Raw genomic sequence first — 72089 nt, forward strand, 5'->3', positions numbered from 1 at the left:
TGTTTTGTCATACCCGTGGTATATGGTCTGATATACCATGGCTGTAAGCCAATCAGAATTCAGGGCTCGAACCACCCAGTTTATAATATATCTTAGATATTGGATTCAGCCAGTGTAAAACTATCAGTCAACAATAGTATCAGTATGGAGCTCAGTTGGTAGAGCATGGCGTTTGCAACGCCAGGGTTGTGGGTTCGATTCCCTCGGGGGGCCAGTATTTAAAAAAATAATGTATGCACTCACTAACTGTAAGTCGCTCTGGATAAGAGCGTCTGCAAAAGGACTAAAATGTAAATGAATGTTTTCTTTGGGTCATCAAAAAGTGGTGGTTCCACTGGGGCTCGAACCCAGGACCTTCTGCGTGTAAAGCAGACGTGATAACCACTACACTATGGAACCAGCTGAGTTCCATGGTCAAATGCAAGGGTCTTGTAGATGACGAGATCTTGGTATTTTTTAAATGATCCTTGTTACGTGCGATGAACGTCGTTTGATCTATACTATCTGTATTTAACTGTTAGAAATATTATGTGATGTTAATATCTTCATTTTTAAGACAAGCATGGAATTTCAGTCTTGTTGTAATCCATTAGCTGTATAGGCCTATAATGGCGGGGAGTGCAGTCGTGTGTGCAACTGCATTTGCAATGGCAAGCTATTTGGTTTACTCCTGAGTTGTGTCATGGTAGTATTATAGCTACCTTTCCACTTTGATCCAGCTCGACCTGCGGCATAGCAAGGGATACTAGTCACCAAATATGAACTCGATCTAAAAATGACAAAATGTAACCGTTGCATGAACATTAAAATGCTGGCCTTTAATTAACCACAGTTAATCCGCACCGATGTATATCTAATTGAGGTGGATCCATAGGTTTTTAGCTTACAATGTTGCGCAAAACCGAAACTTTTAACGGACTCAACTGACATCATGTTTCCGGAATGTCTGGAATGCATTGGTTGTGATGGATTGTGCTATTGATCTATAGAAATCATTTGAGGCACTTGGTTATTTATTTTACTGAGAATTGACCTATAATAACGGTTTTATAAATTGGAGAACATTTGACAGGCTCTCTATACGACAGGTTCGTTGGACCAACCCGTGCTGGTATAGTATGAAAAACTGTTATCCATTTCCGTCGCCTGTTTTGTACAAGTGAGGAAAGCAGGGCACAGTGCGACACCCTCGTGACCACAACACAGGCTATCGAAGGGGCTCGCGTTTACCGGGAGGGAAAACTGGTTGTCTACCTACATTCTACTTGACTGGCTTCTTCGATTGGCCACTCTAGTCACGAGTGTAAGGTTGAGGGTCTCTAATCCAAAGTAACAAAAGTGTCTGTCCTCTCTTCACATCACATTGTAATAAGGCAATTTTGTGCAATAGCCTATTAGTGTAAACATGACAGCAACCTGGAGACACGGACTCTGCCGAAGTTGTTTGTCTCTTGGGTGTAATTATAGGGCACTAGAATGCTGACATATAGGAAATAGCAATATTAACAGAATATGAAGAAAATGGACACTCCAAATCAAATGTTATTTGTCACATGCTTCGTAGACAACAGGTGTAGACTACGAGTAAAATGCTTACTTACGGGTCCTTTTCCAAAAATGCAGTTTAAGATAAGATATAAAAATAAAAAATATAAATAGTGGCACAGTGAATAACAAATAAAAATAACGAGTTAAAATAGCATGGCTATATATAGGGAGTAGAAAATAACATGGCTACAGTGAGGGAAAAAAGTATTTGATCCCCTGCTGAATTTGTACGTTTGCCCACTGACAAAGAAATGATCAGTCTATAATTTTAATGGTAGGTTTATTTGAACAGTGAGAGACAGAATAACAACAAAAAAATCCAGAAAAACACATGTCAAAAATGTTATAAATTGATTTGCATTTTAATGAGGGAAATAAGTATTTGACACCCTCTCAAACAGAAAGATGTCTGGCTCCCAGGTGTCTTTTATACAGGTAACGAGCTGAGATTAGGAGCACACTCTTAAAGGGAGTGCTCCTAATCTCACCTTGTTACCTGTGTAAAAGACACCTGTCCACAGAAGCAATCAATCAATCAGATTCCAAACTCTCCACCATGGCCAAGACCAAAGAGCTCTCCAAGGATGTCAGGTACAAGATTGTAGACCTACACAAGGCTGGAATGGGCTACAAGACCATCGCCAAGCAGCTTGCTGAGAAGGTGACAACAGTTGGTGCGATTATTCGCAAATGGAAGAAACATAAAATAACTGTCAATCTCCCTCGGCCTGGGGCTCCATGCAAGATCTCATCTCGTGGAGTTGCAATGATCATGAGAACAGTGAGGAATCAGCCCAGAACTACACAGGATGATATTGTCAATGATCTCAAGGCAGCTGGGACCATAGTCACCAAGAAAACAATTGGTAACACACTACGCCGTGAAGGACTGAAATCCTGCAGCGCCCGCAAGGTCCCCCTGCTCAAGAAAGCACATATACAGGGCCGTCTGAAGTTTGCCAATGAACATCTGAATGATTCAGAGGAGAACTTGGTGAAAGTGTTGTGGTCAGATGAGACCAAAATCGAGCTCTTTGGCATCAACTCAACTTGCCGTGTTTGGAGGAGGAGGAATGCTGCCTATGACCCCAAGAACACCATCCCCACCGTCAAACATGGAGGTGGAAACATTATGCTTTGGGGGTGTTTTTCTGCTAAGGGGACAGGACAACTTCACCGCATCAAAGGGACGATGGACGGGGCCATGTACCGTCAAATCTTTGGTGAGAACCTCCTTCCCTCAGCCAGGGCATTGAAAATGGGTCGTGGATGGGTATTCCAGCATGACAATGACCCAAAACACACGGCCAAGGCAACAAAGGAGTGGCTCAAGAAGAAGCACATTAAGGTCCTGGAGTGGCCTAGCCAGTCTCCAGACCTTAATCCCATAGAAAATCTGTGGAGGGAGCTGAAGGTTCAAGTTGCCAAACGTCAGCCTCGAAACCTTAATGACTTGGAGAAGATCTGCAAAGAGGAGTGGAACAAAATCCCTCCTGAGATGTGTGCAAACCTGGTGGCCAACTACAAGAAACGTCTGACCTCTGTGATTGCCAACAAGGGTTTTGCCACCAAGTACTACTCATGTTTTGCAGAGGGGTCAAATACTTATTTCCCTCATTAAAATGCAAATCAATTTATAACATTTTTGACATGCGTTTTTCTGGATTTTTTTCTTGTTATTCTGTCTCTCACTGTTCAAATAAACCTACCATTAAAATGATAGACTGATCATGTCTTTGTCAGTGGGCAAACGTACAAAATCAGCAGGGGATCAAATGCTTTTTTCCCTCACTGTATATACAGGGAGTACCAGTATAAAGCCATGCACAAACTCCAGTACAATCCCTAATGATAAGGAAATAGGCCTATGCTTTTACACCAAAAATATTTGACGTCATTATCATGATGTTCATGTGTTATGCATTTAATTGCAGAAGAAAATCCCAAATTAGTGCCACAATTATTTTATTGTTATAAAATTATTGAGTAACTTTCCTTATATACATATCATTTTCAGGAAGAAATATCCAGTAGCCAAATATTATAATAGTAATATGATATGACATCATATTACAAATATGATTGTCAAATTTGTAATTTGACTACCACTCTGTCAGCTATCTAATGATGGTTCAGAAAAACACACTTGGAAGCATGCGGCCAAAACACCACGTTGGTCACCAGAGTTCGGCTGTTGTGGTAGACCTATTCATTATTAGGAAGGAATGATTCCAAAGATGTCCATGTTTTGAATTTACAATTATATAATCAAAGGCTCGAATACGGTCACCACCTGTTATGCACCTCTAGGCCTCTGTCGGCGCTAGGACCCAGGGTGCGCGATTTTCATCTCCAGCTGCTGCGTTCTGGAAAACGGGCGATGAGGGAAGTCAAAATTTCACTCTGGAATTATTCTACCAAAAATGAATATTCCTGACCCCTAACAGAAGTCACCAAGTCTCAAGCAATCACTTGTCGCGGTGTGAAAGGCTCTATTTGCAAGCTTTGCGAGGGCAGTTTGGAGCGCAAGGTAAGGCGGTGCGATACCATGCGATTAATAACAAAGGCGTACTGGCGAGCAGGGGGCATTAAGGGGGGCATTGCACTACGCCATGGAGGGCAACAGTCAACTCTCCCAAACTTTGCTGTCAATAATTGTGTACAGTAAAGTTTGTAAATCCATGTACAGGCCATAACAAACCTGTCTAAAGGTATTCAAGGTGTGCACTTGGTAATTTAAAGACGTCTTCAAGTGTCAGGATAAACATGTCACATGTTTCTTGGGGTGAAATCCTGTCTCAGTAGGCAGTGGTCCACATTATATTTCGCTAAGGCTACTACATCCCAAAAAAGATGTAACGTGAATTCTAGTTTCACACTGTATTTTATTATAATATTATTGTCCATCTGCCATGAGTTTACACCTCAGTGGCATCCTCAACCTGCCAATTTAGAACATCGTCTCCAACTTCTTCTCTGCCTCCATGGTAAAGGCTTGGATGATTTACTCCCTTATCGACGTAAACATTATACCAGGTAATGGCAACCGCGAACTCAGACGTGACAGGACATGCCTTAGGCCTACTCTATAGCGGCATTATCCCAGGCCTAGGTTGTTTGGATGAGGCATTAGAATATTCCATAAATCGACCAAATTTACTAAAAGTAGCCTAAGCCCCGTTTTGAAAGGGAACGACGGTCATTTTCACAAGGCCTTCAACAAAACACTGCGGCTTCATTCACTGTGAACTTGCTGTTTTAAGTGTGATTGTTTTGATCAACAGTCAGATTTACACTGGAGTACTGTAATTCACTATATTTAAGTTGTTTGAGCCTATAGCTTCGAACGTCCGGTGGTAGTGGCAGTGACTAAAACTAGTCGATAACTGGAGAAGCCCGTAGCAGCCGGTCACTACCGGGATTGCTTTCGCTCTGTCGTTGAGGTCTCTGGGTAACCCCCTCTCCGACGCAATGCAATGTGAAGTCTGCCAACAACCTGGTTCCGCTTATAGGAAGGCACATTCAAAATCAGGCGTGTTATTCTGTAGCATGGGCGGTGTGATGCGTATATTTGTCCTATTTTTGATATTTGGCTATATGTCAATATTAGGCTGTCCGCCGACATGCAGCACTCCCTGCTGTTCGCGAGTGAACGGTGTTGGGCAATGGGTAAATTATCCTACACACCGAAAGATATCTTCACCTAGATGAAGCCTGCGAAATAGTTGAAAGACGAACGTGTGTCGGTCCGATGGGGGTGCATCACTGTGCTGCAACGGCTGCAGCCGGGAGACAGTGAAGAAATAGGTCATTGTTAAACGACCAACATACATTTTTACTTCTATCATCATTTAGACTACCTGACATTTAGACATTTGCTATAACGGAATGTATATATATAAATGTCTGTCATTCACAAGTCGGTGATATTGTATTCCATGGTTACTTCGTTTTTACCTGCATAGGCTATGATGCAGGTAAGAGTCCCGCGCCGGCCTGATTCTAAATAGCCGAAATTGTTATAAACCATGTGCCAAAGGCTTTTCTCTAGATGCCAACTGTAAGAGCGCGTGGCCTGCAGAATGTTTTGGGGTCGGCTATTATGTTTATTCTGCATTAATCAAAACAACCCAGGCTTCGAGACCTGTCTCTAACCGTTTTGACCTTGCAAGGTAATATAACTTATAGGTTCTCAGCCTCTTTATATCGCCTGAGTCTCCAAACATTCAAATGTATTTTTTAGGACAGGTGCCTGTTCAAGTTAACTGTAAGATGTATCCAGATAACCTGACACTCGTTGAAACTTGTAATCAGTGTTATATTGGTGTAAAGTCAGCTGATCCTCTAACCTTGATCATTCACACCTATTTTACCTCAACATTATTTACAACTCTATGAAAACAATTAATCAATGCTCAAAAACGTTTAGTTGACTTGATATATGTGTTGTTAATTGTTAATTACCACCTGTAATGGCTTATATGAGTGGAGTGATTATTAGCATAATATTTTGTCATAAAAACATGTAGGTCACTTTAAATGTTGAAATAATAATCTCTGAACTAACAGAACTTGGCTGACACACTTCTAAAACATCAAGCATGTCTAACAGTCTTATTGATTGCAAATATATTGGTCATCGTGATAATCACTCAATAAAAAGGCCTTCATGCGGGAAATGGTGCCAATATTATTTAATATTATATGAGATAAAGGTAGAATTGCTCAACACATTATGCAGATTTTTCAAAAACAGTGATTCATCTCAGCTTCTGTAGTCTATTTCTAGAATGACACTGTCTTGCATGGCCTACAATCTAGAAATCGATGTCCATGGTTGTCTAGAAATCAGTGAGACCAACAGAAAAAAATAGCCTATTGCATGATATGACGGGTCAGGTTGTCATGTGTTTCAAATGATGAAATACTGATCAGAGACTGAAATTATAAAATGTAATGCACCTCTAAATGAAACTACCCTTGTCTTATTTGAGTAATCTTGAGTGATAGAGTTTGCCATATACACTGAGCATACAAAACATTAAGAACACCTTCCTCAGAACAGCCTCAATTCGTCGGGGCATGGAATCTACAAGGTGTCTAAAGCATTCCACAGGGATGCTGGACAATGTTGACTCCAATGCTTCCCACAGTTGTGTCAAGTTGGCTGGATGTCCTTTGGGTGGTGGACCAGTCTTGATACACACAGAAAACTGTTGAGTGTGAAAATCCCAGTAGCGTTGCAGTTCTTGACACACTCAAACCTGTGCGCCTGGCACCTATTACCATGCCCCGTTCAAAGGCACCTAAATATTTTGTCTTGCCCATTCACCCTTTGAATGGCACACATACACAATCCATGTCTCAATTGTCTCAACGTTAAAAATCCTTATTTAACCTGTCTCCTCCCCTTCATCTACACTGATTGAAGTGGGTTTAACAGGTGGCATCAATAAGGGATCATAGCTTTCACCTGGATTCACCTGGTCAGTCTATGTTATGGAAAGAGCAGGTGTTGCTAAAGTTTTGTACACTCAGTGTATATTTGGAATTTTCCCTATTTCAGTCATAAAGCCAGTGTGAATTCATTTGAAACCATTCATCCTCAGATATTGATTTTAATCTCAGAATGTTAGTCTAACGGATAAAACTATCCACACAGTGATGAAGAAATGAATAACCATGAAAGATGGGTCAACAGGCTGTGACTGTATGAATGAGTTTGAGAAGGAAGGGACAATGGCATTAAAGAAGTGGAGGAGTTGGGAGGAGAGCAAAGGTCAATGTAAAGGTTAATGGGAGAGAGACCAGGTAAATAAACATACAGGAAACAGAATCAAGTGATATAGGGGAGGGGAGACAGATGTGGGGTGTGGAAATTGTGCATTTCTGGATATCAGTCATTTAGGATTATGATTGGGGAGGGGATTGAAATTTAAGGTGGATGCCTGGAATAGGCGAGAAAGGGGATTGTATTCAGGGAAGTGATGGAGGTCAGTGTTAGGGTGTTTGAAGTACAAGTTGGTTGGAGGCCTGGTTGTCAAAGGAGAGACCAGGGGAGAGGCAGTGAGGGGCAATGTGCATTGTTAAGTAGTGTAAGCAGGGCGTGTACAACTGGGCCTGGAGGGGTGATAATATAATGTGGTCGTATTAATCTTAATTCTTGTCGTTAAAATGTAATGTTTTTTGCTTTATATGAAAGTCTGTCCAAATAGATTTCTGCCGCCTACAACAAGGCTATATTCCTAGACCATACATCAAATCCATAAAGCCTACAGTAAGTTGTTATGATAATGATGGGGACTCCATAATATAAATACACCGTGAAATTTGAGTATTTCCCCTTCACACACCCGACAGGATCTCGGGCCCCTCGTGTTAATTCCTTTGAACCAATACCTCGCTCACTTCTTTTGTTGGACCGCTTTAGTCCATAATGCAACCATCCGCAGGGGTACTTCAATTCATTGGATTATTAATTATTGTTATTCGTGCATTCATTCAATATAAATCGGTGTCTTTATGATGAAAATGTCCATTTTCACTTTGTTACTTCGGTAAGCTTTTTCAGTTTAGCGCACCGCTGCGATCCCCCTTTCCCCTTGAGCGGCTGGAGTACTGCGTTGCATGCTGGTACTTGCAGTCATTACTCCTCCCACCACAGGATTTGTATCGTTTGCGCGTGGGTAGCCAAACACTACAAATCCCAGACTATCAGTCCACCTTCTCTCCCATCAGACCGTATACCGAGATACAGTACGGACTGTCTTGACGAAACCCCCCCGGACTTTAAGAACCGAAAACCGTCGAGATTAGTGAACAGCAACCGACAAGAACGAAAGACTTGATTCTCGCTGGAGCTGTGATATATACTGTTCATTTACACCCTGGACGAACGGGTTTGTAATTGTTTGTGCCATTTGACATCGTTATCTTGCTTGCTAAGTACCCGTCGAATTATTCCGTATCAGGGACGAGACGACTCGGTTCGGGTCGGACTCATGCATGTCTTTGAACACAGAAGCGGTTCGATAAGGGCCGATGAAAGACAGTCAAATCAACATTTTGTGTCGCACGGCCGGAGATAAATACAGTAGCCTGTCTAAACATGCAAGGCACTGTGTAATGCAGACAAATACTGGCTTCGCGGAGACTTTGCTGCGCAGGGATCTGACATTTTTTCGTGGTATTTTGAACCTGAGTTACATTTTGATTTCCTTATTATGTACGGTGCACGTTACAGTAGCCAACTACAAGTTCTGTGTAGATTGTTGCCCTACCCTCTGTTAGTTCTGAAATACTTTTAATCAGAAAATGAGCAAAGGAAACAGTCTGCTAAAGTGCAATGTATCCCTCATGCGGTCAATTTCAGTCTATTCAATACAGTCCAACATTATATCATTACCTCGTTTCTTCAATCATGTTATTTATCAGTAAAAGACGTCATGGACACTTTACCTCGTGGTCTATGGATTGATTAAATAATATGGTCATTGGAGTTTGGAATGTTTGTTCCGTGATATTTGGCTATCGATTGATGTTGGCAACATTATGTGACGGTAGTTGTCCACATTGTGCATGTAGGGTATCGTGCAAGTGCGGATGAACGATGTAAGTATTTGATAAGGCAAAATAAATTATCGTGTCAGTCGTTTCGTTCTAGATATTGGAAATGCATGCTTTGTAGCCTATTGTACTGGTTGCTATCGCATCATTCTCGCTTCAAAAATCAAGGATAAATTTGGTTCCATTTTGATCATGTGTAGTCTGTTTTGACTGATCACCTGAGAGGCAATAGTGTCGTCCTTTCCTATTATGATACGACTGCTCTCCAGCTATTTGGGCGAGTGGGATGCCCGGAGTTTTAGCATGAATACGTTGTTTTTATAGAGATTTAACCAATTTTTCGATTAGTTGAACTGGTGGAATAAAACGACTATATTTTGTTCATCATCAAAAGCATAGATTTGACACTCGGATGCGTCTCTTTTGTGCATGAAGGCTGCGCAGTCAATTGACCGGGAGCAAGTAGTCTGGAGTCTGAGGGAGATTATTTTATTTATATTTTAGACGTAGCCGATTGACTCTATGGGATAGCCACCTCATTATAGTTGGGACAGGTGTGACTTTGTTTTGCCAGCATGAGAAAAACAAAATATATGTTTCTCAAATACATCCATAGCATTCCAATTGGCTACTCAGCAGAGGAGACGATTTAACTGTAGCACAAAGACAAACTAGCTGTATTAGCAAGTAGCAACATAAGGTTATGCGATAATGAATGCAGAAACCTCTTATATTCAGTTATATGCTTGAAACTATATTCAACCCATGTTTGCCGATTTCAGCGGAGAGACGGAGCCTACCTGGGCTGTCACTCACGTTTTACGGTACGGGTATGTTTCGGCAACTACAATGATTGGTTTTGACAAGTAGCATCAGCAACTGTTCAGTCAGTTGTAATGATGAATTGCAGAAAATCATTAACTCTCTACATAGATATCTTTTTTTTCTCAAATCTCTTCGCATTCACATTTGTATACCTAAACAAGCTCCGCACAAACAGACATCAATGGAGCACACAGATTATCATATTATCACATTCACATTAATTGTTAGAATATTACTTACGATTCAGTATTAATATCAATTATGTAGTGGTAAAATTGTTTTGCTAATTTGCATAATTGCAAACATAACGAGAGAAAAAAAACTCTGTTCATGATTCCACTCCTTCACAAAGAGGCAGGCGCAATTAAAAGTCAGTCAGATCAATAATATAAGTGTTCTGAGCTTTGAGCAACGCTGGGAGCAATATTTAGATGTTGACCCGTAATCGATTTTCTTTATTGTGTACAAAATATACACTGAGTGTACAAAACATTAAGAACACCTTCCTAGTATTGAGTTGCACCCCCCTCAGAATAGCCTCAATTCGTTGGGGCATGGACTCTACAAGGTGTCGAAAGCATTCCACCGGGATGGACTCCAATAGTTCCCACAGTTGTGTCAAGTTGGCTGGATGTCCTTTGGGTGGTGGACCATTCTTGGTATACACGGGAAACTGTTGAGTGTGAAAAACCCAGTAGCGTTGCAGTTCTTGACACATTCAAACTGGTGTGCCTGGCACCTGCTACCATACCCTGTTCAAAGGCACTTAAATCATGTGTCTTGCCCATTCACCCTCTGAATGGCACACATGCACAATCCATGTCTCAATTGTCTCAAGGCTTAAAAATCCTTCTTTAACCTGTCTCCTGCCCTTCATCTACACTGATTGAAGTAGATTTAACAAGTGGAAACATATTACACTGTGTTGTTTGAATTTTGATAGCATTTTAATGTCGGCATATTGGGAAGATAGTCCATCTGGAGACGTTCATATTGAAACATATCTTCTTACTTTTTTAAGTTCCTAACTTGTTTGATAAGATTAGTACAGGTGTTCTCAGGGGATGCCACAGGAGGCCCAGACCACAAGTTTGGGAACCACTGTACTAACTTCTGCCTTTGCTTGCTTCCTCTCTCTCTCTCTGTCTCCTCTGCTTCCTCCTGCATGCATTGCAGCCTGACTCAGCCTTACCACTGAGCGTCACAGCACTATCTGTCTCAGTATCCTACTCTCTGTAAAGCAAAGTTATTATAACTTAGTAGCCTACTTGTTGCTCCTGCTGAGGTAAGCTCCGTTTAACGTTAGCCAGCTAGAAGGATGAAGTAAGAAGCTAAGTAATACTAGCCAGAGCCCTTCAACATTACTGTAATTAAAGTCTCTGCTGGCAGCTAGCCACCTGACTCACTGACATATCTATAAGCGACTATTTACCAGTTGTGTACTCATTCTCAGAGAGTCGGTTTTTGTTTGTTTGGGGGATGTCTGCAGAGACGGCAGGAGACGCGGAACGGTTTTAAAATTGCCTTTTGTCCGGCATCTCGCAAACACACTGTCAGCAGCGTCTTTAGTGGCCTACTTGAGCTGACTCCGAGCTGGGGTAGGTCGTTTCACGTCTCAGGCCCTCGGGCCTGTGCCGCGAGAGGGCGGAGTTAGCCGTTTGAGAGAGAGGTGAATGTGTTGTTAAAAAGGCTAATCCAGTGCCTCCCGAGTTGCACAGCGGTCTAAGGCACTGCATCGCAGTGTTGCGGCGTCACTACAGCCTGGGGTTCGATCCCAGGCTGTGTCATTACCGGCCGTGACCAGGAGTCCCATAGGGCGGCGCACAAATGGCCCAGCGTCGTCCGGGTTAGGGGAGGGTTTGGCCGGGGGACTTTTTTTGTCTCATCGCGCTCTGGTGACTCCTTGTGGCGGGTCGGGTGCCTGCAGGCTTACTTCGGTTGTCAGTTGAACAGTGTTTCCTCTGACACATTGGTGCAGTTAGCTTCCGGGTTAAGCGAGCGGGTGGAGCGGGTGTTTCGGAGGACGCATGACTCGACCTTCACCTCTCCCGAGCCCGTTGGGGAGTTGCAGCAATGAGACAAGATAGTAATCACGAAATTGGGGAGAAAAAGGAGGTACATTTTTTTAATAAATAAAAGGCTAATTCTGGGGACGCAGGCGAACATAACAAACAAACCACTTTTCATGATTCCACTCGTTCGCGAAGAGGCAGGCACAATTAAAACTCAGTCAGATCAATAATATAAGCGTTATGAGCTTTGATCGACGCTGGGAGTAATATTTAGATGATGACCTGAAACTGATTTTATTTATTGTGTACAAAATATACACTGAGTGTACAAAACATTAAGAACACCTTCCTAATATTGAGTTGCACCCCCCATTTTGCCCTCAGAACAGCCTCAATTCGTTGGGGCATGGGACTCTACAAGTTGTCGAAAGCGTTCCACAGGGATGGTTGTCCATGTTGACTCCAATGCTTCCCACAGTTGTGTCAAGTTGGCTGGATGTCCTTTGGGTGGTGGACCATTCTTGATACGCACAGGAAACTGTTGAGCGTGAAAAACCCAGCAGCGTTGCAGTTCTTTACACATTCAAACTGGTTTGCCTGGCAACTACTACCATACCCCGATCAAAGGCACTTAAATTGTGTGTCTTGCCCATTTACCCTCTAAATGGCACACATACACAATCCATGTCTCAATTGTCTATGCTTGAAAATCATTCATTAGCCTGTCCCCTTCCCTTCATCTACACTGATTTGAAGTGGATTTAATAACAAGTGACCTCAATAAGGATCATAGCTTTCACCTGGTCAGTCTATGTAATGGAAAGGACAGGTGTCCTTAATGTTTTGTAGACTCAGTGTATATAAACTGAACAAAAATATAAACGCAACATGTAAAGTGTTGGTCCCATGTTTCATGAGCTGAAATATAACATCCCAAACATTTTCGCAAAATACACGCAAAAAAGCTTATTTCTCTAAAATGTTCTGCACAAATTTGTTTATATCCCTGTTAGTGAGCATTTCTCTCTTGCCAAGATAATCCATCCACGTGCCAGGTGCGGCATATCAAGAAGCTGATTAAACAGTATGATCATTACAAAGGTGCACCTTGTGCTGGGGACAATAAAAGGCTACTCTAAAAGGTGCAGTTTTGTCACACAACACAATGCCACAGATGTCTCAAGTTGAGGGAGCGTGCAATTGGCATGCTGACTGCAGGAATGTCCACCAGAGCTGTTGCCAGAGAATTGAATGTTCATTTCTCTACCATAAGCCAGTGTCGTTTTAGAGAATTTGGCAGTGCAACCGGCCTCACAACCGCAGACCACATGTATGGCGTCGTGTGGGTGAGCAGTTTGCTAATGTCAACGTTGTGAAAAGAGTGCCCCATGGTGGCAGTGGGGTTATGGTACGGGCAGGCATAAGCTACGGACAACGAACACAATTACATTTGATTGATGACAATTTGAATGCACAGAGATACCGTGACGAGATCCTGAGGCCCATTGTCGTGCCATTCATCCGCTGCCATCACCTCATGTTTCAGCATGATAATGCACGGCCCCATGTCACAACGATCTGTACACAATTCCTGGAAGCTGAAAATGTCCCAGTTCTTCCATGGCCTGCATACTCACCAAACTTTGCACAGCCATTGAAGAGGAGTGGGACAACATTCCACAGGCCACAATCAACAGCCTGATCAACTCTATGCGAAGGAGATGTGTCATGATGTCGCAAGGATTTGGAAGCTGAAAATGGAAGCTGAATTCCTGGAAGCTGAAAATGTCCCAGTTATTCCATGGCCTACATACTCACCAGACATGTGATCCATTGAGAATGTTTGGGATGCTCTGGATCGACATGTACGACAGCGTATTCCAGTTCCCAACAATATCCAGCAACTTTGCACAGCCATTGAAGAGGAGTGGGACAACATTCCACAGGCCACAATCAACAGCCTGATCAACTCTATGCAAAGGAGATGTGTCACGCTTCATGATGCAAATGGTGATCCCACCATTATACCAGATACTGACTGTTTTTCTGATCCACGCCCTATTTTTAAAAATATATCTTTGACCAACAGATGCATATCTGTATTCCCATTCATGTGAAATCCATAGATTAGGGCCTAATGAATTTATTTCAATTGACTGATTTCCTTATATGAACTGTAACTCAGAAAAATCTTTGAAATTGTTGCATGTTGCTTTTATATTTTTGTTCAGTGTATATACATTACCAGTCAAAAGTTTGGACAGAGCTACTCTTTCAAGGGTTTTTCTTTATTTTTACAAAATCTTTTTTGGAATAATAGTGAAGACATCAAAACTATGAAATAACACATATGGTATCATGTAGTAACCAAAAAAGTGTTAAACAAATCAAAATATATTTTATATTTGAGATTCTTCAAATAGCAACCCTTTGCCTTGATGACAGCTTTGCACACTCTTGGCATTCTCTCACCCAGCTTCATGAGGTAGTCACCTGGAATGCATTTCAATTAACAGGTGTGCCTTCTTAAAAGTTAATTTGTGGAATTTATTTCCTTAATGCGTTTGAGCCTATTAGTTGTATTGTGACAAGGTAGGGGGGGGATATACAGAAGATAGCCCTATTTGGTAAAAGACCAAGTCCATATTATGGCAACAACAGCTCAAATAAGCAAAGAGAAACGACAGTCCATCATTACTTTAAGACATGAAGGTCAGTCAATCCGGAAAATTTCAAGAACTTTGAAAGTTTCTTGAAGTGCAGTTGCAAGCGCTATGATGAAACTGGCTCTCATGAGGACTACCACAGGAATGGAAGACCCAGAGTTACCTCTGCTGCAGAGAGTAAGTTCATTAGAGTTACCAGCCTCATAAATTGCAGCCCAAAGAAATGCTTCACAGACTTCAAGTCACAGACACATCTCAACATCAACTGTTCAGAGGGGACTCTGTGAATCAGCCCTTTATGGTCGAGTTGCTGCAAAGAAACCACTACTAAAGGACACCAATAAGAAGAAGAGACCTGCTTGGGCCAAGAAACACTAGCAATGGACATTAGACCGGTGGAAATGTGTCCTTTGGTCTGGAGTCCAAATTGGAGATTTTTGGTTCCAACCGCCGTGTCTTTGTGAGACGCAGTGTGGGTGAACGGATTATCTTCGCATGTGTAGTTCCCACCGTAAAGCATGGAGGAGGAGGTGTTATGGTGTGGGGGGTACTTTGCTGGTGACACGGTCTGTGATTTATTTAGAATTCAAGGCACACTTAACCAGCATGGCTACCACAGCATTCTGCAGCGATACGCCATCCCATCTGGTTTGGGCTTAGTGGGACTATCATTTGTTTTTCAACAGGACAATGACCCAACACACCTCCAGGCTGTGTAAGGGCTATTTTACCAATAAGGAGAGTGATGGAGTGCTGCATCAGATGACCTGGCCTCCACAATCCCCCACCTCAACCCAATTGAGATGGTTTGGGATGAGTCGGACGGCAGAGGGAAGGAAAAGCAGCCAACAAGTGCTCAGCTTATGTGGGAACTCCTTCAAGACTGTTGGAAAAGCATTCAAGGTGAAGCTGGTTGAGAGAATGCCAAGAGTGTGCAAAGCTGTCATGAAGGCAACGGGTGGCTATTTGAAGAATCTCAAATATAAAATATATTGGTTACTACATGATTCCATATGTGTTATTTGATAGTTTTAACGTCTTCACTATTATTCTACAATATAGAAAATAGTTTTTAAAAAGAAGAAAGAAAACACCTCCCGAGTGGCGCAGCGGTCTAAGGCACTGCATCTCAGTGCTTGAGGCGTCACTTCAGACCCCCTGGTTCGATTCCAGGCTGTATCACAACCGGCCGTGATTGGGAGTCCCATAGGGGGGGTGACAGAGGTACGGACAGAGGTCCGGACATTGGCGTCCTCATATGTATCTACGGCCCTGGTTACAGTCTCCTGGCCTATCTGATGAGATGTCACTGTTAACTGCTCTCTTTACTTTGGAATTTGGGTATCATGGTCAAGGCAGGGAAACAGAAGCTAGACTTGCATTTGGAGTCTTCTTTACTCCCCAGTGCTTTGAGCTGTACCAATTGTTCATTCTTGATAACAGAGTATCTGTAGTTAAGAATTTGAATTACATTATATGGCGTCATTCCTCAGGTTCTCTTCTCCTTGACCCTCGGATTGATTTCTTAAATGAGCTGGAAATGGGTTGAGGGTTGAGACCACATGAATGAGTTTGGTATAGGGATTTCAGAATGTTACCCCCACCTGCTTCCCATGTTTCTACTTCTCTCTGTGGTCTCAGACAGTCCACTGTGCTGCAGCGTGCATGGCTTGGTCAGCACTGACCGAGTCCATCCGTGCAACACTAAGGAGAACTGTGAGAGAGGTAATAAAATATGGTTTCCATCTTTAAAGCAATATGTGCCAATTTCCCTTGGTTAAGAGTAGGGCTGAGACGATACCAGTATCGCAATATTTTTTCCATGGCAAAAAATAACTGCTGTATGTAAAATATTGTGTGCTATAGCTTGGAAAATAAATACATGTGACACTCTGGATGACAACATAATGATGTTTGTTTCCAACATTAGGGCTGTTCCTCCTAAATAAGTGAAATCCGCTTCGTGTTTTGTTTCCTTGCCTCGATACTAACGAGTTTCGTGATGCTGGTTTCATCCCGGCCCTAGTTAAGAGGGCAAAGCATCAAACTCCAATGTTAGGATCTTTATGTCCATGCAAATAGGCCTACTCATAGCTAAAATATAAATGTAGAGTAAGTGAAAGTTATTGGCAAATATGCCTTGTACCAATATTGGATTTTTCTTGATAAGATTAACATACCAAATAAAATGTTAAATAATATATAACATATATTTTTACTTCAACAACCAAGCCTTCCTGGATTGTTTCACTGAGGACAGTGTGACATCTCTCGTCATCAAGCTTCTCTTAGGACTTAGACACACCACTAGTGTTTGCTGGCCGAGAGTTCTTAGCACCTCTGAACGTAATTTGCGAATCGAGTGTGGTCAGTGTCGGCAGTCAGACGTCTACATGGGGTGGTCCCTAAAACACAGTGCGCGGAATGACCGGCAGACCAACGCTAGATCCATATTTGGTGCGATGTGTGTGCGAGCCTTTACACACAGAAAACAATCTAGCACTTTCTCAAAAAAAAAAAAAAAATCGTTAAACAATGATGTTTAGCCCAAATGTGCCAACTTAACATAAATCTATATGAATATATAGTAGCGTTAGCAGTAGGCTGGCTAATCGGTTTCGTAATATTTTGCTAACCTCTTCTATGACAAGACTCATGAGCTAAAAATAATGAGCCATTTGACCAGTTTCGGGTGTATTGAGCCAATGGCACCATGATGAAAAAGAAATGCAATATCTGTGCAATTGTCTCTTTTCCAGAATGTTTGACCTATAAAAAAAAAAAAAATGCAGTTACAGCTTTGTTTTATGTTAATGTTTTATGTTAAATAAGCTCATCACAGATCATACTACAGTATGTCATATCTGTTCATTCAACAGCATATCATCCTATACAGAGGAAGACCCCCTTGCTGCAGACCTGAGGTCAACTACACCTAAGAAATGTTGTGTTAAAGAAAAGCATATGCAGGTAATTGTTGTGCCTGAACACTGACTGAGTGAACTGTAAGCTTCACAGATGATGCTATGGTGCTTTACCTGAGATATATTTGCATGAGCAGTGAACATGGGCTTTATGTACCTTTCTTGTTATCTAGGTGGATCCAACTCCAATGAATGTAGGGGATGGAGGCACGGTGACCCGAGAGATCGGTGCTCCGATTAAAGCGTCTGCGAGCATGGTAGGGAATCGCCCTCAGACGCTGCCCCAGGAGCTCAGAGGAGATGTGCCCCTCAGTCAGCCAAACAAGACCACCACAGCAACAGACTGTAAAACGCCGGTCAACGTCTGTTCAGACCCTAGCAACTTCAACCATTGCCCAGTGGTCCATCCTCCGCAAGAACACAACAATGCTCCAACGTCAGGCCCTCCCCTCATTAGCTCTGACAAGAGAGCAGACAAGAGGTCAGAGGTCCCTAAACCCAAGGCTGATGGTGCTGGGGTCGTTCCCATACATCAGTGGCCGTGTGGTACAAAGAACAGCCCTGGTGACCCAGTTAACCCAAGTCACAGCAGTGTGACGTCCAATAAAAAACCACATACTCAGACCCAGCCAGTGATTGGTCTTCCAGCTGGGTTTCAGTGCTCAACACTATTTAAACCAGGCCAGCCTGTTGCTTTTCTTCCCTCCACTAACTTTTCATCTCCACTCTGCAAAATCACTCTTCCACCCGCGTTGGGTCAGATCGCAGCATTGCGAGAAGCCACAGCCAGCCAGTTTCAGAAGGGGAGTCAACCACAAAGCGCAGCTGCTGGCATGGCACCACTGCTGCGGACCTATCCATATCACTTCTCAGTGGGTCGAAGTCCAGCACCTGAAAAGAAAACACCCACTGCAACACCCAAACTCAAATGTAACTCGACGTCCAGTAGCAAGAGCTCCAAAGCTGGAGGAGAGCATAAATCCTCCATCGCCTCAGTGGTGGCCTCTCCCACTATCACTCTCCCAATACAGCACCCAGCATTAGCCTCTGCCCCACCAACCCGCTTCACGTTGTCTCCCACCGCTGCCATCTGCTGTGGCCCTGCACTGGCCAGCATCACCACTCAGGGCAGGCTGCTGAACCATGTGGAGAAAGGCCCTCCGCACCGCAGTGCAGACAAGACATCCGTAGGCTTTCTAAAACTGAAGGCTCCATCTGCTGCTGAGGACCGTGTGGTTGCTTGCCCGACTGAAGCAAGGGATGTGCCCCTTGACCTGTCCGCCAAGTCGAAGCGACCAAAAGCAGTCAAAGACCCTCCAAACATGGTTGCCACCACAGAGCATCTCCATAACGAGGCATGTCAGAAAGTTGCCCTCCATCCAAAGAGGCCCCATACTACAACGTATGGCTCTGCCGTGCCATACCCGATCCTACCCGACACTCACAGAAATGGGGCTTATCAAAAGCAGAGCAGCAGGCCCCTAAATCACCAGGGTTTGGAACCCAACTCATCCTGGGTCAAAGGTTCCTCTCAAGGCCCCATTAATAACCTCCCAGGAACCTATGTAGGTGTGGCCAGCCCCATACTTGCTTCCACCCTACGTAGCAAAGATGGGAAGGGGTCCTTTGAGGACGAGTTCCAGACTTTTGCTAGACAGGAGACTATCTCTATCATTGACCAAGGGGAACACCTGGCCTCAAGGGGAAAGAAGGCATTGTTCATGACGAAGGGGAACCAGCACGTTCATGGTATCAAGCACCCTAACAGTACCAGCCCAGCTGTAACACAAAGCTGTCCCTTTAAGGGGGCTTTCTCCACAGCTCTGCCCGGCTCTACCAACTCACACTCTCATCAGAAATCTGCAAGTGTCAAAGCAGCAATCCCATACTCCCTCACTGTCGTCAAGCCATTATGGCAGCAACCACCACTTCTTCCTTACCAAGGTGCTTCTGTTCAAAGAAAGGTAAGTCAAGGGACTCACAAGGTCAAGGGGGCCACAAGTTCAGAAGGTTCCAAATTTCAAAGCCCTTCCAGAATGTCCCCCCTGTCCAACCTTGAGTCCATAGTGAAGCAGAAAGCTCTAGAGACCACTGCATTGACTGGTGAGGGATACTGCCATCTATCGCCTGTGGCATCCAGAAAGCCTGTGGTGAGCACCCACACAGTGGGCCAGGACACATTGTTCCGTCAGACTGCTTCCTTTGGATGTCCACCTATCAGATCTGTGGAGAACAAAGAGACACTTTCCTCTCAAGGGGATTCCACACAAGTTATGAACAAAGTTGAGAAAACAGGTGTCTCTGAGTCCAGAGAAAAGAGCTCTGAGAAACATGTTAAACTGGGGGAGCATGCAGGTGGCAAAGAGATACAGGTCTTTGGAAGTAGTGGTTCAGCTAACAGAAACAGGATGGACAGCAAATTAGCCCAGGAGTTGGAGGGAGGAATGGTGAAGGAGGAGAGTAAGGCTCCTGCTGGTCTGCTCCCCGTGCTAAATTGGAGGGGATTGCCCTATCCATCCTCACTGGCCAGTGTGCAGGGGTAGTCGAGGTGGAGAAGAAGACGAATGGAACTAAAGAGGAGTCCCCCACCAAAGCAAAAGCTGCCTTCACCAAACAGAAGAAGCCCCCTAGTCCAAGGAAGCCAACAAAGGAGAAGGCATCACCGGACCATTCAAAGAAGGCTGTGGTGCCAGTGAAGAAAAAGCCAGGCCAGGAGACCACTCCAGTTAAGAAAGAACCACGTCCCAAAAAGGTACGTTGTTATTCTGCTTTTGTAATATTTACAATTCCATTTAGATGAGTTGTTTTGATTATGTGTTGTACAATGACATTATTCTCTTTTGTTGGTTGAACAAAGGAAGAAACATATTACATTCACACACTTGACTCTCTTGTCCGCATTTATTATGAAGCAGAATTGAAAAAATATGTGAAATATCAACCACCCATCAACTTACAGTGGCTTGCGAAAGTATTCACCCCCCTTGGAATTTTTCCTATTTTGTTTCCTTACAACCTAGAATTAAAATGGATTTTTGGGGGGGTTTGTATCATTTGATTTACACAATATGCCTACCACTTTGAAGATGCAAAATATTTTTTTGTGTGAAACAAACAAGAAATAAGACAAAAAAACAGAAAACTTGAGCGTGCATAACTATTCACCCCCCCCCAAAGTCAATACTTTGTAGAGCCACCTTTTGCAGCAATTACAGCTGCAAGTCTCTTGGGGTATGTCTCTATAAGCTTGGTACATCTAGCCCCTGTAACTCAGTTGGTAGAGCATGGCGCTTGCAACGCCAGGGTTGTGGGTTCGTTTCCCACGGGGGGCCAGTATGAAAATGTATGCACTCACTAACTGTAAGTCGCTCTGGATGAGAGCGTCTGCAAATGACTAAAATGTAAAATGTAGCCACTGTGATTTTGGGTTCCGCTGGTGTACAGCATGTCCAAGACATTTAAATGTTTCCCCTTAAACCACTCGAGTGTTGCTTTAGCAGTATGCTAAGGGTCATTGTCCTGCTGGAAGGTGAACCTCTCAAATCTCTGGAAGACTGAAGCAGGTTTCCCTCAAGAATTTCCCTGTATTTAGCGCCATCCATCATTCCTTCAATTCTGACCAGTTTCCCAGTCCCTGCCGATGAAAAATATCCCCACTGCATGATGCTGCCATCACCATGCTTCACTGTGGGGAAGGTGTTCTCGGGGTGATGAGAGGTGTTGGGTTTGCGCCAGATATAGTGTTTCCTTGATGGCCAAAAGGCTCAATTTTAGTCTCATCTGACCGGAGTACCTTCTTCCATAGGTTTGGGGTGTCTCCCACATGCCTTTTGGCGAACACCTAAAGTGTTTGCTTATTTTTTCTTAAAGCAATGGCTTTTTCTGGCCACTCTTCCGTAAAGCCCAGCTCTGTGGAGCGTACGGCTTAAAGTGGTCCTATGGACAGATACTCCAATCTCCGCTGTGGAGCTTTGCAGCTCCTTCAGGGTTATCTTTGGTCTCTTTGTTGCCTCTGATTAATGCCCTCCTTGCCTGGTCCAGGTTTGTTGTGGTGCCATATTCTTTAAATTTTTTAATAATGGATTTAATGGTGCTCCGTGGGATGTTCAAAGTTTCTGATATTTTTTTATAACCCAACCCTGATCTGTACTTCTCCACAACTTTGTCCCGACCTGTTTGGAGAGCTCCTTGGTCTTCATGGTGCAGCTTGCTTGGTGGTGCCCCTTGCTTAGTGGTGTTGCAGACTCTGGGGCCTTTCAGAACAGGTGTATATATACTGAGATCATGTGACACTTAGATTGCACACAGGTGGACTTTATTTAACTAATTATGTGACTTCTGAAGGTAATTGGTTGCACCAGATCTTATTTATGGCCTTCATAGCAAAGGGGGTGAATACATTTGCACACACCACTTTTCCATTATTTATTTTTTGAATTTTTTGAAACAAGTTATTTTTTTCATTTCACTTCACCAATTTGGACTATTTTGTGCATGTCCATTACATGAAATCCAAATAAAAATCAATTTAAATTACAGGTTGTAATGCAACAAAATAGGAAAAACGCCAAGGGGGATGAATACTTTTGCAAGGCACTGTACCTGTCTGTATTATGATTCAAGTATACTGATTGAAATACAAAGGCAATTCAGTGCTTATACAGTCCGGTTGTTTCTCCGTATGCTCTCCATCACCATCAAAGCTTTACGATCAATTGCCTGAATGGCCTATTTAGTGCTCTCACTCTGTCCCTTGTGTGTTGCAACAGAAGAAACCAGGTGCACCTGTACTGGAGCACAGTCTGTCGCTGGCTGAACCATCCCCACACAGGGAGGAGGGAGAGAACACTAGCAGGGAGAAGAGCAGCCCCACTGATAACAAGCAGACTGCTCACAACAAACCAGGTAGGCTGTCTCTTCTGATAGTCTAGAATAGAACTTCACATATTACGTCAGCCAAAGATCTAATCAGAAATCCTTTATTATGATTCCTCTGTCTACGTTGTTTTGACGTAGGTTTCACAGGTAGCGGGAGCAGTCCTCTCCCCAGTCCCCAGTGCTCTGAGACCCCAATCTCCTTCAGCAGCCCTGGAAGACCCAATAAGGAGCCCTCATCCTCAGAGAGCTCCACCCCCAGGCTGAGGAGGGGCCGACGGAGGGGTGATGAGGCTTGGCTGGACGACTGGGGATTCGCTACTCCCTCTCCTCCACCTCCCCCAACTCTCCCTCCCCCCCCTACATACCCTCCTCTCCAGCCTGCCCGCCGGCCCAGGGGCAGACCGCGCACCAACCCCCTGCCTGAGAAGGCTGCCCAGGGCAAGGCCAGATCCGCGCCCAACACTGATGGAGACTCCCCCAAACACAAGAAACGGTCCCGTTGCCGGAACAGGAAATACCAGAATGGGGAGTACATCACGGGGAAGGACAGGGATGGAGACGGAGAGGGGGAGGAGAGATCTGTCACCACCAGGCAGGGCACTCAATCTGGATCAGGTACTGTTCAGCTGGAAATTGAACAAATAGAAGCAGCTGCAGGTTTGTCTGGATGTGGTTATTATCACAGTGGGCCTTACACAAGGCAAAGTTGGTACGAGTTGAATGACTGAATAGAACTGTATACAGTGTAACTGGTTTCGTATGCAGTAGCTTCCCACTATTTGCAGCTTATTATGTGAAAACATCCATATATCCTTAAAGTGCCGTTAACCCACTGTTTATTTTGGATGGCACACTTCAGGAGAGATGGAAGGCATGTTTACTGCGATGGGGCTTTGGTTCTAGTCTCATTGTTTTCTTGTCTTGTAGCTTCCTATGAGCCTGTCAGTACACAACATGTTTAAATAACACCCAATACACTGCTTAGAACCATTGAGTAAATATTTGCTGTGTTTCTGTAGATTTGACAACTGGCATGTACCCACGCCTCAGTGCCACTCTGACCTGCCGTGGCGCCAGCCCAGAGCCTGGTCCCAGGAGGCCCTCGTTCACCCGCTCAGGGTCGGTGAGGCGCCCGGAGAGAGAGGCCTCCCCAGAGCCCAGCGACAAACCCTCTGGGAAGAGAAAGTTCAAGAGCAAGCACTTGAGTGACACAGATGAGCCCAAGAAGGTAGGAAGTTCAGCAGCATCCATCGCAGAGGCCATAGATCTGGACTTTGTGTTTCCTGTCAAACAGATCCTTGTTGTGAGATACAGTGTGCCGTGATGAGCCTAAATGCTTGGCTCATGGTGCCCCCTTGTGGCTTAAATCACTACTACAACTTATTTCATTTTATTTGTGCTCTGGCAGCTGATTTCCTCCAGCACAGAGTGTGAGGCCGTTCGTCCATGCTGTGACTCTCCGTCACACATGACTTTCTCATTACCCTGCAAAATGTGTATTCTTTAAGCAGCTCAAGACCAAACGTTGCAGCTTGGGCAAGCGCCCTGCCTCTGTGGCAACGGATGACGACAGCCCCAACGCTAAGAAACCAGCAGGCCTCCAGGCCACCCCTAAGTGCTCGTCCTCCCCTCCTGCCAGTAAGAAGGGGACCTCAGGGAGGGGAGGGGCATCAGAGTCTCCCCCTAGCAGACCTGTTCCTCCAGAGGTTCGCCGGCTCATTGTCAACAAGAACGCCGGGGAGACTCTGCTACAAAGAGCCGCCCGATTGGGCTACCAGGTACTGCTCTACTGCTCCACCCAATCACCTGCCTGCATTCATGCTCAGCGCTTTTCCCCCTATCATTACTCCTGTGTGGTGGGCCCCATACCCCATACCAGACCCTAACCCAACGATGTTTCAGTTTATCAGACATGAATTGACATTACATTTACATTTTAATCATTTAGCAGACGCTCTTATCTAGAGCGACTTACAGTTAGTTAGTGTATTCCTCTTAAGATAGCTAGTTGAGACAACTATATATCACGGTCATCATAGTAAAGACATTTTTCTCAATAAAATAGTTTAGTCAGTATGTACACTACATGGCACCACAAAAGTATGTGGACACCCCGTCAAATTAATGGATTTGGCTATTTCAGCCACACCGGTTACTGACCGGTGTATAAAATCGAGCACACAGCCATGCAATCTACATAGAAAAACATTGGCAATAGAATGGCCCGTACTGATGAGCTTTGCGACTTTCAACGAAGCACCACCTTTCCAACAAGTCAGTTCGTCAAATTTCTGCCCTGCTAGAGCTGCCCCGGTCAACTGTAAGTGCTGTTATTGTGAAGTGGAAACGTCTAGGAGCAACAACAGCTCAGCCGCGAAGTGGTAGGCCACACAAGCTCACAGAACGGGACCGCAGAGTGCTGAAGCACGTAGCGCGTAAAAAATCGTCTGTCCTCGGTTGCAACACTCACTACCGAGTTCCAAATTGCCTCTGGATGCAACGTCAGCACCATAACTGTTTGTTGGGAGCTTCATGAAATGGGTTTCCATGGCCGAGCAGCCGCACACAAGCCTAAGATCACCGTGCGCAATGCCAAGCGTCGGCTGGTGTGGTGTAAAGCTCGCCACCAGTGGAAACGCGTTCTCTGGCGTGATAAATCATGCTTCACATTCTGGCAGTCCGACGGACTAATCTGGGTTTGGCGGATGCCAGTAGAACGCTACCTGCCCCAATGCATAGTGCCAACTGTAAAGTTTGGTGGACGAGGAACAATGGTATGGGGCTGTTTTTCATGGTTCGGGCTAGGCCCTTTAATTCCAGTGAAGGGAAATCTTAACGCTACAGCATACAATGACATTTTAGACGATTCTGTGCATCCAACCTTGTGGCAACAGTTTGGGGAAGGCCCTTTCCTGTTTCAGCATGACAATGCCCCCGTGCACAAAGCGAGGTCCATACAGAAATGGTTTGTCGAGATCGGTGTGGAAAAACTTGACTGGCCTGCACAGAGCCCTGACATCGACCCCATCGAACACCTTTGGGATGAATTGTAACGCCGACTGCGAGCCAGGCCTAATCGCCCAACATCAGTGCCCGACCTCACTAATGATCTTGTGGCTGAATGGAAGCAAGTCCCCGCAGCAATGTTCCAACATCTAGTGGAAAGCCTTCCCAGAAGAGTGGAGGCTGTTCTAGCAGCAAAGAGGGGACCAACTCCATTTTACTGCCTATGATTTTGGAATGAGATGTTCGACGAGCAGGTGTCCACAAACTGTTGGCCATGTAGTGTATTTGAACATACAGTTGAAGTTGGAAGTTTACATACACCTTAGCCAAATACATTTAAACTCAGTTTTTCACAATTGCTAACATTTAATCCTAGTAAAAATACCATGTCTTAGGTCAGTTTGGATCACCACATTATTTTAAGGATGTGAAATGTCAGAATAATAGTAGAGAGAATGATTTATTTCAGCTTTTATTTCTTTCATCACATTCCCAGTGGGTCAGAAGTTTACATACACTCAACTAGTATTTGGTAGCATTGCCTTTAAATTGTTTAACTTGGGTCAAACGTTTCAGGTAGCCTTCCACAAGCTTCCCACAATAAGTTGGGTGAATTTTGGCCCATTCCTCCTGACAGAGCTGGTGTAACTGAGTCAGGTTTGTAGGCCTCCTTGCTCGCACACGCTTTTTCAGTTCTGCCCACACATTTTGTATAGGTGTGAGGTCAGGGCTTTGTGATGGCCACTCCAATACCTTGACTTTGTTGTCCTTAAGCCATTTTGCCACAACTTTGGAAGTATGCTTGGGGTCATTGTCCATTTGGAAGACCCATTTGCGACCAAGCTTTAACTTCCTGACTGATGTCTTGAGATGTTGCTTCAACATATCCACATAATTTTCCTTCCTCATGATGCCATCTATTTTGTGAAGTGCACCAGTCACTCCTGCAGCAAAGCACCCCCACAGCATGATGCTGCCACCCCCGTGCTTCACTGATGGGATGGTGTTCTTCGACTTGCAAGCCACCACCTTTTTCCTCCAAACATAACGATGGTCATTATGGCCAAACAGTTCTATTTTTGTTTCATCAGACCAGAGGACATTTCTCCAAAAAGTACAATATTTTTCCCCATGTGCAGTTGCAAACCGTAGTCTGTCTTTTTTATGGCGGTTTTGGAGCAGTGGCTTCTTCCTTGCTGAGCAGCCTTTCAGGTTATGTCGATATAGGACTCGTTTTACTGTGGATATAAATACTTTTGTATCTGTTTCCATCAGCATCTTCACAAGGTCCTTTGCTGTTGTTCTGGGATTGATTTGCACTTTTCGCACCAAAGTACGTTCATCTCTAGGAGACAGAACGCGTCTCCTTCATGAGTGGTATGACGGCTGCGTGGTCCCATGGTGTTTATACTTGCGTACTATTGTTTGTACAGATGAACGTGGTACCTTCAGGCATTTGGAAATTGCTCCCAAGGATGAACCAGACGTGTGGAGGTCTACAATTATTTTTCTGAGGTCTTGGCTGATTTCTTTAGATTTTCCCATGATGTTAAGCAAAGAGGCACTGAGTTTGAAGGTAGGCCTTGAAATACATCCACAGGTACACCTCCAATTGACTCAAATGATGTCAATTAGCCCATCAGAAACTTCTAAAGCCATGACATCATTTTCTGGAATTTTCCAAGCTGTTTAAAGGCACAGTCAACTTAGTGTATGTAAACTTCTGACCCACTGGAATTCTGATAAAGTGAATTATAAGTGAAATAATCTGTCTGTAAACAATTACTTGTCATGCACAAAGTAGATGTCCTAACCGACTTGCCAAAACTATAGTATGTTAACAAGAAATATGTGGTGTGGTTGAAAAACGAGTTTTAATGACTCCAACCTAAGTGTATGTACACTTCCGATTTCAACTGTATATAGACATCATTTATTTATTTTTGCTACAGCAAATACAGTGTCTTATAAGACAAGTGCAAGTGTTATTCATATATTTCTTGTATTATTTCTTGTATTATTTCTTGTGGTGTTAAACCCTTGCTGTGTGTCCGTCCCTCCTGCAGGACGTGGTGCTCTACTGTCTGGAAAAAGATGTGCGGGAGGTCAATCGGCGTGACAACGCAGGTTACACGGCTCTCCACGAGGCGTGCTCTCGAGGCTGGAGCCACATCGTCCAGGTGCTGCTGAAACATGGGGCCGACGTCAACTGCAGCGCCCAGGACGGAACACGGTGGGCGTCTAATGACTTCTGAACACTTAATGAGGGCTCAGACTTGGAGAGCATATTGTTTGCCATACACTCCTGAGCTGAAGGGTTATGCCTGCAATAAAGGACTTTCATTCTAGACTATATCTGTTGCATAAAATAGAGCATTCACGCTTGGCTTATATGAGATCCGTTGTAATGCAGTTTAAATGTATGTTGATGAAACGAGAAAAGTAACACGTGTTATTGTATTTTGTCAGGCCCATCCACGACGCAGTAGCCAGTGATAACCTGCCTGAGGTGTGGATGCTGCTGAACCACGGAGCAGACCCCACCCTGGCTACCTACTCTGGACAGACGGCGGTCAAACTGGCCCAGAGCCCCAGCATGAAGACCTTCCTCAAAGGTACTCTAACCTGTCATCTCCTTCACCTTTGACCCCTGTGACACACATCACAGTCTGTCATTTTCTGAACATCACAGAGGAGTGCTTGGTGGAGTTTCAATCTGACCCTGGATCTGCTTTGTTTCAGAATACTTCACAGACCTGGAGGGGAGAAGTGACCAGGACCCCAGTCTGCCATGGGACTTCTACAGCAGCTCTGTGTTTGGTAAGAAACCTTCGTTTGATTGGTTTCTTTTCCTAACCATTGACCTCTGCATCCACTGCCATGTATCCACTCTTATCCGTGTTATGACTTGTATATGCCATGATTAGAATGCGTAGTGTGGGTGTTATGAACCGGACAGTCCACTAGGGGGAGCCTTAAGCCCATGGTGAAACGAGGCTTATAGTCCTTAGAACAAAGGTGAATCGAGTTTTCCCGGCAGTCCTGAGCTCACATCACTACATGTTTTTTCAGAGAATGGCCAGGAGGCATGCTGGGACTTCCTGCTCTCTCAGCGGGAGGAGGACGAGGGGAGGATGGAGGGAGACTCTGATAGGGACTGTCTCATGTTTGAATTCTCCTCGGAGCCCCTCTTACCCTGTTACCATGTCCAAGTGTCATTAACCCAGGGGTGAGTCAACACCAGAGCAGAAAATCACCTGTCAACACAATCATTCACACACATAGTCCCAGCTTTTCCACCCATATTCTAGTGCTTTTTGTTCCTTACTATTTGAAACCCAGAAGCACCTTTTGAAATCCTTCAAACCGCTCTTCAGCCATCAGCTTGTTGGAATCAGCTTGTTGGATAGGCTCAGCTAGTTCTAAAACCAACCCTGCATTTGTCCCTGACAGCTTTTGCAATTGGTTCCTGTTGACGGACGTCCTGAAGCGGCTGAAGATGTCCTCCCGGATATTCCGGGCGCGGTACCCGCACTTGGAGGTGGTGAGCCTGGCGCGGACGGAGCTGTGTAGGCAGGTGTCTGTCAGCCATGTGAGCACAGCCTCTGCACAGCCTCAGGGAGAGGAAGAGGGAGAGGGGCCGGTGGAGCTGGTCCGCTGTGTCCCGGAGCTCCAGGGACTGCTGGGTTCCTCCATTCACATCCTACAGGAGGACGAGGGGGAGGAGGAAGGGGACAGGACGGATACAGCCACGCCCTGCAGTCGGTAGCCCCCACCCCTCTGCTCTCTCTCAGCCCCTCACACATCCAAACTGTTCCCCTACACGTCCCCAGAGTCTCACCCTAACCTCCCGCGAGCAGCAGATTAAAATAAACAATGTCGGGAGGCTCCAGCTGTTGTAATGGTGGTTGTGGTATGGTGAAATGAAACAATGTCTACGCCACAGGAGGCTGGTGGCACCTTAATTGGGGAGGACGGACTTGTGGTAAAGGCTGGAGTGGAATTTGTGGAATGGTATCAAATACATCAAACACATGGTTTCCAAGTGTTTAATGCCATTCCCTTTGCTCCGTTCCGACCATTATTATGAGCCGTCCTCCCCTCAGCAGCCTCCACTGGTCTACGCCACTGGGAAGAACACACCTCACTAATGACCTGGGACCGCCACATTGAGGAGAAATGGGGGTCAAAGCGGCACCACCTTGAGGATGGGTGTGGGTGCTCGGTGCTGGAGAGCAGCTTTCAGGTTCCAATCTGTAGGTATTTTTCAGGACCCAATAAATATTCTGGTAACATATTTTTTATGATTCTATATGTATATGGTACTATATGTATATCTTGCCACCAGGGCGATCACATTTGGTTGTAATGTATCCGTGTGGCTAGGGATGGATTATGTTTAGGGTTTTCTTTTTGTGGTTTTGTTCAGTTTGTTTGCTCCTGAGGGAAAGATAATATTTTGGGGTGGGAGATAATCCAAGGCTTTTATTTGGGTGAACTCTTGCGTGCAGCTAAAAGGTTTACAGCCAGGCCAGGCCAGCTAACAGTAGCAGGAAGGCCCCAAGGCCAGATTAACATGGGAGACCCAGAGACCACGGACACACACACAGACACATAATCTGCCCAGCTAACAGAACCATAGAACCACAGTGATCCATTTCATCATTCAACCACACAGTACTCTCAAGTTGCTAAGTAGATGGCCATTCAGTTTGTGTTACTTTTCTTTTGTCTTTCATTTTGCAGTGCACATGATTTCACCAAGCATCTTAGGTGTGTTAACCCGCGGCCTACCTGTAGGCTTCTTAACCTCAGATCATGGATTGATTTAGTTGAACTTGAGAATTAATACTTGTTTACAGATCTCAACAGATGGAAAGGTGTCGCTGTAGTTTTCTTCACTCCTCCTGCTTACCAGATGATGGGAGTGAGAGTAGAAGTAGGATCTGTGGGGAGACCAGCGTCCTCTGCTCCTCTGTTCTGACTGCAACCCTTCACTTTGCTGCATAAGACTGACTCACAGGAGGGATAGGATAGGTATCCTTTTACTGCACCTTGCTCATCCCCCCTCATGGGGTTACGGACGGACTCCAACGTGCTATGTGGCGTGTGTTTTATTTACACTGTTGTTTGTGCTTAATTTAATAGTCATTAATATATTTGACCTCTTGTGTATCTGACAAACAATTTATGAAAAATTGCTTTGTATGGTTGGTGCTTCATTTCAAATGTACAATTCAGGATCCTTCTTGAGATTTTTTTTTTTTTTTTCTTATTGCAAACAGTATTTTAACAAGCAAAAGTACAGTTTTATTGTACTGGTGCTAAGCTAGAATTTGTGTTGACAATCAATGATGTTTTTGTTTGAAGTTAAAACCAATAAATTATATTTAATTAAGATGAAGTGACAGAAATGTAAAGAAAAAGTATAGTTTCATTACCTATGGTGAAGAAAGTGGAACACATCTAGTCTGGAGAAGAGGACAATGTACTGCTTGTGTGAGTGCTGTTAAAACAGGTTAACCTTCTATTCGATTTATTTTTAATTTTTAAATCAACCAGAATAAAGCATGATTGTGAAGTATTGTTTGTGAGGTATTCATTTGACTCATCAGAAAGCAAATTCTATTTACAGTCCGTTGCTCTGTGCTCTTTTTAAGATAACGGTTACCGCGACCTTTTACATTGTAAACCGTATTGCGTAAGCCTAAAGGCAGACAGATGTTAGCTGGACTTAATCCTCAGACTGGTGATAAATTGCCCTTTTGAAGAGATCATCAGTGTCAGGTATGTATGTAGTCTATCCAATCTTATCATTAGTCATATAATACCCATGACGACCAATAGCAGATAAAACATTTACAGCCTAAATAGAGATTACCTTCTCTGAAATGTCGTGCAGAACTTGCACTGTCAAGGAAATATCCATCTTCGTATGAGATTCAAAGGTACACAGCATGACTCAAACCCCAGCATGGTGCTGTGATAAGGATGGGATGCTATGAGACTCGAAATTGAGCTCAGGTTCATCCTGTTTCCATAGATCATCCTTGAGATTATTCTATTGACGGTCCCAAGAACACAGTGGCCTCCATCATTCTTAAATGGAGGAAGTTTGGAACCACCAAGACTCTTCCTAGAACTTTATGGCACACACTGAGAAATTGGGGGAGAAGGGCCTTGGTCAAGGACGTGACCAAGAACCCGATGGTCACTCTGACAGAGCTCCAAAGTTCCTCTGGAGATGGGAGAACCTTCCAGAAGGACAACCATCTCTGCAGCACTCCACCAATCAGACCTTTATGGTAGAGTGGCCAGACGGAAGCCACTCATCAGTAAAAGGCACATGACAGCCCGCTTGGAGTTTACCAAAAGGCACCTAAAAGATTCTCAGACCATGAGAAACAAGATTCCTCTGGTCTGATGAAACCAAGATTGAACTCTTTGGCCTGAATGCCAACCGTCACGTCTGGAGGAAACCTGGCACCATCCCTATGGTGAAGCATGGTGAGCAAAGTACCGAGAGATCCTTGATGAAAACCTGCTCCAGAGCGCTCAGGACCTCAGACTGGGGCGAAGGTTCACCTTCCAACAGGACAACGACCCTAAGCACACAGCCAAGACAACGCAGGAGTGGCTTCGGGACAAGTCTCTGAATGTCCTTGAGTGGCCCAGCCAGAGCCTGGACTTGAACCCAATCGAACATCTCTGGAGAGAACTGAAAATAGCTGTGCAGCGACACTTCCCATCAAACCTGACAGAGCTTGAGAGGATCTGCAGAGAAGAATGGGAGAAACGCCCCAAAAACAGGTGTGCCAAGCTTGTAGCGTCATCCCCAAGAAGACTCGAGGCTGTAATCGCTGCCAAAGGTGCTTCAACAAAGTACTGAGTATAGGGTCTGAATACTTATGTAAATGTATATTTCCGTTTTTTTTTTTTTTTTTTATAAATTTGCTAAAAATTCTAAAAACCTGTTTTTGCTTTGTCATTATGGGGTATTGTGTGTAGATTGATGAGGGGAAAAAGCTATTTAATAAATGTTAGAATAAGGCTGTAACGTAACAAAATGTGGTCTGAATACTTTCCGAATGCACTGTACATCCCTGTTAGTGAGCATTTCTCCTTTGCTAAGACAATCCATCCACCTGACAGGTGTGGCAGTTCAAGAAGCTGATTAAACAGCATGATCATTAAACAGGTGCACCTTGTGCTGGGGACAATAAAAGGCCACTCTAAAATGTGCAGTTTTGTCACACACAAAAAAAAAAAAAACACAATGCCATAGATGTCTCAAGTTTTGAGGGAGCGTGCAAATGGCATGCTGACTGCAGAAATGTCCACCAGAGCTGTTGTCAGATAATTCAATGTTAATTTCTCTACCATAAGCCGCCTCCAACTTCGTTTTAGAGAATTTGGCAGTACGTCCAACCGGCCTCACAACCACAGATCAGGCCAGGTCGCAGTTGTAAATGAGAACTTGTTCTCAACTGGCTTACCTGGTTAAATAAAGGTTAAATAAAAAAATAAAAATAAAGACCACGTGTAACCACGTCTGAGACCAGTCACCCGGACAGCTGATGAAACAGGAGTATTTATGTCTGTAATAAAGCCCTTTTGTGGGGGAAAACTCATTTTGATTGGCTGGGCCTGGCTCCCAAGTGGGTGGGCCTATGCCCTCCCAGGCCCACCCATGGCTGTGCCCCTGCCCATTCATGTGAAATCCATAGATTAGGGCCTAATGAATTTATTTCAATTGACTGATTTCCTTATATGAACTGTAACTCAGTAAAATCGTTGAAATTATTGCACGTTGCGTTTATATTTTTGTTCAGTATAGAATGATCTGACCTGGGGCTATCCCATAGGCTGAATTTAACTCTGTCATTAGTGTACAGGGTTCTCTCCAGGATTTTTTAACAAGGTGGTGCTGCTGAATACGGCGTGCAAAAACTTGCCTTTTATTATAATAGATAAAGGGGCGCAGTTGCGCAGCCAGTCCACAAGTTAGCGCAGCGCTCTTACATTATTTGGGGGAGAACCCTGGTGTAGCTGAAAGGGGGATCTCCGAAATCAAAAGTATAGGATAGCCCATTGAGACAGTGTTTCCTTAAATTAAATGTGTGCCTTCACCTGATCTGTCTTGCTCCTTTCAGAAAGGAAATATTTATATATATATCATGTTTGCGTGGTATGCTTGGAAGCTTGCTAGTAGCAGGGTGTAGCTAAAGCTGCCTGTTAATATCTCCCTGTTATGTCACGTGTTCCTCTCACCGTCTCCAAGGGTGCTTTTCCAGACGCCTGGAGCACCTGACAGCCTCCTGGATGTCATCCTGATAAGGTTTCCAAGTATGTAATACAGGAAATATTGACCTACAATTAAGCCATGATAGCATATCTTATGAAGACATAAAATAATCTTTACAAGATATAAAATAAAATTACAAGACACACCAGTCACAATAATATGGAACAGAATTGAAAGCCTAGGCCTACATGTCTTGTGTGTACATGTACAACACAGATTTAGCAACCAGCATGGCTGAAACATGACACACTGACATATCAAAAGAGCAAGCCCAATGTGGCCCATTGTACATTATGTACTATTTGCAACCCCCAAGGTTACTACAGTTCAGCACTTATACAGCACTTGTCTGCACAGTCTGGCAGAGCCAGAATCAATCAATTCCTTCTAGAAAGTAAGTTCCTTACAGATATTAAGAGTGAACCCTAGTCTAGGCTTCTATGGGTACATGCAATGAAACTATGATGTGTGATATTTGTTTTAGCTGCTCAAAACTACTTTGAAGGTGTTTTCTGTACAATCATACTGTAAATATTTACACTATCCATACTGTGGAAATTATTATAAAAAATATGTCAATTGGATGCCAAAAATCACATGCATTTGAATGCTTTGACAAGGTTGGAAGGCTTGGCTGCTTATAGCCCTGTAAATTGAGCCTCATGACATACATTAATTCAGATTTGAGAACCACCCATTCACCGAGCCCCTGGGATCCTGCTGCGTTCATTGGCCAGCTGTTCTAGGGCAGTGCATTTTGATTGGTTTAAAACAAGGGCAAGTCTCTAGAAGACCTGCCTAACATGGAAAAGAGGAAGAACGGAGAGCGCGGAGAGCGCAGAGGGCGCAGTGTTTTTGCATTGTTCCACAAAAGGACATGCAGAATAGATAGCTTTTCTACAGAAGATGATGGGATAGATCAGTCAAGCTTTAGGGAGAGGCTGACAACGGACTGTTACATCAGCGCAATTGTTTCATTTTTTGTTATAATCAAACTCAGAATAAACTGAGATTCCAACTAAGAAAAAAGTTGATGCAATAATATCACAAACTCGTCAAAAACACATTACATTACATTTTACAGTTTAGTCATTTAGCAGACGTTCTTATCCAGAGCGACTTACAGTTGGAGAGTTCATCTTAAAATAGCATGGTGAGACAACCACACATCACAGTCATAGTAAGTACATTTTCCCTCAATAAAGAAGTTATCAGCAAAGTCAATGCTGGTAGGAAAAGACAGGGCTCTGGTCCCATGTCCTTTTTCCAATTAGTGTGGCTATCAACAAATTAATTATGCATTAACTACATTTAAAACATACACACTCACTCTACAGTTACCTCTGCGAACAATATTATAATGTTAGGAGTCTTTCTCTGCAACTGCGCCCTGTTGACCATTCCTTCAGAAATATTTGCATGTTTTTCCACACTAGAAGAAAACCTTTTTTCCCCAAATGTTCCTCAGCCTTCCTTCTTGTCGACTTCCTCTACCCAAACCACCCTTCCCTAACCACCCTTCCCTTTTGCCTGCTTTCTCAAGGTTCTCAAGGTTCAAGAAGGTTGTCTTTTGTTTTTTTCACTAAGCATTGGGTTATGCAACAGTCTTCTTTCAAACCTACAAAGGGGAGGTCCCGTTCGCTTGGCTAGTCTCTACAACTCAGCCTTGATACTCCCTTTTCACCCGTTTCCTATTCAAAACTACTTACCATATCACTCTGCTGAGGACCACTCCATGTTGCCCAGAATCTTAAATATGCCAGAGCAGACACTTTAATTAAGATACTGTACAGTTCTCTTTGGTTTTCAGACATTCTTTTTACTCCACCAGTCTGCAATTGAGAACATGAATGTGAAAGTCAAAAACTAGCAAACGAGAACATGAGTGAAAGTTCTATTTGTAGTCAAAATTATTCCTTGACTCATGATTTGTAATGACATTGCGTATTACTGTCTTATTCTTATGTATTGCATGACCAATTATTCCAATTAGAAATATACTTAAAGAGATTGAACAGGATCTTAAAGGGATAGTTCACCCAAATTGCAAAACGACATAGTATTACCTTGTAAACAGTCTATGGACAAGGTATGACAGCAATCCATGCTTAGATTTAGTTTCACAATCCATTTTATATACTTTCGGATGATTTAGACATGATGCGCAAGAAATGCTAATATCGGTCCCATAACTTGAATGGGATTTCTTTTAGCATTTGAAAACAGGGCCAGGGAAATAAAACCAAAGCATGGAATGCTGTCATACCTTGTACATAGATAGACTGCTTACACAGTAAGGAAACCAATGTGTCATTTTGTCATTTGGGTGAACTCTCTCTTTAAGCAATTACAAATTTGTAACATATTGTACAAATTGGAATTCGTAACATATCATACAATGATAATTTTTTTGCATGACGTAACATATCATACGAAATGGATGACGTTGTACACAATTGTGCACAATTTTCAGGGACCCGTTTTGACTTGTGAGGGCTACTTTCAAAACTACTGGCTAAAATTATACAAAACCTCTGTAACATCACTTTAATCTTTTGCCATTTCATCTAAGGGGTTGTTTGAAGGGGTTGTTTTGAACTTCCATACAGGTATAGGCCATATACGGAAGCATAAAAAGCATCTTGTCCATCACCCTCATTGATGAATAATTTCAGAAATATTTAATTTTACAGAGTATCCACTACAGATATAGGATCTTAATTTGAGCCAGTTTGCTACAGCAGGGAAATAATCCTACAGTAACAGGACATTTTAATTATTATGTGGATTATAATAAATTGACATTTTTTGTAGGGTTGGTACATTTTTAGTTAGGGCAAAGTCTGAGATTTTCAAGTGGAATTTACCAACTTTAGAAGCCTTTTTAAACCTCAAATACACTACAAGTTTGCATTTCCTGTGGTGCAGGAAAATTCTCAGCAACAAAAGAGTGATCAAATTAAGATCCTACATCTGTACTACACAGTCATGCTGAGCAATGCACAGATGACACTGTTGCTCATCATTGCAGGTATTAATACTCTGACCTCCAATGCTAGCTAGTTAATCTGCTGCTACAGTATCTTTGACTTAACGGACAAATACTCTAAGCTCCTGAGGGCTAAATATATCAGGAGACTCAGGAGGGAGAGTAACCGCCTGTCACATATATTTCCACATCAGATTTCATACTGTAATTTACCGTCCTTGGACAGACTATTGCATTCAGATAGTCAATTGCCACGTGCACAGTAGGCTGTCTATAGTCTAGACATTTTTACAACACACCACCAGCAGGTCATGGATCACAGATACACTTTAGAACTTTAGTTCATTCACGTATTGATGGAGCAAGTTGCCCGCATTTGTTTAGAATCTCATGTGCTACTTATAGCATTCTATTCTCTAATAGCTAGCCTATTCATGGTGGTTTAAATCTTTAAAATGACTTGATTGTGTTTTCTAGAATATAAGGACTAGAATACTCCTCCCTTGATGACCTATTTGGGTTATCTTACAAGGGGAAAAGTGAGGCTTCAGTGAGAATTCAGGTCTTGTTGGAGAGTTCATGGTGGAGTCACTGACTATGAGTCACTGACTTGCACAGAGCACACATGTTGCTATTGTGTTGTCCTTGTTTTGCAGATCAGATTAAATGAAATTGCCCCGCCAGGGATGAATGCAAGCACTGACCTGTGGAGAACTCAGCCTTTTAATCTGTCTGTGCATCCTCCAGGCTCTCTCACTGAGAACAGGCCTCCTCTACATGGGGGTTGAAAGGCCAGAGAAACTGATGCTTAACACTTACCTGACAATTACTGTAAGCTGATTCCTAGTAGAAAACAAATACATTTGTGCTAATGATATATGTGGTGGGCAAAGATAACCCTGGGAAATACCAAGAAATACTGAGTTTAAACAACATGATACATTCCATGCTATCTACTGTAGTCTGGTATATTTACCTCACATGCTGTACAGAATTAACATAGGATGAACATAGGTACACAATAACAGTGAGAACATGGATATTTTATTGATCTAATTAGATCAAGCTGATAGAGCAGTGGAGTGTGCAGTGCTGAGTGGGCTGCCAGTGTATGCAGCGCTGAGTGGGCCGTCAGTATGCGCAGCGCTGAGTGGGCCGCCAGTGTGTGCAGCGCTGAGTGGGCCGCCAGTGTGCGCAGCGCTGAGTGGGCCGTCAGTATGCGAAGCGCTGAGTGGGCCGGCAGTGTGTGCAGCGCTGAGTGGGCCGTCAGTGTGCGCAGCGCTGAGTGGGCTGCCAGTGTGTGCAGCGCTGAGTGGGCCGTCAGTGTGTGCAGCGCTGAGTGGGCCGTCAGTGTGTGTAGTGCTGAGTCAGTGTGCGCAGCGCTGAGTGGGCCGCAAGTGTGTGTAGCGCTGAGTGGGCCGTCAGTGTGCGTAGCGCTGAGTGGGCCGCCAGTGTGTGTAGCGCTGAGTGGGCCGCCAGTGTGTGTAGCGCTGAGTGGGCCGCCAGTGTGTGTAGCGCTGAGTGGGCCGTCAGTGTGTGTAGCGCTGAGTGGGCCGCAAGTGTGTGTAGCGCTGAGTGGGCCGTCAGTGTGCGTAGCGCTGAGTGGGCCGCCAGTGTGTGTAGCGCTGAGTGGGCCGCCAGTGTGTGTAGCGCTGAGTGGGCCGCCAGTGTGTGTAGCGCTGAGTGGGCCGTCAGTGTGTGTAGCGCTGAGTGGGCCGTCAGTGTGCGCAGCGCTGAGTGGGCCGCCAGTGTGTGTAGCGCTGAGTGGGCCGCCAGTGTGTGTAGCGCTGAGTGGGCCGTCAGTGTGTGTAGCGCTGAGTGGGCCGCCAGTGTGTGTAGCGCTGAGTGGGCCGTCAGTGTGTGTAGCGCTGAGTGGGCCGCCAGTGTGTGTAGCGCTGAGTGGGCCGTCAGTGTGTTGTGAGAGACACTCTGTGTCAGACACTGGCCGCTAGTACAGCCAGCTGGGCTCCACGCCCACTCGTCTGTTATGTAATCTCCAACACTCCGCGCCGATATGTTCTGCACGGAGCAGGCATACTGATCATGCTTAGTCTGTCCAAGGCAGGAGAGAGGCTAAACTCCTACTCACCTACTCACCTAATCAAATCAAATCAAATCGAATACAACAGGTGAAATGCTTACATAGGAGCCCTTAACCAACAATACCATTTTGTTTTAAGCAAGTAAGAACATATTTGCTAAAATACTATTTAAAAAAAGAAAAAAAATTGAAAAATTGAATCAAGAAATGTTATAAAAAGTAACACAATAAAATAACCTGTCCTCTGGGTATTTTCACACAAGCCAGAGAACCGATTCCCCTTGTAGACAGACTCATGTGTCTTCCCCCCCCAAAGAAGAATTTTGACAACCATGATTTGATTTACTTACTTGTGTATTGACCATTAAGAAACTCAATATCTATAGGCCTGTGTTCACTGTAGACAATTTGATTTATCCACTATTACCATGAACACACACACACAGAGAGAGAGAGAGAGAGAGAGAGAGAGAGAGAGAGAGAGAGAGAGAGAGAGAGAGAGAGAGAGAGAGAGAGAGAGAGAGAGATGATTGAGCTGGTACAAGAAGGGCCTGGCACAGCCCAGCCCAGCCCAGCTCCTATCAAGGCAGAGGGAGGGTAGGGTGAGGGTTTGGGAGCATGGCTGGGCGCTGAAGGAGCTCAGTGGGAAAGTGTCTGCCCAAATGGAGAACACAGTGTTCGCGACTCCACAGCTGCCTCCCAGGCTGCCAGAACAAAAGATTTACAGCCAATCTGAGTCAAATGAGCAAAGACGGCCTTCTCCACCTTTTTACTGATAAAGAAGTAGACAGTTTGCTGCTGCTTGACTTGCTGAAGGAAGTATTTGAATGTAGTATCTTGTGTTTTGTCTAAATGTAACTCAAGTCTTGTCGACTGCAAGCATGAATGAAATAATTCAAATCAGGAAGCACACTTTAGCTGGGTTGCTGTGTTTAAAAAAATATGCCACACAAAAATATTGATCACTGAGGAGCGCATAACAGTAGATGAGATCGCTGAGCAATTCATGAGTTGACATTATTATGCAGAATTTATTTAGTATCACCAACCAACATGCATAGTTAGCTAAATTGATTAACATAATCAGATAGTCGAGACAATTACCAGTCAATTTTGAGCATAAAGGCTTGAAATGCATTAACAGGAAAAAGTCCCTTTATGGTTATTGTTCTCCATTGTGCATAGCTCAACGACAGGCACTTTTTATGGCTAAAGACATCATCCAGATGAATAACTTGTAGAATGGACATTCTGAAAAACTATCCACTCTTGCAAGGGAGGGAAATGCCCTGCAATTTTCCTGGCTTTATTTTATGCTAACTTGCTCCTCTATTCACCATTTAAAGGAAAGGTCCACTCAAAAACTATCTTTTGGTATTTGTTTCATTAGTCCATTGTTGACATAGTCCCAAAGTGTTTTGCTTGTCAGCAATCAAGTTTTCAAGATATGTAACTTTCAAAATACAGAAATCATCCCGTATGATGCATTTTGCTGATGATTTCTGTATTTTTACATTTACATTTGGGACTATGTCAACAATGGACTAATGAAACAAATACCAAAAGATAGTTTTTGGGTGGAATTTTCCTTTAAGAGATGTTCCCATTGCCAGGAATGTTAGTAATGACTTGATAGAGCATGCTGGTTCTCATAAGACTGTGCAGTACAAGGCAGGGTATTGTAAGGCTAAGCCATGGGCTGTTGTGTGACAGTCACTGACTCTATAACCAGCTAAATGATTTGATGTAATGGTAATGCCTGGCAACACTAAAAGTAGACAGTCATACATTACAGTTCACAGGAACACTAAACATGACTTCCAAGTAGAATGACCTGTTTACTTGCTGGTTGAACAATGGACTTCAAAGACCTGACGTCTTTCTTTGCTCCCTGTGAACTTCAATGTTCCATTAAGACGTGCCAGTACGTTTCAAGCAAACACATTCAGTACGCAGGTGTGTACTCTTGGAGTGGCACTGTTGCCATAGCAAGGCGGGGACCTACCTGAGCAAGCAGCTGATAAAACCAGAAACAGGCCAGAGGTGTGGTGGCCATGCCAATCAGTTAAAGATAGACACCACTGCTTTGCAACTCAGTAAGGGCCTCTAGTGTAAAATCTGACCTTCAGCACCAATCCAGGTCAGGTCATCCATTTGATTTGGCTATACATTCGTCTACTCTACCTCGTAAAGATTGTTATCTGAGATACCTGTCTGTGTGGCGGTGTGGTTAAAGTCCAGGCAGCAGATAATGGACCGTAACAGATATATACAGTGCCTTCAGAAAGTATTCACACCACTTTTTCCACATTTTGTTGTGTTACAGCCTGAATTAAACATTTCTTAAATTGAGATTTTTGTTGTCACTCGCCTACACAAAATACCCCATAATGTCAAAGTGGAATTATGTTTTTAGTCAATAAGTATTCAATCCCTTTGTTATGGCAAGCCTAAATAAGTTTAGGAGTCAAAATTTGCTTAACAAGTCACATAATAACGTGCATGGACTCACTGTGTGCAATAATAGTGTGTAGCCCTTTCCTGCAGTCAAATGACCTAGTGGCCTCATGGGTGGAATGTTATTCATATTTTTCATAATTTCATAATTAATAAACATGATCCGGTGTTTCTATGTCAAACGGTTTTGTTATATTTCAGTCTTCTGTGATGTATATAAAGTGTAATATTGGGATGCAAACTCAACATTGAATACATTTCAACTCTATATCTGACATGGTACAGGTGTCTTCTTTTTTTAAGCCCATAACCTTGTGTGTGAGCTGTATACTTTTGTTTCAAAGTAGATTTGTTTAAGACTATCAAGAAACACTCTGTGTGACCCTGATTTAGCCCACTGCATAAAAGGTTAACGTGATTTTTGAATTACTACCTCATCTCTGTACCCCACACATACAATTGTCTATAAGGTTCCTCAGTCGAGCAGTACATTTCAAACAAAGATTCAACCACAAAGACCAGGGAGGTTTTCCAATGCCTCGCAAAGAAGGGCACCTATCGGTAGATGGGTAAAATAAAAAAAGTTAACATTGAATATCTCTTTGAGCATGGTGAAGTTATTAATTACACTTTGGATGGTGTATCAATACACCCAGTCACTACAAAGATACAGGTGTCCTTCCTAACTCAGTTGCCGGAGAGGAAGGAAACCGCTCAGGGATTTCACCATGAAGCCAATGGTGACTTTAAAACAGTTACAGAGTTTAATGGCTGTGATAGGAGAAAACTGAAGATGGATCAACAACATTGTAGTTACTCCACAATACTAACCTAATTGACAGAGTGAAAAGAAGGAAGCTTGTACAGAATAAAAATATTCAAAAACGTGCATCCTGTTTGCAGCAATGCACTAAAGTAATACTGCAAATAATGTGGCAAAGAAATTAACTTTTTGACCTGAATACAAAGTGTTATGTTTGGGGCAAATCCAATAGATCACATTAGTGAGTACCACTCTCCATATTTCCAAGCATAGTGGTGGCTGCATCATGTTATGGGTATGCTTGTAATCGTTCAGGACTGGGCAGTTTTTCAGGATAAAAAAGAAACAGAATGGAGCTAAGCCCAGGTAAAATGCTAGAGGAAAACCTGGTTCAGTCTGCTGAATTCACCTTTCAGCAGGACAATAACCTAAAACACAAGGCCAAATCTACACTGGAGTTGCTTACCAAGAAGACAGTGAATGTTCCTCAGTGGCCGAGTTACAGTTTTGACTTAGATCTACTTGAAAATCTATGGCAAGACATGAAAATGGTTGTCTAGCAATGATCAACAACCAATTTGACAGAGCTTGAAGAATTTTGAAAATAATAATGGGCAAACGTTGCACAATCCAGGTGTGGAAAGCTCTTAGAGGCTTACCCAGAAAGACTCACAGCTGTAATCGCTGACAAAAGTTATTCTACAAAGTATTGACTCAGGGGTGTGAATATTTCTGTATTTCATTTAATACATTTGCAAACATTTCTAAAAACATGTTTTCATTTTGTCATTAGGGGTATTATGTGTAGATGGGTGAGGAAAACAAATCTATTTAATCCGTTTTAAATTCAGGCTGTAACACAACAAAATGTGGAATAAGTCAAGGGGTATGAATACTTTTTGAAGGCACTGTATGCAGTTGGTGCTTAACTAATATACATGTGTTCTAACTTTGTTAGTTTGCAATTGTAGCATTTATTCTCCCTGCATATAAAAACCCAGAAGACTGTCGGAAAGCCCCGAACGCAAGATGGTAATTTCTATGACTCACACGGTGGAGGAACATATTGCCTCTAACCTACTGTACATGGTAAACTGGAAGTGGCACTGTGAGGATTTTTCTACAATATTCACAACATATTGACAAAATTACAATCTTTATAGAATAAAAATCTAATTTCATCAATTACATGTGGAATTACGTATTTGAGTGAACATTAGCAAGCCAGCAGTACATTCTCTCCTCCTTCTCTCCGGTTTTAGCTTTCCGTCTAGCTGGCTAGGTTTAGGATATTTACTAGCCCATACCAGTGCCAAACTTAGCTATGTTATTGACATATGGCAGTACATAAACAAAATGTAGCTCACTTATTTTGCCAGCTAGAAAGAAATAGCCACAAATACCTTCAGAAAGGGAGGAAGAGGACAGCTAGCTATAGCAAGCTAACGTTACCAGCTGCCTTTTCAACAAGAAGCAACTGTGATGACATTGATCCTAAGACAAATAAATACACTTTCCCAGTGAGCAAAATCCACAATCCACCCCTCCAAAGAAACTTCTCCGAAATGCTACCAGATCCGTGATCGGATCCATGGCCGAAGTGTCGCATTTCAGTTTAGCCAGCACTCTGCAGGCTGTATTGAAAACTTTCAGAGAGCCTCAGAATGGCCATATTACCGCAATACACAGGCCCCACAAATGCCTTGAAAACATGCTCTATACAGTAACTTACTCTTTCCCATAGGACATCTATGACAGCATCAGCTGTTAGCTAGATGGCAGACATGTTTACATTTGGTTAGTGTTATCAGTGTTATTTAGATGGAAGACGTGAGCTAAATACGTTATAGTGGTCCTCTGTAGCTCAGCTGGTAGAGCACGGCGCTTGTAACGCCAGGGTAGTGGGTTCCAACCCCGGGACCACCCATACACAAAAATGTATGCACGCATGACTGTAAGTCGCTTTGGATAAAAGCGTCTGCTAAATGGCATATTATTATAGGTAGCTAACACTAGCATAGAGGTAGCAAGCTAGAGCTTTGACTTTCAATTACCTGGTTGACTTCCATGCTCACTGAAGCCCATGATAATGCTCGGTCTCTGCTGATGCTGCTGACTGTTTGAAATGCTTAGAAGCCACATTGATGGTAGGGACAGCATCCACTTTGAGAAGCAACTTCTTGCAGAAGCACTCCTTCCATTGTTAATAGCCATGGAAGTTATCAGGGATGAAATGTGCCCCGCACATTGAAGAGTAGACGCCCAATTCGCCCGCCTCATTCTCACAAATGTACTCCACTTTTTACAAAGTATTTCATTCATCGTGTGACGCTGACCGCAGGGCGTTGTTTTTTTTTTTCCGAAGTTAGAGCTGATTTGGAGAAAACCCTCAAACGCAAATTTTCAAACAATATTATAATATTATAACAATTGCTTTAAGAGTTTGTAATTTGGGAACGTTTTCCTGGGGTGCTTTAAGTTACTATTACAGTGCCTTCGGCAAGTATTCAGACCCCTTGACTTTTTCCAAATGTTATTACGTTACAGCCTTGCTTCACCATTCCTACGGTGAAGCATGGCGGTGGCAGAATCATGCTGTGGGGATGTTTTTCAGTGGCAGGGACTGGGAGACTAGTCAGGATCGAGGCAAAGATGAACGGAGCAAAGTACAGAGAGATCCTTGATGAAAACCTGCTCCAGAGCTCTCAGGACCTCAGACTGTGGCGATGGTTCACCTTCCAACAGGACAACAACCCTAAGCACACAGCCAAGACAACGCAGGAGTGGCTTCGGGACAAGTCTCTGAATGTCCTTGAGTGGCCCAGCCAGAGCCCGGACTTAAACCTGATCGAACAATCTCTGGAGAGACCTGAAAATAGCTTTGCAGCAACGCTCCCCATCCAACCTGACAGAGCTTGAGAAGATCTGCAGAGAAGAATGGGAGAAACTCCCGAAATACAGGTGTGCCAAGCTTGTAGCGTCATACCCAAGAAGACTCTAGGCTGTAATCGCTGCCAAAGGTGCGTCAACAAAGTACTGAGAAAAGGGTCTGAATACTTATGTAAATGTTATATTTCAGTTTAAATTTTTGTATAAATTAGCAAACATAAAAAATAAAAAAAATTTAATCAATTTTTGAATAAAACTGCAACCTAACTAAATGTGGAAAAAGTCAAGGGGTCTGAATACTTTCCGAAGGCACTGTATATGCGTTTCTGGCATTGAGAAATAAGTGCTACACTGCCTTTAAACGTCTAGCACTTTCCAGCTGAAACAGTTGAGCAACCGTGTCAGCGACTGCCAGCAGGGCAAAGGAGGCACGGCCGGGGCAGCTGGCTGAGATGGGCCAGTCAACTGAACCGCTCCCTGCCAAGTCTCGTCTCAGTGATCACGCCGTCGCACGCTGGCCCACGGCATGGGCAGCAGATTCACCAGTCATAGAGATTCAGGGGGGTCTTGGAACACAGACACTATCACGTGTCCGCCGAAGTCGCGCCCCCATCCAATTCCCCCTTGGTCACATTGCACTGTGTCCATTCCCCTTTACAGAGAGAGAGAGAGCTTGAGAATCACTCATCTCCATAACCTCGACACCAGTATCAAGAATTGAGAATCAAGGACATCTAGTCAATTTTCTTGGGCTTACTTATAGATAGATGGCTTTGTTACTAAAAATACCTAACTCTTAGCTGACACTATCATGATGAATCTCTTGGTTAGATTTGGACTGTCACTGGATTCAACAGTCGCTGCATTTGTTGGTAGACAAGAAATATTGAAAAAAAAAATGTAACGTGACTCTCGGTTCATAATCGTTTAACGCAAATTGCTGACAGACCATGGTGAAATGTATCATAACCAGACCATGGGAAGCATACACAAATCTCAGAGGCAATGAGTGCGATCACACCCCTTCGCTGTATAGAGTTTCTGAAGACATTTAGGTGGTCCTAACGATCAGTGCTGAGCAACATGACTATAGGGGCCTCATTCCATTTAGGAAAAGGGATTCACATATTTATGCTATTAAAAATCATTTTCAATTCATTAAAGTAATTTTCAATTCATTAATTGAATTTCAGTTCATTTCCTGAATTGACTGAATAAGACATTAACCCCATTTTGTTTGGATCAATGGATTAATCCAGTCATGCTCCACAGATAATGGTAAAAAATAATCTCTACAGGAGTGATCAGTCCATTGATTATATAAATAAATGGTGCTAAACTGTGTCTCCCGCCCACAGACAACTTATCCTCTCTGATAGCCAACAGTTGTGGGGCGTAATATGTAGAAATCCAATTTCCATTCATGTCAAGAGCCTGACCAGCTGTCCCACAATTGGTGGTTGACCCAGTTCACTTGAGTGGGCTGAAAGACTGACCAACTTTGCTACAGCGATTTTGTTGTTCCGATATTTCCCAGCATACATTGAGAGTCAGGGACCCAGCCTTACACAACTGTGCTCTCGTAGGCATAGCCTAAAATTTTAGCCTTTCATGCATGTTTCTAGCCCCAACGTGCTTTGTGTTTGGTCAGAGCTGCCCTTGGAGCAGTGCTCTTTCACCCCTCCTGTCCCTCTCCGTCCTCCACTCTGCCATGTTTTAATCACTGCTGTGCCTTTGAAAGAGAAAAAAAGCTTTGTTACCCTATTGGCTGCTGTTGGTGGAGCTGTTGCTAAGGGGAGGGGTTGAGAGTGATGGAGGTGGGATTGGGAGATGGCCGTTTGTGTGAGGACGCTATAGATATAATTTGTATTTGATATGCATGTCATGCATGGATACAGATCTTAACTGTTAATTTTATAATTGCAATTAATGGCTCCTTAGTGTTAATTACTTTACTGACCCATATTTTCAGAAGATTTTTCTGAAAGTAAACAGTGTTGATTCAGAGCTTTGAGAATGATGTCCTGAAAGATAAAACAGAGTAATAATGTTTATTGGGTCAAAAACGTTATGATCGTGGATTTATGGTAAATCCCATGCTAATGTATCATTTATTTATATCTGCAAGCAACTTATTATTCACATCTCTCTGCTCAATCAACCAAGATGCCCACAGTGTGATGTGCAGGTTGAACAATGAACAACTGCCAGCTGAATAGTGGCTGATGAGGTAGCCTACTTGTTAAACATACAGCTATTGATTTAACTGTGGAACAAGGAAAACATACACTATATATATATACACACACTAAAGTGTGTGGACACCCCTTCAAATTAGTGGATTCGGCTATTTTAGCCACACCTGTTGCTGACAGGTGTATAAAATCGAGCACACAGCCATCCAATCTCCATAGACAAACATTGGCATTAGAATGGCCTTACTGAAGAGCTCAGTGACTTTCAACGTGGCACAGTCATAGGATGCCACCTTTCCAACAAGTCAGTTTTTCAAATTTCTGCCCTGGTCAACTGTAAGTGCAGTTATTGTGAAGTGGAAACGTCTAGGAGCAACAACTGTTTGGTGGAGGAGGAATAATGGTTTGGGCTAAGCCTCCTTAGTTCCAGTGAAGGGAAATCTTAACGCTACAGCATACATTAACATTCTAGACAATTATGTCCTTCCAACTTTGTGGCAACAGTTTGGGGAAGGACCTTTCCTGTTTCAGCATGATAATGCCCCCTGTGCACAAAGCAAGGGCCATACAGAAATGGTTTGTCGAGATACGTGTGGAAGAACTTGACTGGCCTGCAGAGCCCTGACCTCAACCCCATCGAACACCTTTGGCCTGAATTGGAACGCTGACTGCGAGCCAGGTCTAATCGCCCAACATCAGTGGAGGCTGTTATAACAGCAAAGGGGGACCAACTCCATATTAATGCCCATGATTTTGGAATGACATTCGACGAGCAGGTGTCCACATACTTCTGGTCATGTAGTGTAAACCAAAGTTCATGAACTCTTTAGAGCTGTCATACTTTGACTCATTGGCATACAAAAGCACTGTAAGTCCATTGTAAAGCTCAATTTCCTTAACCTGGTCCACATCAGCAGAAATGTTGCTATCATTTGCATGAGAAATCACTTTACGGGATTAAACTATGAACTCAAAGCAGGAAATGATCCGATTTTCCCCATCTAAATATTACTAAAAGACTGACAACCTTGATGTTCACTGCTTAATTTTTTTTTTTTCCCCCCAAGGTAATTTCTAGGGCAAGTGCCAGGGCTCTTAACGCTTTCATAGTGGTAAGTTAGTTCCCAGACTAACCCAATCTTACTTTACACCCACAAGGAGCCTGTAGTGGAATTAAAGTGAATCATGCAATTGTACAGTGCTTACATAAATCGGTGCCCATGTTAGAGCATGTCGAAGGTGTCACCCTCACATTCCTACCAGGAATCTGAAACATCAGAAAGTACAAGCGAGACCATGCATTAAAACCTATGCTAGATAGACAATTATATAAACCAGGGCCGATATGAAAATGGTATACACACACTGACCCTTAGCAATACCTCTCCTTGATGTTTGAAGGCATTGACGACACACAAATTTGAACAAGTTAAGTTTAATTATTTTAGTTGTACTGCATTTCTGCCCAATATAAAAATTGAAATATCCAAGGACAATACATAGAAATTAATAGTGGTGTTACAATAGTTTGACAAAAAAAAAAAAAAAGGGTAGGTTGCCATTCAAACAATGTGGACCAGACAGTAGGGGGCATCTGAGCAGGACTTTATTTAGATAATTCAAGGCACACCACGTGTCATCATGAGCAATAAAATTAATAAACTATTATTTTAAATAAAGGCGCTTAAACAAGCCCAGACATTAAGGTGTCCTTTAAATTTTAAGGAGGGCCAGAACAACCAGCATTCTAAATACTCCTAGTCAAACCTCTCTCTAGAGTCATTTAAAAAGACATGGCATACACAGACATCCAATTCCACTGACATACATGTGAATCCACAAATGTTTGGACTTGAAATGAAGACTATGGGAAGTTTGTTCATCTACCAGATCCATGATTCAACTAGACTCCAAATCCGACACCAAAAACGCGGTAAAAACAGCCAATAAGCATAAAATGTCAAACCCTGATGAACTTACAACGCAAGGTTTAAAGAATCCTATATGACCTTACACGGTCAGGAACATGTGCAAGTGTCAATCAGATTGGTTTACATTTATGATTAGTGGAGGTTTGGGAAGCAAGTGACAGAGGGGGTGGAGTGTTACTACTCAAGACAGGATTGAAAGAAATCATAAGGTAGTTGCTCTGGTCAGTCCACCACCGATTGCACAAGGGGCAAGAGGTCTCCCATAACACCACGGTGTTTGTGAGTCAAGCAGACCAAGTTCAGGCAGATGTGACCCTATCTCATGAAGTTAGCACCTCCGATTTCCCTCTTGTAGCAGTTGGTGAGGTGGTCTGCTTGCACTGTGAGTTTTGACAGGACTCCAAACAGTCCCCTGAGGTGGTAGTGGAACTGGCCCTCCAGATCTGAGCTCTCGTCACCAGGGAGCCCCCTGGTTATCGACTGCTGCTCCGCTTGCTTGACAGCCATTTCCAGGAAGCTGGCCCCACCGCTCATCTCCCTCTTCAGCAGGCCCCACTCCATGTCGTTCTTTATGGACTTGAGGAGGAGGTAGTGCTCGTACATGTCCCTCTGCTTGTTAGGGTAGGAAGGCTCGTTCTTCACCACCACCTCAACCTGCTGGCTCTCCTGCTCCTCCAGGGGCACATCCCGCAACAGGCTGGGCACCATGATAGTCTCATCCATGTTGTTGGTTGCAGCGATGAAGCGGTGCATCACATTGATGAGGGAGTTCTTGTTGCTGGCCGGGTCACTACTAATTTGCATCATTGTAGAGGTTTAGGGTAGACTTGGGTTTGCAGGAAACAGGTGGAGTAAGGCAGAGTTTCTTGATGTTAAGGCCAACAGATGAGCTAAATGTCCCTGTGGGAATAGAAACCATGAGACAAAGGCAGAAGAAAATTGCATCCTAGCCTGAAAACCCGACGTTGAATTGCATATAATTTTTATGTGGGGCAGAAATGAGCGTTTTGATCAGTAAAGTTTCCTACATGCCAGAACGTTCAATAAAATTATATTTTTACTTTACCGGTTGTCCATGTGGTCGGTCCTTTTGCTGGGTAGGAATGTGAGAATATAGCCACAGGAAAGTATAATTACGTCAACTTCTCAAAGCACTGTTAGTGCGTTCAGATTTGTCACCTGAAGCATGCGCACAAGGTTAAAATATATGTACGAGAAGAATGCATACTTGCAGAGCTCGTGCTTCGGTTCTGCACAGGCTTTACGTGATAAATCTGAACGCACTACCAGCGCTTTGTAAAGTTGATGTAGCCCAATTATACTTTCCTGTGGATACATAGTATCACATTCTTCAATACAAAAGGACCAACCACACGGACAACCCGTAAAGAGTTAAAAATGTCATTTTATTCGACATTTTGTCTCGTAGAGCTTCCGAGAGGATTTTCCAAACAAATGTATGGAAATTAATCCAGACTGAACCAGAGGTATCAGTGTCTGGCAAATTGCGTCCCAGAACTATAACAAAGGCCTTTGGTCAGAATAGAGACCATTAAAATAACAAGCCAGGCACCCGCCTACCGAGAACGCAGTCAATGCACGGCGCAGGATAACTTCAGCTGGACAAACAGGAGATAGGCAACACTAGATGACATGGGCTACTTAACAGTTAATGGCGGAATGAACAGCCACTTCATAAATAGGTTTAACCTGACTACCGCATCCCAGAGTAGGCTATGGCGTAGGCTGCTAGACACATAATAGAAAGTCTGCACCAGAGCCATATATTTAGGTATGGCTCTGGTCCGCACTAAAACGAAGCAAGGTAGCCTACGCTATCGAAAACACTTTGTTCCTGCACTGTAACTAACAACGAGCAAGGCAGAGCATCATATAGCGCTTCCTATAAACGCTTGTCTAGCATCCATTTGACTAGAACAAAATAAATACGGACCTGAGCAAATGTTTTCTTGATGGTGCGTCGGAAAATGGCAATTCCCGTACTTGCTCAGGCTCCACCAGCCTGGAAGAAAAGTATAAACTTCCTCAGCTCTCGCGCTGAGAGACGCGGGCCTTTATAGTGTGGGCGCGCCGGCTAGAAAAAAAACGATATATTCCCCTTCACGTTATCAATGGTGCAATAGGATAGTATTGAGGAAATGGGGCGTTAACTTTAGGTGATTGACTGTGACAAAAACCAATCAGAGACCACATATTATTTTGTGAGCCTGTCTGCAACTAACCTAACATAGCAGGTGTAAAAGAAACTGCAACTGTAGTCAGCAACAGACGCCCAGTAATGTTGTTACCATAGAGATCATATTAAATTATTAGAGGGTAATGTTGTTACCATAGAGATCCTATTACATTATTAGAGGGGCTATGTCATGAACCCTCAAAGTTCCGTAATGGGGTCAAAATGGCAGCCATATTGGTCAGGGATGAATCGAAACCAGTGTAATTGGAATGAATGGCAGTAGAGGCATAATCCTGATTTTACTTATGCAAGAAAGGAGAAGTAAGGCATGTGCTGTATCAGAAATTGTGTAATGCAGTGGTCACCAACCTTTTGAGTCAAGATCACTTTCTGAGTCAAAATGCAAGCCGAGATCTTCCGCTCAGCTTTGTTTCAAAAATGGCTTAAAAAACATGAATCAATTAAAAACAGTTCTGTATCAATGAGGTTTGTACAGTAGGCTATAGGCCCAATACATTATCTCTGCATATTGGCTATGCTTGAATTTCCCTGCCAATGTTGTTCTTCTCAGAACATTTTGAAATTATATTTTTTAAATGTAGGTAGTTATATGATCACACTGGTAATAGATAATTTGTTGTATTACTTGAGGCACAGCTAAGTGAGCATAATAATTTGCTTCTTATTTTTTTACTGGACTGATGGCCTGCATCTGATGGTCAGTCGGAGGGGAGGGAGGGAGCAGCAGTGAGGCTGCCTCTCACCCGCCTCACCGTCCCTCCGCCCTCCTTCCCTCCGCTGAGAAAAGGGGACACAGTCTTCCAGCTGATGGCGAAACTCATGTTGCACTGCATTATTTCTGTCTCATGCACCAATCTATGTTGTTACTCGCATGACCAGAGAAAGTGAAATATTCCTCAATATTAAAAAAGACAAGCCGCTAATATTTTGCTATACTAATTGATTGCAGCTGCAGTGCTGGTTGTAGCGTGTGGAAGTAGGGAGAACGCGCATTTTATGGCTTATAAAGGTGTTGAACAAAGTGCTGACAGTGCTGAATAACAACTTAAACATGAACTTACACATAAAAACAGCAGCTCTTTGCTGTATTCGTTGAGTCTCTCTCGTCATGGTTTTAAAAGTTTTGAAATCTCACTGTGTCAATTTTGCTGTGCGTTCAAGGCTTCTTTTTACAGTTTATGGTTCGAGGAAACTGTTCAGACACTGTGATCTGAGCTATCTGATTGGCCAGCGGTAGGCCTATAGGTGCAATCGATTTGTTCTCTGGGCCTGCTGGGTAGGTGGAGTTCTTCCTTCAGACACATGAAATGGTTCAAAATGGGAACACTTTGCCTTTCCGGCGCTAGGGCTGCTGAATCAAGTGCACCTACTGCCAACAGCGCGAAACGAATAAAAGAAAATAGGAATGCAAGGCTTTATCGTTGGGTTTTTTGCAGAAATGTTTGGTGATCAACTAGGAATGCCTTGGAGATTGACCGGTTGGTGATCGACCGGTTGGTGACCACTGTTGTAATAGAATAATTGTCAACCTAAAATATTGTCATATTATTATAAATACAGTTTATACGGGTTTTATATACATTTTCTGTATAAATAGCTTTTAAAATATATGTAAACAGACCATAAATGTCAACATTTTAGTTTTCTTGAAAAGTTATGAGTGCTATTATATGATACAATATCAGTACTTGTTGCATTTACAACTTGTCTAAGCCCTATCATCAGTTGATTTCAGCCAGTGTATGGCTGTGATTTGACTGCATTGTTTGAATGGAGTGTTGGCATTTTGGCAGTTAATTTGAAAACAATGTATGGAATCATTCCTCTAAAACTGGCTGGCTATCTAACAAACACACAGTGCAGATAAAGTCTTCAAATTCATTATTTTACACAAGCTTATCACAGCACTGGCAAACCATGGTTGACCAACTCCCTGACCAAAATGGCTGACATTTATCCCATTGTGAGAAGGTTAATGTCCATTCTAGTATTCTAATTCTATGGTTGTTACCATATTTTTAAGCTTTAATATGCCATTTAGCAGACGCTTTTATCCAAAGCGACTTACAGTCATGCGTGCATACATTTTTGTGTATGGGTGGTCCCGGGGATCGAACCCACTACCTTGGCGTTACAAGCGCCGTGCTCTACCAGCTGAGCTACAGAGGACCAAAGCTTGATACATTGATACAGAAATCATAATGAGTGAATGCGGTGTGTGTCCACTGTACAGGAGCTATGTAACTCCAGTCTATTTTCATGAATGGTCATTGCAATCTACACGTTTTTTTAGTATATTTTACTATTATTACCCCAGCATTACCTGTATGTAATAGTCTATACCAGGGTTCTTCAATTCCGGTCCTGGAGGGCCGAAACACCTCTGTTTTTCATCCTCTCCTTCTAATCAGGGGCTAATTCAGACCTGGGACACCAGGTGAGTGCAATTAACTACCAGGTAGAAATAAAAAACAGAAGTGTTTCGGCCCTCCAGGACCGGAATTGAAGAACCCTGGTCTATACTGTAGGCCTTATATTCCTATTTAGCATTAGGCTACTAAATAAGATGCAAGCACAAAAAGAAACAGCTCAGAGTTAATTCCGTGACCACAGGCCAGGATACTCACATGATTCATAAATAATTAATACATGCTGTAGTATGGTGGACTGACTTGAAAAGTTACCTTGGCCACAACTGGATCCCTAGGATGATTGGGTTCTATTTTCTAAAGGCTCTGTGTGAGTCACATCCTTTTTAGAAATCACTAGGCTATACAATACTGTCATCTGCTGTTCAGTTCAACACATGCCACATCAGTGCTGAAAGGAAACTGGTAAGTTCAAGCATAGATGTATAATAGGGTAGAAATAAGTCAAAAAAATATTGAGCTTTGCATTTTATTAACATTCCATTGATTTAAACATGATATTCGTCAATTTCAGCATTTCCAGACAGAGTAGCTATTTTTGTATAGTATAAGGTTATAATAACAAGAAGTGATTATTTATGAACAGTGATTAGTTCTGATACTGTAGTTAGGTATACATAGCTGTATTTAGTAAGAGATTAACATAAAAACCAGCAGTCAGGTTACATTGTTTGATATTAAGTGGAGGGGTTTGTTAGTACTTTATGTCATGTGGTTATATCTTTTCCTCCCCCTGTTTTCGGTCTCCAAACTTATTATGAGGGCGTCGTTCACTCACTTGTCTCCTCTACATCGTCTGAGGTCCTGTCCTGGGTTACTGAATTTCTATCGTTCTCATTCAGAGTTTCCTTCCCCTCTTCCACTTCTTCCTCTACTTCTGAGAAGTTAAACCCTGTAGAGGTGCGTCCTCTTCTCGCACTTCTATTGTGTCTTTCCCCATTTCTGCAGCTCTATCACTGCGTTTCCCTCTCTGTCCCCCCTTCCTCTTTCTAAGAACCAAAGCTATTACCAAAATAATACCATGTAAAACGAGAAGTAGAAGGATTAATGTAACAGTTGCCACGACCTTTTGCATGTTATGTCTCGACTCACACTCTTGCATGAGTTTATCTACAGATATTTCACCTTCATTGAGGACCAGCATAAGATGGCCACACTCATGGCTGAAGTTGACCCAGTTTCGCAGCTCTATGTCAACAGTTGTGTCGCCTAGTCCATAAAATGTCAGAAACACTCCGTCAAGTAGATGTGAACAGTCAACAGACTTCTCAGACAGAGAGCGCAGGTACACAATGTCCGTGGCATTATCTGCGGCACAGTTGTCTATGATCACTGAGCCATGGTGGGAAACCATCATGTAAATGTCACTTCCTTCTCCTCCAATCAAGTAATCTCCTCCCACAAGAGACACTAGAATGTCGTTGCCATCAGAGCCTTTGAGTAGGGCAGGTTCATAGCCAGACACCAAGATATCTGAGTAGATAGTGCCAATCACATTCTCAACATCCTTCAACACGTCTCCCTCAGCATCTGCCTGACGGCATTCTCCGCTCAGCAGGTTGACGTAAACGCCCTCACCCTTCTCATGATCCCCCTGGTACAGCACAGTGTCTCTCCCTGGGCCCCCGTCCACTAGATCAGCCCCTGGTCCGGGAACGAAGGTATCAGAGCCTGAGCCACCCATCATGGTGTCATTCCCTTCCTCTCCATAAAGAGTGTCATCTCCTATGTTCCCAATCAGGATGTCATTGCCTTGACCCCCCAGCAAGGTGTCATGGCCTGCCCCTCCATCCAGTGCATCATCCTTGATGCCACCGAAGAGTACGTTCTCCTGCTCATTACCTGTCATGTAATTAGAGTCATGGGGACAACCCTGCACAGTGTGAACAAATGATAAATTTGATTGAGAACTCAGATCTATTCGGCAGTCTCCCAGTTTTCCTTTCATTGTCACTTTGTAAGCTTCAATCCAAGGCTTTTGAAAGCCACGAGTTTTGTTTCCAACTGGAGATCTCACCCAAAAATGCACTCCATCAGAGCTCTGGAAGCTAAGGTGTTGGTGTTGTTGCCCTGAATTATAGTTGAGCACTCTGACCTGAATTTTATGTCCCTGTGTACCTGTGCTCACAAGTACATCATGCTTGTCAGACTGAACTGTGAGATGACCACCACCGAGGAAATCCATCTCAAACAACACAGTATCCATTCTTTCATCCTCTGCAAAGTTTTCAATCATGACGTTGGTTCCATATCCAGTTTTCACTACGTAGGTGTCTTCCCCATCTCCTCCCGCCATGCTACCACCTCCAGTAAAGGGATCCAGCATGTTATTTTTGTTGTTTCCTTCCATGATGTCGAAACCAGATGAGCCATACATTTCCACCACTGAGGCAAAGTCGATGTTATTCATCTTCATGATTTCTCCAGTCACCCTATTTCGGAAATCCACAGACTGAGGCAACTTTAAGGAGCCATCGCAACTGCTGGCATTGGACTCCAGTTTAAATGTTATTCCATCAGCTGATTGGATTTGGAGGTGTTGAGAGTTCCTTGAGTGAAACCAGCCCTTCAATAGGACTTCCTCTGAGCCATTTATGGAGAGATAAATGTCTGGTCCATCACATTTACAATTGATGAAATCATATTTTTCTTTCAGGAAAAGTACATCAGTAGCCAGATCGGGTGAGAGGTTCTCAATGGTTTTCAATCCTTGACCTGGAGTTACAACATACCAGTCCTCCCCTCCTCGCCCCTGAAGAAAGTCTGTTCCTCGCCCTGGTACTATTGTGTTGCGTTGTACGTTCCCTTTGATGATGTCATTGAAGTCTGAGCCTCGCACCTCTGTGACACTTTGGAAAGCCTCATCCTCCTGCAGATCCACATGTAGGGCAGCTGTGGACTTTCTGTAATCTATATTCTGACTTATGAGGCATTTGCTCTTAAAGGAGTCAATCTGCGCACAGGCAGCCTTGTTCTCAGAGATGCTGAAGGTGACCAGATCCTTTGTGATAACAAGCAAGTGCCTATCCGCTTCTGAACGGAACCAGTTCATTAAAGTCACATCAGAGCTTTGATCTGCAAAAGGGATCAGTTTGAGATGGTTTCCATCCACTTTAGCTTTGAATTCATGAAGGTTTGCCTCTATCACCAGTAGGTCTGTTTCATTGTCATTGGAGTGATTTTCGATTAATATCTTTGACTGTTTTTTCTCATAAACCATATATATGTCCTCTCCTTCTTCTCCCCTCACGTGGTCCTGACCCCCTCCACCATCAATCAGATTCTTCTGTCTATTTCCTGTTAGTATGTCATTGTAAGGAGACCCCATGATATTAGTAACGCTAAGGAGAAGTGGTTCGGATGCATTCACTGTCTGGCCGTGAGTTTTAGACATCCTATTGATACCTCTGGCAATCAGTTGGACAGAGGAAATCACTGTGGTGGAGATGTCAAACAGGACTCCGTCCTCTGACATCATGTTCATGTGGCGATATTCGTCCCCCAAAAACCAGTTTATAATCCTAATGTTATGGTTACCAAGATATCTTAAAACAATATCATTTCCTGACTTACTGACAGAAATCTGACTGTAGTTAACGCCGAGGAGTAGGACATCTGTTGATTTTAAAGGATCATAGTTATTAATAATCGTGTTTCCTCCATAGACAGGAATTATGAAAGTGTCTTTGCCGCCACACCCCTCCACATAGCTTTTTTGAGGTCCCAAATAGAACACGTCATCACCATTTTTTCCATAAAGCTTGTAGTAATAGCTCAACATGACTTCAGTGCTATGGTCGTCATCTGCCTTCTGAACTGCAAAAAAAATATTTGCTTCATTGTTTCCCCAATATGTTCCAAATCTTGTGTCTGACAAAGCCTCATAACCAGAAACGACAGACCTAGAGCCGACTTTTATGAATAGGAGTACTTTTATATCTATGTTTTTGTAAGTTAATCCATGTGATTCTCCAATGCTTAGAACAATGTCTTTAGTTCCATGTGTTTCAATAGTCCAACACTTTTTCCCCATGTTTTCGTCACCGGATACAAAATAATCCATGCAGAAGTCAGATGGTCCCTGGTCTGAGAGACAAAAAGTGATACTCCCTCCATTCCAAGAATCCTCACCAGCTGTGAAATCAATGGCCTTTCTCCCATCCTGTACCTCTGTAAAAGAATAATACTTTTGGGGGTCTGAAATTCGTTCAACAATCCTTCGTCCCTCCTCAATCTCACGATAAGGAAAGGTATAAAAAAAGCTTGCCACATCAAGGATAAAGTGAAACAGTCCTTTCCCAAAGCCAACAAAGAATGCTCTTATTTTTGCCAAAACGGTAGCATTTGGTGGTAAATTATTGAGTTCAGTCTGAATATCAAGATATACATCATCAAAGATCATTCGTATGGTATTTAGTGCCAGGTTGATTGGCACAATAAATGGCGCCAGTACTGGTAGAACGATTTCAAGAACATCCAAGGCAACTATTGCAATATCGAAGGTGGCATCAACATACCCCAGTGCATCTTTCCTCTTAAAGTCTTCCACAATATTGTAAATTCCAAAACCAATCCCTATGACTGGCATAACCACCAGGGCACGTTTCACCACAGGGCTTTTGATTAATGTTACCATGGCTCTCATTACCTTGCGCTCTAAAACCTGAGGAACTTGTTTTCCAAGTGCAGCCAAGGTCATTCCTGTGACTCCATGTACAGTCTGTAACGTGGCTATTGTACCATGCTCAATGTCTCCCTCTTCAAAAGCATGAACGGCTCCTTGCATCCCCAACATGAGTCCTACTGCTCCCATTGCCATCCCTGTGCGCTCTAGGTGCTTTGAGACCTGGTGAGAATGGGTCCCCTCTGGAATCTCCAGGCCATGAACTGCCTCCATGTTTTTCCACATTTTCTCTGTGTATAGTTGTCCCTCTGGATGCAACTCCACCTTAAATTCAATTGGTTCCAGGAGATTCTTCTTCGATGTAAGCTGGCATCGAAATTGACCATCCTCCAGCCTAATACTGCCTTCTTTGACATGTAGTCCTTCGGAGTCCAGCCTGTCACCAAATTCTCTCCTCAACTGATTGTGAATCTGTTCAGCAAACATAGCAGAGGACCTAGCGTAATATGAAGAGAGCTTGAGTGAATGCTCTACTTCTGAAGCGGAATGTAGATCTTTCAATGTCACAGAGCCATCATGGGACCCACCCAAAAGTCCAGTGACCTCATTTTGGTTTGATTGTTTGCCAATTTCATTTAAGAAATGATTATAATCATCTGTGAATGAACTTTTAGAATTCTCTTCCACTAGCTTATACTCATTTGCAAGATCGAAGATCTCATCTACTAACTTTTTATCTTTTATTTTCCACCATTCTTCAAACACGTTATTCTCTCTTGTTGTTAGGACTTTAAGTTGTTTTTGTAAAATCTTTATTTTTTGTCCATTTTCTAATTTGGTAGACTCTTTGTCTGAGGAGGAACCATAAAATCCTCGGCTACCTGGATCCACCCAAGAGCCACCTTTTGCCATTGGATGTTCCTCCATGAGGAAACTCAAACCCTTCTCTTTGACATTATTGTCTGTGCTCTGGGTCATATCTAAGGCCATCAGGACAAGAGGAAATGTACGGAAATTTCTGGAGGACTCTGATATTACTGATGCCAAGAAATATGTTGTGTACCATGCCTCCATCATAACTTGTGAGCCTTTATTAATGTATTCCCCTTGAAGAGTTTCTTTCACAAAATTAGGATAACTTTCTTTGCCATCTCCTATATTTTTACGGATGGCTGAATAATGTTCTTTGCCAATCTGTGCCTCAACACAATGTTTTATCTCATCTATTTTGTTTTGATTTCCCTTTTCATTGTTGCCAAGCTTTTTACCAACTGGATACACATATAAAGTTTGGGGGTTTATCTTATAGATCCAGTCATGTAACATCAGGTACGTGGTCTCATCTTCTCCAAGCTTTGCATTATGATGGATCACACTTAGGATATCCTTACCTGACTTAATTTCATAACATTTATCAAGTATGCTTCTAATGTCTTTCTCCTTTTCAATCCATTGTTTCGTTATTTCCGAATGTCCATTGATCTTTTTGCTCTCAATATTGCATATCTGATACTCTGATACTACTTCATTGTTCAAATATATGTGTAACTTTTTTGAATTTGTATCACTTGTCATTGGTTCAAAAATTGCCCAGGTTAAGGCCTCAAGTTCATCAGTATGTTCTTCACGTGCATAATGTTCAACAAATTTATTTGGAATGTCTGGCCATCTGTATTTTTTAAAACCTTTCACTAGAAAATTTCTCTCATTTGAAAAAATCACATCCCCCCTGTTGAACTGTTCTCTAGTGACAACATTTCCATCTCTGTCTAACATTGCCACCACTTTCTTGCTGTCATCCTTATGTCTTGTTTCCAATCCAGTGGGGGTTATTTCTACAGTTATCTTCTCCCCAGAGTGGCTGACCTGGAGCAAAGAACTCCTCAGGTGTAGTTCTGTCTCAATAGACCTTGTGTGGAGCTCTTTTAACAGGGTGCTCTTGAAGGCTTCATCAGACCCAACTTCACAGGCCACCACACTTGTGGTTTTAATATGGTCACTAGTCCTGGCAGTACGTCCAATGATGTCAGCCACGTCTTCAGCTTTGTACCCTCCAAGCCTCATCTCTCCTTCGCTGTCTCTGCTCCCATGGCCTACAAGTACCAGTCTGCTCTCTTCTGACAGTGGCACCGGGTCGCCTTTGATCAGTTTAGGCTGTTGGTTTTCCATGATGTACACAGAGGTCACAGTGGGATGTTTCTCATATAGAAATTTAGCAGCTAACCGAACAATGGGGTTATCTTCCAGTATTAGGATGTGCTGTTTATCATACTGTGTGGTGTGATCAACGGGTCTCTTTGGAGCATGGTACTCAGCTGCAGTGTCGGTGTGATCCATGATTTGGTAGATGAGAAGGTCTTCCGGGCTGGTAGTTTCCAAGACAGCATTATTGTCATGATACTTAAAAACCCTCATGAAGTCATTGTGAAATGCAGAAGTGGTATTGATGTCAAGGGAGAAAGTGGATGCTGCTCTCAATGATGGTTTCAACATTAGATTTGCTAGTGAGGAACCAGAGTAACCGGACAGAGTATGTCCATCCTCTGAGGCAGTACCAAATATCTTCACAACTGTGCCACTGTTAACGGTTGGAAGACATGAATCATTGTACATACAAGCATCACTGACCATTACTGAATAATGAGGATCCATGCTGTACTCCTGTTCTACTCGCTGATGAGTCCACTCTTCCTTGTCCATTATAAGGAGAAGTTTGTTGCTGTAGGTGTAAGACATTTCAGAAGCAGACAGCAGCAAATCTTGAATCTTTTGTCCATCAATTTCTTCCAGAAACCTTTCAAAATCCTGAAAAAAGAACAATAAAAAAAAACAGATTAAGATTGAATGGGCAATCCGGGATTCAAAAAATGTAACTACTTTAAAATGCATAGACAGAGGAAGGATTGACCGTCCATGAGATAAAAATGTGTGTTTTAACCATGTTTTGAAGCTACAGTGGGGTCCGAAATGATTGACACCCTTGATAAGTAGCCTAGCGATTAAGAGCGTTGGGCCAGTAACCGAAAGGTCGCTGGTTTGAATCCCAGAGCCGACTAGGTGAAAAATCTGTGCCTTGAGCAAGGCACTTAACCCTAATTGCTCCTGTAAGTCGCTCTGGATAAGAGTGTCTGCTAAATGACTAAAATGTAAAATGTATAAAGATGAGCAATATTGACTGTATTCAAATACTGAGCTATATTGTATGCTCAAAAGTAATAATTGTTTTTCTCAAAAAGGTAGGCGTCAAAATTATTGCCACCCCTAAAGATTCTTATAAATAAAGTAGTCAAAAGTTTAGTATTTGGTCCCATATTGTCACGCACGTTAAGAAACGGGTCGGACCAAGGTGCAGCATGAAAGGTGTACATGTTTATTAACTAATAAACACACGACACAGTAACCAAAATAACAAACTTAACCGTGACGGTCCAAAGGCTAACACACAAGCCTAAACAGGAACACAACAAAATCCCACAACACAGGCAGGAAAACTGGCTGCCTAAGTATGATCCCCAATCAGAGACAACGAGCGATAGCTGCCTCTGATTGGGAAACACACCCGGCCAAACATAGAAATACAAACCTAGAATATTCACACCCTGACCAAACTAGCTAGAGTTCTATAGGCAAGGGCGTGACACATATTCCTAGCACGCAATGACTACATCAAGCTTGTGACTCTATAAACTTGTTGGATGCGTTTTGATGTTCGTTTTGGTTGTTTCAGATTTTATTGTGCCCAATAGACATGAATGTAAATAATGTATTGTGTCATTTTGGAGTCACTTTTATTGTAAATAAGAATTGAATATGTTTCTAAACACTTCTACATTCCTGTGGATGCTACCATGATTACGGATCATCCTGAATAAATCATGACATGCTAACCTCCCTGTTATTGGTAATGGTAAGAGGTTAGCATGTCATGGGGGTATGATCTTTGACCCTCTGTAACTTTCTCATTCATCATTGTTCACGATTCAATCAGGATTATCTGTTTTTGCTCATCTTTATCAAGGGTGTCAATAATTGTCAATTACATTGTTCACAAACAATGGAGTACAACCAGGCTGAGCAAGATTATAATTAGGGTTCTGTTGGGGTACGACAGTTGAACTAAGTTCATGATTTAGAAGTTAAATTATTCAATAATTAATCGATATTATCTATATTATAATACCATAAGCCTCTCAGATGCGGGAGGATCTCCTCCTACAATTTTGCACCGATTTTCTTAGTACCTCTTTCATGGTACTGTCAGTACCCAGTTTTTGCGTTTGGAATGGCATTGTTGCCAGGGTAGATAGTGCTGTCATAATGCATTTGATGTAAGCATTTCTAGGCCAAGTTTGAATCTGTAGAATGACTGCATTACCCATAATGCTCATTGACTGGACATTCCAAATTACCATGGCATTTATGCATCACAATAGTTATATTAATTCATGCAACATACAGCAATCCACAGTATAGAATTTAAGCAATAAAGCTCAAGGGGATGTGGTATATTGGTCATATACCACAACCCCCGAGGTGCCTTATTGCTATTATAAACTGGTTATCAATGTAATTAGAGCAGTAAAAATAAATGTTGTGTCATATCTGTGGTATACCACAGCTGTCAGCCAATCAGCATTCAGAGCTCGAACCACCCAGTTTACAGTTATGTCAGGTTTTGGCCATGACTGTTCGGGTTTTGGTCACTAGATGTCCCCATTGCACCTTTTTTGTACCTTTTGTTTTTTCTTGATCTAATTATTGTTTGCACCTGTAGGTCATTCCCTTGTTAGTATTTAAACCCTGTGTGTTCCTCAGTTCCTTGCTCAGTGAGTGTAAGTTAGCACCCAGCCCCAGCCCAAGCCTTGTGTTATATGGATATTTCTCTGGTGGGATTTTTTACCACTTTGTGGAGTTTCTTTGTTTTGGAGGTTTTCCTCTTTGTGCCTCTTGGCTTTATTTTTGGACATTGTGGATTTAGTTTCTTTGCCTGAGGATTTTGTTCTTTATTAAACCACCATCTCTAGTACTGCTGTGTCTGCCTCATCTTCTGGGTTCTGACAATTATTAGTGACTGTTTCTCGCACCGGGTCCTGACAGAAACACTGAGCCATTATTATGAACCCAGAGGCAGCCAGTACCCAGGATCTTTTTTCCATGCTGTCCCACCATGAGGGGACTGTCCAACGCCACGAAGCTGCTCTGGTTCAGCAAGAGGCCTTAATGGCTAGACATTCTCAACTTCTGTCAGAGATGCTGACTTCCATAAAGCAGATTTTGGATCGACTTTCCCCGGCAACCGCTTCTGCTCCAGTTCATCCAATTCAAGGGCCCCTGGCAGTTAATCCCCCTGGCTGAACCTCGTCTGCCGCCTCCCCAACGGTTCTCAGGGGATCCGAGTGTTTGTAAGGGGGTTTTTCACCCAATGTTCTCTCTCCTTTGAGCTGCAACCATCGCCGCTTTCCCACCGACCGGTCCAAGATAGCATATATCATCACCCTGCTGTCGGAAAAGGCCCTAGCCTGGGCTACTGCTGTGTGGGATGCCCAAAGTCCCTGCTGTGCCAGCTACTCTACCTTTGCTGAAGAATTCAAGCGAGTGTTTCAAGGTCCTACCAACGGCCCTGACTCAGCCAAACAGCTCCTGACTCTCCGCCAAGGGCGGCGCAGCGTGACGGACTATGCCATCCAGTTCCGCACTGTGGCAGCAGCAAGTGGCTGGAACGACGAGGCGCTCACAGTGTGTTTTTTGAAGGGTCTTTCTGACACCATCCAAGATGAACTGGCCACTCGGGAACCACCGGACAACCTCGAGTCCCTTATCAAGTTGGCTTCACGCATAGACCAGCGTCTGAGAGAGAGAGAACAAAACCATAGACCGCTCACCCTAGCTCCTATCGGTTCCAGCTCCGAGTCTCCACCTTTATCCTCGCTGGCTCCACCAGAACCCATGCAGGTTGGACGCATCTCCCAGGCTGAGAGAGACCGCCGGATGAGGGAGCGATGCTGTCTATATTGCGGCAAACCGGGCCATTTCCGCTCCACGTGTCCCGGGCTCCAGGGAACGCACTCTCCCGTGCAGGCCTGGGAGGACTGTAACGGGAAACATAACCTCCTCCCATCCATCCAACTCCCGCCTGCTCATTCCAGTTACCCTTTCCTGGGACGACCACGAGTTTTCTCTTCAAGCCTTGGTAGACTCTGGAGCCGCAGGTAACTTCATGGATGGGATCTGGGCGAAGGAGAATGGCGTTCCTTCTGAACCTCTAAGTGACCCCATAAGGGTTACTACGTTGGATAGAAGTCCTTTGGGATCTGGACTTGTCACTCGTGCCACTACCCCCTTACGACTTTCAGTTTCCCAACACAAGGAAGTGATGAACTTTCATCTGATCGCCTGTTCCGAAGTTTCCTCTCGTCCTTGGCTATCCCTGGCTTCACAGCCATAACCCTCACATCGACTGGTCTGTGGGCACTATCAAGCAGTGGGGTCCCACGTGCCAAGCCACTTGTATCTTCCCGAGTTCCCAGAGTTCTCCTTCCGAGTCTCTAGAATCCATCGACTTGTCCCGAGTTCCCGAGTGTTACCATGACCTCAAACTGGTATTTAGCAAACAGAGGGCCACCAAACTACCACCCCATAGACCTTACGATTGCACCATCGACCTGTTGCCAGGGACCTGCCCTCCCAGGGGTCGGATCTTTTCCCTTTCTCCTCCCGAACGAGCTGCTATGGATACCTACATCAAGGACGCTCTGACAGCAGGCCTCATGCGTCCATCTACCTCGCCGGCGGGAGCAGGGTTTTTCTTTGTGGCCAAGAAAGACGGCGGATTACGACCTTGCATCGACTACCGGGGACTCAATGCCATAACCGTCCGTAACCGCTACCCGCTACCTCTTATGGCCACAGCCTTTGAGCTGCTCCAGGAAGCAGTTGTCTTCACTAAGCTTGACCTGCGGAACGCATACCATCTGGTGCGGATCAAACCCGGGGACGAGTGGAAGACCGCTTTCAACACGCCTACTGGTCACTACGAATACTCGGTGATGCCCTTCGGCCTGACCAACGCTCCGGCTGTGTTCCAAGCGCTCATAAACGATGTGCTTAGGGATATGCTTAACATCTTCGTGTTTGTGTACTTGGATGACATCCTCATCTTTTCGAGCTCCCTTCAAGAACACACTAAGCATGTCAGACAAGTGCTCAAACGCCTCCTAGACAGCCATTTGTACGTTAAGCCGGAGAAGTGTGAATTCCATTCCTCTCGAGTACAATTCCTGGGATTTATAGTGGAACCCGGACGAGTCCAGATGGACCCCAAGAAGGTAGAGGCGGTAGCGGATTGGCCCACCCCCAAGTCCGTTAAGGAAGTTCAACGTTTCCTGGGCTTCACCAACTTTTACCGCAAGTTCATCAAGAACTTCAGCTCGGTGGCAGCCCCTCTCTCGGCGGTAACCAAGGGTGGCAACACAAGGTTTCTGTGGGGAAGAGAAGCTGAGACGGCCTTCCAAGGACTCAAGCAGCGCATCCTCTCTGCTCCCATCCTGACACTACCAACGGCGGAGGAACCTTTTGTGGTGGAGGTAGACGCATCAGAGGTTGGGGTTGGAGCTGTCCTGTCTCAGAGGGGTGAAGACAAGAAGCTTCATCCTTGCGCCTTCTTCTCTCACCGGCTTACCCCGGCCGAGAGGAATTACGATGTGGGGGACCGTGAACTCCTAGCGGTTAAGATGGCATTGAAGGAATGGAGACACTGGCTCGAGGGGGGCTTCTCAACCGTTTCAAGTGCTTACGGACCACAAGAATCTGGAGTATATCCAGCAGGCGAAGCGGTTGAACGCCAGACAGGCTCGATGGTCTCTTTTCTTCAGCCGATTTCAGTTTATCCTCACCTATAGACCCGGGTCGAAGAATCTCAAACCGGACGCCTTGTCACGAATCTACTCTCCTGCCATTCGAGAAGATACTGACATGACTGTCCTTCCGGCCGCTAAGATCGTGGCTCCGATCTCGTGGCAAGTGGAGGATACCGTGAAACAAGCTCAAGCCATCGAACCGGGCCCTGGTGGAGGTCCTGCTAATCGGTTGTTTGTTCCCAAGGCAGCAAGGTCCCAAGTCCTTCGGTGGGGGCACTCCTCTCGCCTCACCTGTCACCCGGGCATAGGCCGCACCTTGGAGTTCATCCAGCGTAAGTTCTGGTGGCCCACCATGAAGGAAGACATTGCCACTTTCATCAAGGCCTGTTCCGTGTGCTGTCAGGGCAAATCTTCTCACCTTCGCCCTCAAGGACTCCTTCACCCTCTATCTATTCCCCCACCGACCCTGGTCCCATATCTCATTGGACTTTATTACTGGCCTTCCTCCGTCCCATGGTAATACTACGATCCTAGTCATCATCGACAGGTTTTCTAAGGCGGCCAGGTTTGTTCCTTTGACCAAATTACCTTCTGCCAAGGAAACAGCTGAGTTGGTGATTAACCATGTGTTCCGAGTCTTTGGGATCCCGCAAGATATGGTTTCCGACAGAGGTCCCCAGTTCGCCTCAAGGTTTTGGAAGGCCTTCTGCCAACTCATAGGGGCCACGGCCAGTTTATCTTCCGGGTACCATCCGAGTCCAATGGCCAAACTGAGAGGATGAATCAGGAGCTGGAAACCACCCTCAGATGCATGGTTTCCAACAACCCGTCCACTTGGTCATCCTTCATTGTTTGGGCCGAGTACGCGCACAACACCTTGTGCTCCTCCTCCACTGGTATGTCCCCGCATGAGTGTCAGTTTGGCTATGCACCTCTATTGTTCCCGGACCAGGAGGCAGAAGTCAGAGTGCCTTCAGCCTCGAGGTTCATCAGACGCTGTCGGCTTACGTGGAAGAAGGCACGTCTTAATCTTCTGCGTTCCTCTCAGCAGTACCAACGACAAGCCAACAGAGGTCGCCGTCCCGGTCCTACCCTGTACCCCGGCCAGAGAGTATGGCTCTCAACTAAGAACCTACCGCTACGGGTGGAGTCTCGCAAGCTGTCCCAGAGGTTCATCGGTCCCTTTAAGATTGCCAGGAGAGTCAATCCCGTTACTTTTCGCCTGCACTTACCCAGATCCCTTAAGATCAATCCAACATTTCACATTTCTTTATTAAAACCTGTTGTTTTTTCTCCCCTTATTCCGGCAGGCAGACCTCCCCCTCCGCCCCGTGTCATCGGTGGCCAGTCGGCTTATACCGTCCACCGGATACTGGATTCCCGCCGGGTGCAGCGGTCCTGGCAGTATCTGGTGGACTGGGAAGGCTACGGTCCCGAGGAGCGCTCCTGGGTTCCTGCCAAGGACATACTGGACCCTGACCTCATTCGTCAGTTCAGGGCCCTCCACCCTGAGAAGGCTGGTAGGAACGTCAGGAGCCGTTCCTAGGAGGGGGATTCTGTCAGGTTTTGGCCATGACTGTTCGGGTTTTGGTCACTAGATGTCCCCATTGCACCTTTTTTGTACCTTTTGTTTTTTCTTGATCTAATTATTGTTTGCACCTGTAGGTCATTCCCTTGTTAGTATTTAAACCCTGTGTGTTCCTCAGTTCCTTGCTCAGTGAGTGTAAGTTAGCACCCAGCCCCAGCCCAAGCCTTGTGTTATATGGATATTTCTCTGGTGGGATTTTTTACCACTTTGTGGAGTTTCTTTGTTTTGGAGGTTTTCCTCTTTGTGCCTCTTGGCTTTATTTTTGGACATTGTGGATTTAGTTTCTTTGCCTGAGGATTTTGTTCTTTATTAAACCACCATCTCTAGTACTGCTGTGTCTGCCTCATCTTCTGGGTTCTGACAATTATTAGTGACTGTTTCTCGCACCGGGTCCTGACAAGTTATGCAAAAAGTCATGAGAACCTGGGGATTATCATGTGAATAACTCACAGACCAGCAAAACACAGAGAGCCGGGTCGCTCCCTTCCACATACTGCACTGTTCCATAAAGAAGTCAGCCAGTTGGTACCAAGATTGACCTGGGCCATCATTCAAACAAAGAGATGCCTCCCTGGCCGACTCAAAACTATGCTTTTATTCTTTTGTCCATTATTTAATTGTTTATTATATTATATTTTTGCTAGAAATATTACTATTCATTAGTAGTAGCCATAATTCATGAATGGCACCATACAGGGTTCTATATGGAACACATTTTGGCTCAGTGAAGAAAAACCGTTGGGGTTCCGATCAAATATATCACTTTCAGGGGTTTCATATTCATGGGTTGCATGTTTCGTCACAATATTGTTTTTTATTGAGTAACTTTTGTTATTGACCAAATACTTATTTTCCACCATAATTTGCAAATAAATTCATAAAAAATCCTACAATGTGATTTTCTGGAATTTTTTTCTCTCATTTTGTCTGTCATAGTTGACGTTTACCTATGATGAAAATTACAGGCCTCTCTCATCTTTTTAAGTGGGAGAACTTGCACAATTGGTGGCTGACTAAATACTTTTTTTCCCCACTGTATGTAGCAGAAAAGCTGTAAAAAAACTAAAAAGATATGTGTCCTCCGAAGAGGTGGATGGGTTAATACAAAATACAAATAATAATAATTGTAAAAAAAATATTGACTGTTTTAGGACCATTTTAACCAAAGTATCTTTGGGGGTGAGGGAAAAAAGTATTTGATCCCTTGCTGATTTTGTACGCTTGCCCACTGACAAAGAAATGATCAATCTATAATTGAATAATATAATAGAATAACAACAACAAAATTAGAAATACGCATGTCAAAAATGTTATAAGTTGATTTACATTTTAATGAGGGAAATAAGTATTTGACCCCCTTTCAATCAGAAGGATTTCTGGCTCCCAGGTGTCTTTTATACAGGTAACGAGCTGAGATTAGGAGTGCTCCTAATCTCAGCTTGTTACCTGTATAAAAGACACCTGTCCACAGAAGCAATCAATCAGATTCCAAACTCTCCATCATGGCCAAGACCAAAGAGCTCTCCAAGGATGTCAAGGACAAGATTGTAGACCTACACAAGGCTGGAATGGGCTACAAGACCATCGCCAAGCAGCTTGGTGAGAAGGTGACAACAGTTGGTGCGATTATTCGCAAATGGAAGAAACACAAAATAACTGTCAATCTCCCTCGGCCTGGGGCTCCATGCAAGATCTCACCTCGTGGAGTTGCAATGATCATGAGAACGGTGAGGAATCAGCCCAGAACTACACAGGAGGATCTTGTCCTTGTCAATGATCTCAAGGCAGCTGGGACCATAGTCACCAAGAAAACAATTGGTAACACACTACGCCGTGAAGGACTGAAATCCTGCAGCGCCCGCAAGGTCCCCCTGCTCAAGAAAGCACATATACAGGCCTGTCTGAAGTTTGCCAATGAACATCTGAATGATTCAGAGGAGAACTGGGTGAAAGTGTTGTGGTCAGATGAGACCAAAATGGTGCTCTTTGGCATCAACTCAACTCGCCGTGTTTGGAGGAGGAGGAATGCTGCCTATGACCCCAAGAACACCATCCCCACCGTCAAACATGGAGGTGGAAACATTATGCTTTGGGGGTGTTTTTCTGCTAAGGGGACAGGACAACTTCACCGCATCAAAGGGACGATGGACGGTGCCATGTACCGTCAAATCTTGGGTGAGAACCTCCTTCCCTCAGCCAGGGCATTGAAAATGGGTTGTGGATGGGTATTCCAGCATGACAATGACCCAAAATACACGGCCAAGGCAACATAGGAGTGGCTCAAGAAGAAGCACATTAAGGTCCTGGAGTGGCCTAGCCAGTCTCCAGACCTTAATCCCATAGAAAATCTGTGGAGGGAGTTGAAGGTTCGAGTTGCCAAACATCAGGCTCGAAACCTTAATGACTTGGAGAAGATCTGCAAAGAGGAGTGGGACAAAATCCCTCCTGAGATGTGTGCAAACCTGGTGGCCAACTACAAGAAACGTCTGACCTCTGCCAAGGGTTTTTCCCTAAGTACTAAGTCATGTTTTGCAGAGGGGTCAAATACTTGTTTCCCTCATTAAAATGCAAATCAATTTATAACATTTTAGAAATATGCGTTTTTCTGGATTTTTTGGTTGTTATTCTGTCTCTCACTGTTCAAATAAACCTACCATTAAAATTATAGACTGATCATGTCTTTGTCAGTGGGCAAACGTACAAAATCAGCAGGGGATCAAATACTTTTTTCCCTCACTGTATGCTGCAAAGTTTTTTAAGACATTACATTTACTGTTAGATTAATCAATTACATTATATTTAGCAATCTAGCTGTATGTAATCTTCTGACTTCAACTGTATATGGTTGAATCATCAGCATACATGGACACACATGCTTTGTTTAATGCCAGTGGCAGGTCATTGGTAAAAATAGAAAAGAGTAGTGGGCCTAGAGAGCTGCCCTGTGGTACACCACACTTTACATGTTTGACATTAGAGAAGCTTCCATTAAAGTAATCCCTTTGAGTTCAATTAGATACATAGCTCTGAGTCCAAGATATGACAGAGGTTGAAAAGCCATAACACATACGTTTTTTCAACAACAGGTTATGGTCAATAATATCAAAGGCTGCACTGAAATCTAACAGTACATCTCCCACAATCTTCTTATTATCAATTTCTTTCAACCAATCATCACTAATTTGTGTAAGTGCAGTACATGTTGAGTGCCCTTCCCTATAAGCATGCTGAAAGTCTGTTGTTAATTTGTTTACAGAGAAATAGCATTGTATTTGGTCAAACACCATTTTTTCCAACAGTTTGCTAAGAGCTGGCAGTAAGCTTATAGGTCTGCTGTTAGAACCAGTAAAGGCCGCTTTACCATTCTTGGGTAGCGGAATTACTTTGGCTTCCCTCCAGGCCTGAGGACAAAGACTTTCCTCTAGGCTCAGATTAAAGATATGACAGATAGGAGTGGCTATAGAGTCAGCTACCATCCTCAGTAGCTTTCCATCTAAGTTGTCAATGCCAGGAGGTTTGTCATTATTGATCAATAAAAATAATTTTTCCACCTCTCCCAGACGAACTTTACAAAATTCAAACTTGCAATGCTTTTCTTTCATTATTTGTTTTTTTATGCATGAATACGATGGCTCACTGTTCATTGTTGGCATTTCCTGCCTAAGTTTGCCCACTTTGCCAATTAAGTAATTATTAAAATAATTGGCAACATCAAATGGTTTTGTGATGAATAAGCCATCTGATTCGATGAAAGATGGAATTGAATTTGTCTTTCTGCCCATAATTTCATTTAAAGTACTTTTTTTCCATCATTCTTTATATCATTGATCTTGGCTTCATAATACAGTTTCTTCTTCTTTTTGTTGAGTTTAGTCACATAATTTCTCAATTTGTAGTAAGTCAACCAGTCAGATGTGCAGCAAGACTTATTAGTCACTCCTTTTGCCCCATCTATTTCAACCATACAGTTTTTCAATTCCTCATCAATCCATGGAGCCTAACAGTTCTAACAGTCAGTTTCCTAACAGGTGCATGTTTATCAATAATTGTAAGAAGCAATTTCATAAATTCATCAAGTGCAATGTCTGGATGCTCCTTATTAATCACATCAGACCAACAAATATTTTTTACATTATCCACATATGAGACAGCAAAATATTTTGTATGATCACTTAAAAACTATTTTAAGCCCAGCTGTTGGAACTTTGGCTTTCCTGGATATAGCCACTATATTGTGATCACTGCATCCAATGGGTACGGATACAGCTTTAGAACAAAGTTCTACAGTATTAGTAAAAATGTGATCGATACATGTGAATGATCTTGTTCCTGTAGTGTTTGTAAACACCCTGGTAGGTTGATTAATAATCTGAACCAGA

At 43.5% G+C, this 72089-nt stretch overlaps 3 protein-coding genes and 1 non-coding gene across 6 annotated transcripts; 2 read left to right on the top strand and 2 right to left on the bottom strand.

Annotated features, from left to right (window-relative positions):
• Window positions 1-326: 326 nt before the first annotated feature.
• On the bottom strand, window positions 327-399 carry trnav-uac. Its single transcript has one exon. It is a non-coding gene; the product is annotated as a tRNA-Val (tRNA).
• A 3523-nt stretch (window positions 400-3922) lies between these two features.
• On the top strand, window positions 3923-20293 carry LOC123481277 (BCL-6 corepressor-like protein 1). 3 transcript variants are annotated; one of them, XM_045227159.1, is made up of 3 exons: window positions 3923-4078; window positions 17497-17587; window positions 17715-20293. In XM_045227159.1, exons 2-3 carry the CDS (start codon window positions 17582-17584, stop codon window positions 20082-20084), a joined length of 2376 nt encoding a protein of 791 aa, XP_045083094.1. In that variant the 5' UTR covers window positions 3923-4078; window positions 17497-17581; the 3' UTR covers window positions 20085-20293. The 3 variants fall into 3 exon arrangements, with proteins under 3 accessions (XP_045083094.1, XP_045083091.1, XP_045083098.1); XM_045227156.1 differs by lacking the exon at window positions 3923-4078 and adding an exon at window positions 8281-8447; XM_045227163.1 differs by lacking the exon at window positions 3923-4078 and adding an exon at window positions 8281-8447 and having other exon boundaries at window positions 17514-17587.
• Window positions 20092-31011, top strand: LOC121532322 (BCL-6 corepressor-like protein 1). The gene is made up of 10 exons (XM_041838216.2): window positions 20092-20293; window positions 22311-22446; window positions 22558-23034; window positions 23439-23647; window positions 23928-24197; window positions 27492-27658; window positions 27895-28040; window positions 28168-28245; window positions 28498-28654; window positions 28879-31011. Exons 4-10 carry the CDS (start codon window positions 23453-23455, stop codon window positions 29192-29194), a joined length of 1329 nt encoding a protein of 442 aa, XP_041694150.2. The 5' UTR covers window positions 20092-20293; window positions 22311-22446; window positions 22558-23034; window positions 23439-23452; the 3' UTR covers window positions 29195-31011.
• A 17472-nt stretch (window positions 31012-48483) lies between these two features.
• Window positions 48484-51087, bottom strand: LOC121532335 (mid1-interacting protein 1-like). The gene is made up of 2 exons (XM_041838241.2): window positions 50950-51087; window positions 48484-49895 (listed from the first exon to the last, which is right to left on the bottom strand). The coding sequence occupies exon 2, from the start codon at window positions 49800-49802 to the stop codon at window positions 49311-49313; it is 492 nt and encodes a 163-aa protein (XP_041694175.1). The 5' UTR covers window positions 49803-49895; window positions 50950-51087; the 3' UTR covers window positions 48484-49310.
• Window positions 51088-72089: the final 21002 nt, after the last annotated feature.

The sequence above is a fragment of the Coregonus clupeaformis genome, chromosome 2 (genome assembly GCF_020615455.1).
Source record: "Coregonus clupeaformis isolate EN_2021a chromosome 2, ASM2061545v1, whole genome shotgun sequence".
NCBI lineage: Eukaryota > Metazoa > Chordata > Actinopteri > Salmoniformes > Salmonidae > Coregonus > Coregonus clupeaformis.

Bases quoted from the DNA above. Each gene is read 5' to 3' on its own strand.
- LOC121532322 (XM_041838216.2), top strand. From the start codon at position 23,453: ATGTACCCACGCCTCAGTGCCACTCTGACCTGCCGTGGCGCCAGCCCA. The intron at 28,041-28,167 runs GTACTCTAACCT...GCTTTGTTTCAG, and splicing joins CATGAAGACCTTCCTCAAAG to AATACTTCACAGACCTGGAG. The intron at 28,246-28,497 runs GTAAGAAACCTT...ATGTTTTTTCAG, and splicing joins CTACAGCAGCTCTGTGTTTG to AGAATGGCCAGGAGGCATGC.
- LOC121532335 (XM_041838241.2), bottom strand. From the start codon at position 49,802: ATGATGCAAATTAGTAGTGACCCGGCCAGCAACAAGAACTCCCTCATC.